This window comes from Nuphar pumila, chromosome 15 (genome assembly GCF_984573655.1).
Source record: "Nuphar pumila chromosome 15, dmNupPumi1.hap1.1, whole genome shotgun sequence".
Lineage (NCBI taxonomy): Eukaryota > Viridiplantae > Streptophyta > Magnoliopsida > Nymphaeales > Nymphaeaceae > Nuphar > Nuphar pumila.
Window position 1 is genome coordinate 71,912,695 of NC_143263.1, and position 57,372 is coordinate 71,970,066.

General features: G+C 38.2%; 1 protein-coding gene across 3 annotated transcripts; it reads left to right on the forward strand.

The window, feature by feature from the left end:
• Window positions 1-19,184: 19,184 nt before the first annotated feature.
• LOC149815567 (UDP-Glycosyltransferase superfamily protein) lies at window positions 19,185-57,165 on the forward strand. Of its 3 annotated transcripts, none has more exons than XM_089988417.1 (17): window positions 19,185-19,312; window positions 19,679-19,786; window positions 20,036-20,069; window positions 20,393-20,448; window positions 20,531-20,665; window positions 22,029-22,177; window positions 22,287-22,376; window positions 52,540-52,606; window positions 52,685-52,757; window positions 52,844-52,985; window positions 53,357-53,523; window positions 53,779-53,889; window positions 53,972-54,033; window positions 54,152-54,204; window positions 54,336-54,411; window positions 56,111-56,239; window positions 56,718-57,165. In XM_089988417.1, exons 2-17 carry the CDS (start codon window positions 19,697-19,699, stop codon window positions 56,775-56,777), a joined length of 1,494 nt encoding a protein of 497 aa, XP_089844543.1. In that variant the 5' UTR covers window positions 19,185-19,312; window positions 19,679-19,696; the 3' UTR covers window positions 56,778-57,165. The 3 variants fall into 3 exon arrangements, with proteins under 3 accessions (XP_089844543.1, XP_089844542.1, XP_089844541.1); XM_089988416.1 differs by having other exon boundaries at window positions 19,192-19,595; window positions 56,602-57,165; XM_089988415.1 differs by having other exon boundaries at window positions 19,192-19,595.
• Window positions 57,166-57,372: the final 207 nt, after the last annotated feature.

Genomic DNA, 57,372 nt, shown 5'->3' on the forward strand with positions numbered 1-57,372 from the left:
TCGGGGCATTCGTGCTTGACAGTTTAAAGGTACCAGAGCACTACCCAGAGTTTGCATAATTTAATGGTTAAAGTTTTGGTTATATACTTATTTAAGGTATAAAGGATTGGAGATCTACTTCTAAGGTGGTATGATTCAAAATTTTGGGGAACTCCAGTGTCTTTGAGTATTGGGTTTAAATTAGGCAAAACCCTGACACATCGAGAAATACAAATTAATAACAGAGCAACCCACTCAGATTCGGGCTTACCTTGGAGAGGGTAGGTGGTACAAAACTCTGAGGATATGTGTTTCTTGCTTCGAGCGACAATGACTCGTTGGTCCCAGTTCTCAAAGTTAGGGGACCTGGACTACCAAATTTGTCATAGGCGGTATCTCCATGTTCTTCTACAGAAGTTAGGGATGCATCATGTTTGTTTTGGGCCTTTGGGAGGTCCTCTCGGTTACTGACTGCTCCCTTAGGATTGCAGTTTCAATAAGAACGTTCAGGTTAATAAAACATCAATGCATAATAAACGCTCAAATGTTCTCTTCTATTACGGTTGTCTTGGCCCATGTGTACCTGCAGGATAATTCAAGAAAAATATTAAATAAAAACATCTTGAGTACATCAGTTGAATAAGGGATCATCAGGTTTTCACTTTAATATGTTATTTTTGACATGGTTATTTGGATTAGCATGAAATAAATTCTATATATCTGTGAGTTTGATTTGAGCCTGCTACTGTTAACCTATGCTAGTTAGAGACTTATAATTGTGAGATCAGACAAAATATTATGAGATTTATACTTAAACTTGTTTACTTGTGATTAAAAAATTGAACATGTGATTAAGTATTTAAACTAGTGTTTACTTATCTGATTAGATATTAATTCCTGTTATGTTTTTGTGAGTTAGAATTATTATATGCATTACGTTAAATTCATGTTACTTATTTCTTATGTCATGCTTAATATCATGCTTTACTGCCTATATTTAATCATACACATTGCATACTTGTTATACAGTACTTCTGCAAAATCATAGTATTCTCCTACGCAGATTGGTTGTAGTCTGACACAAATTACTTTATTATTTTTTAGGAGAAGTGTAAAAGATCAAGAGCGATTGCGAGATGGTGTGAGGACCAGGATGTATGATCTATTGTATTCCCGGGATGTCAAAAGTTGCTTATGTTATTTAGTTGGTTTAAACTCGAATTCAAGGTTCAAACATTTATTGAAAATTGCTTTGATGATTCCTGTGACGCGCTTGAAATGTTTAGCCTGGTTAAATTAAATATTTCCGTTGTTAAAAAAAATTGCTCAAAATTTAGGTTAAAATTTTAGGGTGTTACAAGAGTCCCGTGATGGCGCTCACAACGGTAGATGTGAGCTTTTGTCTTTGCTTTTGCATGCTGAATTGCAAAAGTTAATAATTGACTTTTAATAAAAAGATAATGAATGAGAACAATGTAATCTATGTTTCCTTGGTGTCTCTTCTATAGTGTGGGAATCTTGAACATTGTAGTTTTGGGAAATCGTGAGGATACTAAAACTCTGTGTGCATTGTTGTTGCCCCTGAACCCGATATTAAGGTTCTTTCTTCTGGCCATAGTTTTAGGGAGAGTCTGTCACTTGGCTTGGGGGTGGTGTGTAGACACAGTTGTTATTTTGGTATACCAAGAAAAGTGTCACTTGTGGATGGGTGATTCCTGGTGTCCCCGACATTAGATGGGTGGTCTAATGTTTTGAAGGTTATTTTAGTCGAGGGCTAAGTTTGGAACCCAATAATAAAATACAAATTGTGTGTTAAGCTACCCAAAGAGCCTACATTGACCTCAAGGATTTTACCCGTTTGGTGTATCCGTGGGCAACGATAATTAAAAAGAAAAACTTAAATGATATGCATTTAATAGGGACACACATATGAAAATAAAATTCTATTAAGAGGTAATAATTTACTCATGCATTGCACTGAAGCCATGCATATTCCTGCTATGCATTAGATCATGCATGTTTACATATTCTCTTAATTGTTACATGTTGGTGGATGCATGATGTTGTTCCCTAATACATGTTAAATGGTTGTATTGCTTAAATGATGATCCTTGTTATTTATTAAATGTTCTCTCATGCTTAATAATTGTTCCCTATTGCATGAATGCTTAATAGAATTATGTACTTGTTATAATTGCATTTCTCTAAGTTATTGCATGAATTCTTATATGTATTCTTTATGCTCATTTATTTTATTAGAGGGATTCGTACGCAGAATTTCTCAGACTGACAGCCTACTTCTATAATTTTTCACAATCGTAGTTGATCAGTGAAGCGACTCGCTTCTGGGAAAGTTACAAGTGCTACATGTTTGCTAGACAGCTTCACAGATAGACAGCGTGGCTATGCCTTTTCTTTACATTTAATTGCTCATGCACTCTGATTCTTTTTATGCAATTGTCTCAAGACTACTATTTTTTATTTAATTAATAAAATTTTGGTTTTTTATGGTGTGAATGATAAATGTAAGATCCCTTGTGGTTGGTTGGTTATCCAATAGTGAGTGGAACTGTAAAGGCTCCAGGTTTTTGGGAATATTTTCATAATGGTTCTTTAAAAAAATAAAAATAAAAATAAAAAATCACATTTTTAAAGGGTATGAGTTGGGGTCGTTACAGGTTTGGTATCAGAGTTACTACAAAATCTTACACTTTTATCATCTTTTTAGCATTATGTTTTTAATTTTGGTAAGTGAGTCATGTCCTAAAGCGTGAGCAAGTCATGCCTCGTGCTCCAGAGCAGTCTGATTCACTGGTAAGACTATTTAATACTTTTATTTAAAGCATATGAATTCTTTATGAGTGATTGCATTCATAGTTTAAATTTTCATTTGGTGTGAATTTAGAAGTCTTAGTGTAATTGTATGAAAGTAATTTATCTCGGATCAATCCTAAGGAGGTAGGATCGATCAAGGTATAACTATTCTAAGTTTTATATTTTAGATATATACCTAAACTTATTTAGTATGTTCTAATTTCAAGGACGAAATTCTTTTAAGGGGGTAGGAATGTAATATCGTGCTTTTTCACACTTAGCCAAATTATGATTTTTCAAAAATTTGGCCAGTCTTAGAGAAAAATCGGTTGAACCCTGTTATTTAGACCGATGTTTTTGAGTTTTATCCTGACTCAAATATCATTTACAAGGTCGAGACGATCCAATCGAAGCGTAAGAAAGAGTTTTAAATTTGACCTTTAAATTACAGTGAAATTTGAGCAAAATTTAGGCTATTTTTGGGTAAAGTTTAGAATTTGATAGTAGTGTAATATGTCATAGGATTTGTCTTGAAATGTCGAGCGCAACAATATGTTACTTTGCTGAATTCGAGTTCCAATTGGCTCAGAAATCATATTTTTATAAAAAAGGGAGCAATTTATTAAACTGGATCCGGATTTGGACCGGGTTGAATCCAATGCATATAATCCAAATTATTATGGATTTGGATCTTATTTAAGACCTACTTTAATCTGGATTTAAACCAAATCTTGATCTATTTTTGTTTTTGGGTATGAGTTTGGATTTTGGATCCGAATCTAAATCCAAGCCCAATATTTTTCTGGCTTTAAATTCAATAAAAAGCTTTATTTTGGAGGTTAATAAGGTTAGGGAGCCTTCTGGGTTAATTTGGTTATTTTTAGAAGTTTTTAGATAATTTTAATTAATTAATAATTGATTAAATAAAAAAAATTATATTAATTATGAATTTTATTTTAGGGTTGTTTGGGACTTTTTAAAAGAGTCCATATACATGCCTTAGAAGGCTAAAGAAAGCTTTAGAAAGAGTTCTAAAAGACTTGGAAAGTTTTAGAAAAAAAAGTGAACATGAAAGTTTTAAAAACTTTGAAAACTAAAGAGAGTTGCACTATTTTCAAACTCTCCAGCCCTTATAGAAAGGGCTTGAGAAGGGGGGGCATCACCCCCCTCTCTTTGTCTTTATATAATAAGAAAAAAAAACAATAGGGAAAGAAAGGAAGAGGGAAAAAGAGAGATAGGGAGAGAAGAGAAAGAGGAAGAAAGGAAAATAGAGGAAGGAGGTAGAAGAAGAAGGGTCTTCTTCTCCTGTCCATCCGCTCTTTCCACCGTTGTTTTCTTTATTTTTTATATAAAGGTATGGGTCTTCTCTTTTGAATTCAAGTGAGAAATTGAATGCCGGTTCGATTTTATACAATATCTTGGATAAAAAATCCATGGAAAACGTGTATGTGATGATTTTCAAAAAAAGAATACATGAATCTTTTTCTCATGGCTGTATGCTTGATATTTTTTTCATCTTTACATTAAATAAAATTTTGTACATGTGATAACAGAATTTTATTTGGTGGTAGGAGTGGTTCTTTTAGAACATTCTTTGATGAATATCGATTTTTATGAATGGATTTATGCTATGGACTGAGTAGATGCCTGAAAATATATGTGAAACCATGTTGTATGCTTGTATTTTTTCAGAAAAAGTGTGTATAATGTTATGTTTATTGAGAAACTTGATTATGCATGCATTCTTGAATGAGTATTCTTGAGTAAGTTTAATGCTCATGTTATATTTTTGAACATGCTCATGCTCCGATTTGTTTTGTAAGCATATGTGGATGTGATCATGCTTTATCAGGTGGAGTTGATTTATGAATCTTGTTGATGCATGACTGTACAAGTCTGATCATGTATCCATTATGTTTTTATTCATGAGCTATGCATTGTTCATACATGTTGTGAAGAAAAGAAAATTTTATTTTTCTGTGTAGTGCAGGAGGCTTTTTTTTTTGTCTCATGGTCTGGCCAAACAGACCAGCCAAGCATGGCTTGGCTGGCAAGATCTGGCCAGACCTGTCAATGTTGTGACAGGTTTGCCAAGCTCTGTTGGACTGAGTCCAGCAGACCTGGCAGGGCCTGCTGAGCTACAGGGCTTAGGTTCAGCAACAGAGAAAAAAAAGACGGGGATTTTTAAAAAAATAAAAATTATTTAAAAGTTTGCTTTCTTTTTTTTTAGTTTATGGGGCTGTTAGCCATGCCTTAAGAACACACGCATACAGGCTCGGGCTCGGCCTATGTATGGGCTGTCAGGCCCAGCCGATTGGGTTCGGCTGGGCTGGCTCGGCTATCCCAGGGCTGGCAGGGACTGGCCAGACCTAGTACGACTCTTGGACAGGCCTGGCAGTCCATTGTCAGGCCCGACCAGGGTCTGCCCAAACCAGACCCAGCCGATCCTGGTCGGCTAGGCCTGTTTGGGACCCCAGCCAACTAGGTCGGCTAGGTGTAAACCATTAAAAAAAAAAGAGAAATATTTTTTGATATAAATATATATATATATATATATATATATGTATGTATATATATTTTTACTACTGGTTATGGTTTAAATCGGTGAATTGAGTTGAACATGTATATATATTTTTTTCGAACCATGTTATGGGCGTGAATCAGGGGTATAGTACAAAAAAGGGATCTTTTAATAAAACTTTTTTTTCAGCACGGTGGTTGGGTCGGCTGGCAGCCAGTCGAGGGAGGCTCGACTGACTGCCAAGCCCTAGAAGAGCATACACAGGTCCGAATCGGGCCTGTGCATGGTCTGCCACACCCAGTCGAATGTCTAAGCTGGGCTAGCAGCGCCTTGCCAGGCTCAGTCCAGCCTCTTGGCTGGACTGGCGCAGGCCTGGCAGCCTTCTGTTAGGCCCAACTGAGCCTGATCAAGACCTCAATCGATCGGATCAGCTAGGTGTTAAGACTTCTTTCAAAAAAGGGGGAAGGTTTGGGTATTCAGTTATGCATTTTAATTTTTTTCAGATTTGTTAATTAAATTAAAATTGGCTTGTTGCTTATAATAGAATGGGGTTTTGTTTCGTGTGCTTGGAGTTGATATGATATGCATGACAATATGCTATTTCAAGTGGTTCCAAGTGCTCGTGTTTACTTAAAAAAAATATGTTCAGTCATGTTAGTAGTTTACAAATTTTTGCTAAGTATGGTGGACTTATTTTGTTACATGCTACTGAATAGAAATCTTCTTATGCTTTAATTTGATTGTAGCATGCTGGATATGAACGCATGCCTGGTTATATGTTATTCCAAAGTTTGTTTTTGTTCAGGTGCTTACATGATATCAATGTGTGCAGCCATGTAATTAATTTCCAGATTTGGGTTATGTACATGTATGTTGATGTTAATACATGTTATGAATGAAAAGTTTCATATGCTTAAACTGATGTGGCATGCTAGATTATTATGCTTTATGAAATTGTTTCAAGTGCATGTGCATACATAAAATTGATGTATGTTGCGCATTGTACCCAAATGCATGTAATCATTTTTCCAAATTGAGGTGATTCGTGAAGGAAAGCATGTTTATGAAATGATTTCATAAAAGTGCATGTACTTACATGGGGAACACATGCATATGAATGTTATATTTCATGACATTGTTAATTAGTTAAATTGGTATATATGAATGTGCATTTTGAGGAATGTTGACATCACTGCATATATTGCGAGTTAATAAGATTTTTGCATAGGGTGCATCGATGATCGAAATGAATCATCGTTGGCCTGGAGAGCCTTGAGCTTTGGTTTGCGCTTTATTTACTTTTAAATGCATCATAAAAAATATATTTATTTTTATTGCTATTGCATTATATTCAACTGTTCTATGTGTTTCCATGGGCGGGAGTCCCATGATGACTCTCACAGAGGTAGATGCGAGCTTTTGCCTTTGCTTTTGCATGCTGAATTACAAAAGTTAATAATTGACTTTTAATAAAAAGATAATGAATGAGAACAATGTAATCTACATTTCCTTGATGTCCCTTTTATAGTGTAGGAATCTTTGATATTACGGTTTTGGAGAACCATGAGGATACTAAAACTCCGTGTGTGTTGTTGTTGCCCCTAAACCTAATATTGAACTTCTTTCTCCTGATCACAGTTTTAGGAAGAGTCTGTCACTTTGCCTGGGGGTGGTGTATAGACACAACTGTTGTTTTGGTATACCAAGAAAATTGACACTTGTGGATGGATGGTCCCTGGTCTCCCCGACATTAGATGGGTGGTCTAATGTTTCGAAGACTATTTCGGTTGAGGGCTTAGTTTAGAACTCAATAATAAAATACAAATTATGTGTTAAGCTACCCAATGAGCCTAACTTGACCTCGAAGATTTTATCCATTTGGTGTATCCGCAGACAACGGTAATTAAAAAGAGAAACTTAAATGGTGTACATTTAATAAGGTTATGCATATGAAAAGAAAATTTTATTAAGAGGTAATAATTTACTCATGCATTGCACTGAAGCCATGCATATTCCTGCTATGCATTAGATCATGCATGTTTATATGTTCCCTTAATTGTTACATGTTGGTGGATGCATGATGTTGTTCTCTAGTACATGTTAAATGGTTGTATTGCTTAAATGGTGATCTGTATTATTTATTAAATGTTTCTTCATGCTTAATAACTGTTCTATTGCATGAATGCTTAATGAAATTATGTACTTGTTATAATTGCATGCTTCTAAGTTATTGCATGAATTCTTATATGTATTCTTTATGCTCATTTATTTTATTAAAGGGATTCGTATGCAGAATTCCTCAGATTTTTGACACCCTACTTCTGTGGTTTTTTGCAGTCGCAGGGGATCAATGAAGTGACTCGCTTCTGAGAGAGCTATGAGTGCTACACGTTTGCTAGATAACTTCCTAGATAGACAGTGTGGCTATGCTTTTCTTTACTTTTTTTTACATTTAATTATTCATGCACTCTGATTCTTTTTATGCAATTATCTTAAGACTATTATTTCTTACTTAATTAATAAAATTTTGATTTGCTATGGTGTGGATGATAAATGTAAGATCCCTTGTAGTTAGTTGGTTATTCAATGGTGAGTGAAACTGTAAAGACCCCAGGTCTCTCAGAATGTTTCTGTAATGGTTTTTAAAAAAAAAAATCTGCATTTTTAAGGGATATGAGTTGGGGTTGTTACAAAGGATGTTTCTAATGTTATGGAGCGTGGAGAGGGATATTTTGATGACAAGAAACCAATGCCAAAGTGAGAAAAAAATTGAGTAGGGCCCCATGACTACCCTGCCATACTTGGCCCACCTCTGAAAGCTACAACACAGTCGTGTGCCAGTGAGGTTTGATTTGGTGCCTTCATCTCAGCACCCTCGAAACCACCCAGCTTGCCATGCGGGCGACCACAAGTGGTTTCTAGAACGATAATTAACAAGCATGATTTAAAAGTACATTTGCAAGTGTGAAAGTAGACCGGTGACCTTGAAAATGTGAGAAAAAGTGGTTGAGATTTGTTTTTCTCATTACAAAAGGTGGAAAATACCTTCTTTTCTCGCGTGTGAAACTAATGTGTCTTCTGTGTTACTTTGCCATAAGAAAATGATCTACGTATTTGCAAAGCTAATAAGAACTTTCTCACTTGAGCCACACCTCTCTCTCTCTACCTGCTACCCATCTTCAAGCTTGACCTCTGCCACCCCCAGCTTTCCCCTTTTATGTGCCCCACCTTCATCGTGTCTCCCTCTCCGTGCAGAGTCGCCTTTGTCGCCGGACCACCATCTTTGTCATGTTGTTCTATTCACTGCCCCCTATTGGCACTACCTGTGTTCACGTCCCATAATCCTTCTGATGCCCTCATGTCGGTCCCTCATCATCTTTCTCCAACCTCCAAATTGGTGTTGCTTTGCTCGGTGAGATAGAATCATCAAAACCCCATTTATTTTTTCAATCGTCTCTTAAGATCCCACATACTTGTGTTAATTTTTCTCTTTCCTTTTTTCATTGAGTGATGTTGATGAATGTGTGCACCAAGCATGAAAAGTCAGATTTGATTCTTGTTTTAGTTCTTAATATTGCCATATGTATGAAAATAATTAGATGGTTCTTCTGATTTGGGTTTGTCAATGGGTTCTTTTCATCTATTATTTTGATTGCTTCATTTTGGGTTTAGAATCATATTTTACCAGTTTCCTCCAGATTAGATATTCACTATGGGTAATTGTTAGATCTTTGGTTCATGAGGCATATTTTAATATTCATTGCCTTTTTCTTGGTGTGTTTTCCCTTTGTTTTAGCTGTTTCAATAGCGATTTTTTGTATTTACCTTCCTTTTTTTAAATTTTTTCTGGTTTTAGATGCTTGATTCTCATGCTTTTGATTAGGGTTTTTGAGTTTGGATTAGGGTTGAGTTTTGGTAATATTACACCTTGTTGGTAGTCGAAGTTGTTTTTACTGTATAGGTAAATGGGCAAATTTGAGCAAAAATGCGTTTGGGCCATGGTTGACTCGATATTGGATTAGATTCTTGTAGAGTGAGCCTGGTTATGGATCTTGACCTGATTTAGACCTTATAATTGTTTCCCAGATCCTGTTATCATATAGTGCCAGGCTTGTTAGAAACTGACAGAACCTACCATAGTACCATACTTGGCGGTGGTAGTGGTGTTGGAAAATGGTGTAGTTGACTCTGTGTTGAAGACATGCCCCATCACCTGAATAAGGGTTTTCCTATGATATATATAAAAAACTGGAACTGATTTCAGTATTGTTTGAATTAAAATTAAAATGGAAAATGATCGTACTGTATAAACAAAATGACATGTTTTTCGAAATGCCTCAAAATTTTTGTTATTCTCTCTATGTCCAAAATCGCAAATACCCAACTTTGTTAAGACTTTTTTACCATTCACACGTGCGAAAAGACTGAGTTTTGCGATATATCGCTCAGCTCATTGGCTAGTGCAAACTCTCACTTAAATGTACAATCACACGTTTTCTTATGCGGACCTCATAAAGTTCACATAAATTTATTTGCGAACATCCGGTTAGGCTAAAAACTTGAACATCGTAAATATCCTACCTAAGTCGCATATATAATATGAACATCACATAAATTTATTTGTGCACATCCAGTTAGACTAAAACCTCTAACATCGCACCTACTAATCTGCATATACTTCACGAATTCGGATAAACATATGTGTGATCCTCTACTTAAACTAAACATTGCAACATCGCAAATATCCTACTTAATTCACATATAGTTCATGAATTCACATAAAAATATGTGTGACTCTTCACTTAAACAGAAGGTCGAAACATCACAAATACTGGCTAAATATTTGCTAATTTATGACATATATGCATTCATCTCTACATATATGCGAATTTTTTTACAAATATGTAAATTTTTTTGTTACATCGCATATGTTTGGGATGAATACTATGTGAGTTTCCTTGTTTTTTACAAAGTTTCTGAATCATATATAAACTCATTTTTGTTCACTTGGTTTCTTTTTTTTGTTTTGTGTTTGGAAAGAACTTCCCTATTCGACTCTCTATATTGTTCCTCTCTTCATGTGGTGATTCTCGTGTAATTCGATGATTTCCTATAGAACCTTCTACATTCTTTGTCATCGACTTTCCCATCTACATATTAAAAAAGTTTCATACAAACAATATATATGCATATTGTTTGTTTTTCACTCCAAATCTTTTTTTTAGATATAATCATTTAATAGCCTTATGCATATTTTTGTTTGGTTGTTGCTATGAATATTTTTTTTGTATTTTTTTTATGTTTTATTTAATATTTGCTATCGAATTATGATTTAGGATTTACTATGTTTAGAGTATTTTTATAGATATATATTTATTTATATTGTAGATTATTTATGTTTGTTTGCTTGTCCTTTAGTTAATATTTGTTGTTTTTGTTAGTTGAATATATGAGGTGTATATAGATGGTCTTTTCTCATATGCTAGTTTTTAGAGATCTATATTAGTTGTTGTAGGCCATTAATGATGGCATCTAAAAGAGCTAAAATACATTATCGTAGGTCTAATTACTTTAATTGGTGATCTATAGTGGTATAAAAAATTGTAGCTTTAAAGAATTTACATCTTTGGTATAATTGTAAAATTGGATATGCAAAAGACTTATTGAGCCTCCAATATAGTTATTCTCCAAACATAGATATCCAGCAAATATGGATAGATATTTGGGATGATAATGATGTAGAATCGATGGTATTTAGTGTTGATGTTCATTTAGATATTAACAAAGTTAATCAATGAGCAGTTAAACAAGAATCAGTTGAAAGTGATGTACAAGAAGCAGTTGATCAATTGAATGATGTGAATCTTATAGAGAATGTGCATCTATCTCTGGTATAATTTATCGAGCTCAATCCTTTGTTGATCATCTAATTGTCTCAAACTGTGAAGGATAGTGATGTTGTATATGATCAAAGGGTCACTGCAGAGCATGTGGAACCACATGGGAAAATCAATGTCAGTGATCTTCATCGTAATAATTTAAATAAGAAGTCGAAAGAGTATGAATTTGGCAAAGAAACTCTTTTGGCATGTGACATAAGTGTTAGGTTTTCACATTCATTTGTTTATTTTTTTGTTATGTTTGCATATAGACTCATTTGAATCTAACATGAATGCACCATATATTTTGACTATATAGCATACAACAAGATTCATAAATAGTCTCCAAGCAGCCCACAACAAGGTCAGGGATAAAGACGACTTGCCGAAAACCCTTTACCTTATCCTGTATTTCTCTGTGAGTCCAAAAAATGATATTTATATTATTTTTCTACCAACTAATAAAAACTAACTAGTAAACCTTATTTGTTTACAACAAATGGTCCCAACTAAAGGGAAACAAAGTGGGGCAACTGACTGCTTGGAGAGCAAGAACTTGCTGTATCATTTCGTTGAAGCTGACAATGTAGCACTTAAATAACTTTGCATATTTACAAAACTTAAATTTTCATGTGCACTAAGTTTTTTGCAGCTCTTAAATTTCCACGTGCACTGGGCTCTTAAATTTATGTGTGCACTTACACCTTAAACTCGATTTATGTTGGAGCTCTTAATTCATTTCAACTGGGGCAACGAGCATTGGTTCTTTGATAAATGGACGTGAAGGAGAAGGACTTCAGGTTGTACAATTCTATGGGGTCCACATATTGTGCAGATAAGAACGTAAATAGTATGATAATATAACTTATTCAATAATGTACTTGTTTTATTGTGTATGTTTGTTATCTTGTTTTCTTGCATATGTGTTGTAGGTTTATTCTTTTTACTGCAGTTTGAGTACAACTTTTACAATGATTGGATGACTCAGTCCATAGAGAGTATTCCTCAACAAAAGAATAGGTAATTACTTTGTATATGTTTGTTAACTCAATTCGTACATGTATATATTCTTGACTTGGTAAATGATTATTACATATATGATTATGATATATTTGTCTTAGTGTATATATAGTACTTGGGCAGAAACTGAGAATTAAACTTCATGTAGGTACATGTTTATATGTCATGTTTTGTTTAGTTCTTTGGGATGTTCGTTGTAATTAGTTGTTTGCTAATAACATTTTTTTCAAAAAGATGTTACAAATATAAGAAATCGTATGATCAACTTCTATAAACACATGAAGAAGGCTTTAGAGGGTACAAAGGCCAATGAAAAAGAGGTTGTCAATGTCTCGATAGCTGAGCTATAGACACTTATGGGTTTAATGTAAAATTGTATCATAAACGTCAAATATTAAAGATGTAAATTTCTGAATGAATATATGGACATTTATGAGCATGTATAAATGAATGAAATAATATATGAGTAGGTTCATTTGGAATGAATGAATGTATGGGCATGTATGAATGCATGAATATATAAGCAAGTTCAATTTGGATAAATGAATGTATGAATATGTTCAACATGTATGAGCAAGTTCAGTTTGAATAAATGAATGCTGATTTGAAATGAATGTATGTATGTATGAATAGTGTTTTATTGGAATGAAAAAGTTCACATAAAATAACTGTGAAAAATGATAAATATTTATTGGAATGAGGAAGTTCACATAAAATAATTGCAAAAAATGGCATGTTTATTGGAATGAGGAAGTCCATATAAAATAACTGCGAAAATAGATAAATATTTGCGATGATAAGATATTCTGCATAAAATAATTGCAAAAATCAACAAATATTTACGATGATGAGACATTCTACATCCATATTTGTGACAAATATTTATGAAAATCGATAAATATTTGTCAATTTTCATAATTATTTTATGCGAGCGTCCTCATTTCAATAAATATATCATTTTTTGCAGTTATTTTATGTGGACTTCCTCATTCAATAAAAACCTTCTCATACATACATTCATTCATTTCAAATTAACATTTATTTATTCAAACTGAGCATGCTCATACCATCAACATTCAATTATTCAAAATAAACTTGCTCATACATGTATGTGTGCATGTACAAACTATGAAAACAATTATAGCATGCAATGCATATCAAGTATGAATCTCATTTACACTCAAATCACATTATATACAATATCAATGTGTTATAATGTTTTTCTTCCACACTCAAATTTACAAAACAATCACTTGAAGTCAGTGTTGTGGATGCTATCAATGGCGTGCTCGTAGCTCCTCGATAACCTTATTTATGTTTTCAAGAAGGTTAGTTTGACTCTGTATCATGTCCTTTAGCATGCGGTTTTCTTCTAGTGTAAGAGCCAATTGTGTTTCCAATCCACTTAAGGTTCTTCTGTGCTTCACCCTAAGTTCTTCTTCCTCATCTTCAAAGTCCCTCTTTGTGGAGGGAGAACATGCATCCTATTGGGCATCTACAAAATTGTTATTGGTGGCACATACCATAAACGACAAGTCGATGTCTTCACTGTTGTCATGCCAATCTTCAAGTTTAGAGAGGAATATCGCGGGGTAATCCTTCATCTAATCCTTTATAGAAAGCCAATAGAATTTGCTAACTATGTGAGGGCGATAGAGTGGTTGCTGAACAAACCCAAATTGTTGGATGACTCGACTGATCATTTAGTGCTCAATTGCATTTATGTTGTGTAACAAAATGTTCTTCCTCGCGATGTCCTTCGCCCGCACAACCATTTCGACATTCTCCTTCTCCTCCTTCATGCCATCATAGGGGGCATTGGTTTACCTAAAGAACTTAAATTTCCTTCATGGTTAGTCCTACATACATTCATTTATAAAAATATAGAAAATATCAACAACAATACTTATGTTTGCGTTGGTTAGTCTGTGCAGCGATGCAGCGCATTCGGATCTCATGTGAGGACCCAACAATCTTCGATTACGACCCTCTTTATTGCAACAAAATGTTCTTCCTCGCGATGTCCTTCGCCCCCACAACCATATCAACATTCTCCTTCTCCTCCTTCGTGCCATCATAGGGGGCACCAGTTTGCCTAAAGAACTTAAATTTTCTTCATGGTTAGTCCTACATACATGCATTTATAAAAACATAGAAAATATTAACAACAATACTTATATCTACATTGGTTAGTTTGTGCAGCAATGCAACACATTCGGCTCTCATGCGAGGACCCAACAATCTTTGATTATGACCCGCTTTATTACATGACTGACTCCACATTGTGGCACATGAAAATTCATAGAGAAAATCATGCATTTGAGGCTTTGCAATGGATATGTGCTTCCATATCTAAACCTACAAGGATTAATACAATGATTAACAAGGAATAATATACAATATATATTTATAAATCAAAAGTTTTGAATTAATACATGTATGCAAGTATAGTGCAATGTTAAATAATGTATGGGTATAAATCAAAAGTTTAGGTACAATTAAATAATAAATACCTCCAACAACACCAACATCCTGACTATGTTTTTTCTTCCACCCCTCACGTTACTCAAACTTGCATAAAAATGTGCAAGCGAGGCTGCTCACCATACATATTGATCAACGTGATCTAGGTCTTACAACAGTTCAATGTACAATATATGAACCGACTTTCCACCAGTGTCGATGAATAAACATGAGCTAAAGAAGTAAAGCAAGAATGCTCTCATCTCCTTGTCCACCCTTCCCTCCAACACACGGTAACTTGGTCTTCATCCTCCTCGCCCTATTAGGGTCATAGTTTCTCCTAAGCTAATAAAATTTGATCATTTCACCTTCGAACACATCATCCTTTATTTGCAAGTAAAGATCACACATTTGCTTAAAACCTCTCCATCGATGTCCACTCATTGGCTCCCCATGACACTTAAATTTGGTGATTAGTGTCACTTCCTTCAACATGATGGTCATCTCATGATCTTTGAACTTGAACGTGTTGGTTGCCGGATTTTAAAACTGCACAACGACCTCTAAGAGAAGGTGGCTGCTGTTCTATGTTGTGATCTCCAATAATTTGCAAAAATATATTTGATGTTGCTGCTTATTCGCTTCCTCTGTTAGTGTTATGGACCAATGGTGTGCTTGGTTCGAGTAGAACCGATGCATGCAAGAGGTTGGCTCTTCTGAATCAGTTGATTGTAGATCTTGCAATCAAAATTAATTTTTCTGTAATTAGTTAAATTAATCATTGAATTATACGCACATACAAATATGTATTTTTAACAATCTAGTTATCATAAAAATATGTTTCACCCATATATGACAAACTAATCCAACAATTGCAAAATTTAAACTAGTTGAAATGAATACCGGTAACCTTAGCAATATTCAACTACTCAATTGCATCCATGAATAGTAACAACATTCAACTAATTGAAATGATTAAATAATCCAATTAGTCATATTAGTCACTTATATTTTTTAACACACACACACACATATCTATATCTATATATATATGACAATTTAATCAATGATTAAATGTAAAAATGATAATGATTACAAAATAACAAATGAACAAAGTGTATGTCCATGAACACTGAACCTTATTTGCTGCTGCAACCTCTTCCTCAGAGCTTGCACTTTCTCCTCTGCGATATCAACCTTGGATTCTTGAGGAGAGTTCACATTAACTTTAGCCTTATGGTTCACATTCGATCTAGCCACATGACCATCACTCACATTCACTTTCTAAGGAGGGTCCACATTAACTTCAACCTTAGGGTTCACATCCTTTCCTTGGTGAGGTATCTCCTCCGCCCTTTTCATCTTCATCTCGCCATTGCCGCTGCAAGTGATCGCATTTCTAGTTTCATTTATTTGGGCATTGAGGTTAGCAACAACCTCAGTGCAAGCTAATGGGTTACAGAATTACTATTGAGTCACCCTTGCCCTCCTTAAATGCTTTCAAGATGGGAGACAAGAATGTGCCCATAAACTAATCAACCTTTTTTGCACATGTTGCCTTATATATGGGCCACTTTAAAATTTGTAGTTGTTGAGCACAACTTTCTATGTTTATCGAGGGTGTATTTTTTTGTGAAAAATGTGAGACACCCAGATTTTTGGCTTTGGATGTAGCCCATTCTCTATCAACTTGTGAACACTAATATGTGCTTGCAAATATTCATGATGACCCAGTTCATAATTCTTCGTCAGCTTTTGATGCTGTGCTTCAACACTAAAAGATGATGTTATATTAAACAAATTCAAAATGTCCTATAATAACACGATAGAATATTGAAAAAGCATTAAAACAAACAAACAAACCATTTACAAGGATGATTAAATCTTCTAATCAAACAATGTTTCCTAATTATGCTTATAATATAAGCTACACAATATATAAACAAACAAACTGAAATTAGAGTCATAGAGACAAATGAATTAGGCTATTGAACATGCAAAGCTAACTTTTGTGACCTATGAATTACGATTGTACATTTAAGTGGGAGTTTGCACTAGCCAACGAGCGGAGTGATATATCGCAAAACTCTGTATTTTTGTACATGCAAAGGATAAAAAGGCCATAACAAAGTTGGGTATTTGCGATTTTGCACATAGGGAGAATAGCCAAAAATTTCAGGGCATTTCGAAAAATGTGTCATTTTTGTTCATACAATACAATCATTTTCCGAAACTAGAACAGATCTCAGTACCGTTGGGATTAAAACAAAAACTGTTTTCAAATAGTATTTTGGATTAAAACTAGGGACCGTATGGATAAGGCCTGTCAATATGTTAGACTTGCAATCGACCTGGGAGGGTCTGGAATTCTGGATCCTGGTACGACTTTGAGATACTAATGCTGGGTCTAGGTCTGACCGAACTTAACATACGCAGAACCAGATCCTGATCCAGATATAGATGACATATGCCAGACCTGGTAAAATATTCTAACTTTTTTTTTAAAATTTATGGTGAAAATTTTACGGATCTTGATTGTAACTTGGGTTAGTCCCAAGTTTCATATGAACTTTTACAAGCTAGACCAGGGTCCATATGTTACTTCAATCCTTCGAGTCTGACTTGGTTAATTGAATGGATCAACTTTATTGGCTTCAAACTTCTGTCCTATAAAATCGATCTAGGTCAAATTCATGGCAAACCCACGCAACTTGTTTTTCTTTTTGACAGAGAAAAGTTATACAACTAATACCATTGAGATTCAGATTCGAACTTGCAATGTCACAACACAAGGTGACATGCACTAACTGCTCCTGCCAGACAACCGGAGCCCCGGTTGGTAACGTGGCCACTTGTTGACAAGACTAGTTTGGATGATCCCTTGCACCTAGGGGTGGGCATTGGCTCTGCCTGTTTACTAACGGGCAGGTTTTGGCCCGATTCTGAACGGGCTCAGGTTTGAAGAGAAGCCCATGGCCTGGCTCATTGGCGAAGCGGGCTGGGTTCGGCTCGGCCCAAACCTATTTATAGGTTATTTTTAATAAAATTAATACATTAATTCTTAGAATACAAAAAAAAGAAATAAATGAAAAAACATAAAATTCAAATAACACAAAACATTTAAAAGCCTTTTTTACCAAGCCATGATATTTTCAAAATAAGAGATATACAGCTTGAAATGGATTCAACCATGAGTTTTTATGCTATTGATGCAAAATCTACATCCAGCTATGTTATTATGATGCCCAAAAATTCCTGCAAAGGATAGAGCACCATGCTCTGCGTTGTTAACCTATTATCAGATGTATTATCAGATGTATTATGATATGAAAAGTAAATAATAATTAGCAAATTGCAAGCTCTCATGCAATTAATTAGCTAAATAGTAATAATTATCAAATAGCAAGTATTCATGCAACTAATTAGGTAAATAGTAATAGTTAACTAAGTTACTATGTAATAGTTAATTTTTAAAATTTATATATTATTAAAAAAATTAATAAATAACTGAAGCCCATCCGGCCACCGGGGCCTGACCTATGTATATAACGGGCTGGGTTTTGGCCTGGTACCTAACAGCCCCGAGCCTAAAATCATGACCCAAACCCAGCTCATGGCCGGCAGGGTCGGCTTGGTCCATCGGGCCGTCCGGCCTGTTGCCCAACCCTACTTGCGCCCCCCATCATTTATATGCTCTGATTTAATTTTAGTCAGGTGATCACCAAAGAGTGTTTGGTGAAAAAGGGTGTGCCTTGAAAATGCACGGAATCATGGCTTTCTCACCCTCATCTTGGGAAAGCTTTCTCATACAATAAGGCTTCTCCTCATGGGAAAACATTGAGTCCACGGCTGTTCTACATGGGCTGATTGTTTCCTTACGGGGAGCATTTGCTTCACCCTATGCGGGAAAGCACTCTGTTTCTTATGAAAAACGGGTGTTTTCCCTTGTAACAAATGGGCCCTATGCGACTAGCGATGTCAACGGATTGGATATATCAGATGTTTGACCCTATTCTGATTCTGATTAGTTGGATTTGGTTAAGAAAACTGAATCCGATTAGTAATTGGATTCAGATTCGATTTAAGATTTCATAACTGAATCCTATGGGTATCTATTATGACAGATATTCAAATCCGATTATTTTTTCCGATTCCATATTAGTTTTTTTCTATGTGAATCTGAACCCGAACCCGATTGGACAATATCTGATTAGTCTGATTTGGTGTTGGCTACATCCTGAATCCCAACCGTTTACATCTCTATATACAACGTGGATTACATCGAAAAAAATGGTGAGGCCCATCCAAGATAGTGGTGGCAAGCCAACCATGTTGGTCATGGGTTCGTTTGGACACCATTCATCTTGAGATGAATGGCATTCAGGGCTCCCTCTGGTCTCCTTCAGAATCCAAACCAAATAGCATTTGGATCCGGGTATGGATATATAAGAGTACACCAAAACCCATGTTGGTCATCCGCTTTTCCTCTTTGGTCTTCCACAACGTTCCCACTCTGCACTGCTTCGTCTCATCAGTCACCGTGAAACCCATTCCCCAGTTTGCGTTGTAGCCTTGCCACGGTTAGAATAGCAAAAGAAGAAGAGGAAGAAGAAGAAGAGGAGGAGGAGGGGGAAAGGTGGGTATCCTCAATTACAAACATCATTCCCTTTCATCAAAGTCTTCTGTCTGATTTCTCAAACCAATCTCACCCAATCCGAACCAATTCATTAGCCATCCAAACACCAGCTTTCCCTATCTTAGATCGTTTCAGGATTTTCTCATCATTTCCCGTGAACTAATGAGAAATCTACATCATGGGATCCCTCCAAAACCCGAAAATTGTGAAACCCAGTTTGCCCAAGATGAGGAAATTGCATGTGTGTTGCTCCGGATGGTTATTTAGTTCAATTGCTTGTCAGGTGGATGGTTCAGATTCTTTGTCTGTTCAGTCAACCGTTTATTATATTTCTTTCGATAATCATTGAGAGATTTCATTAATTAGGGCGAAAACGAGAAGCAAATGAAGAGAGGGAGGGCCGCGGTGGTGGTTCTCGGCGATCTGGGGCGTAGCCCTCGAATGCAGTATCATGCTCTGTCCCTCGCTTGCCAGGTTTGTTCTTCCCTCTGTTTTTAGTGAATTGTGTTTTTCTTTTTCTCATTTATTTGTTTATGTAAGTTTATTGCTACTATTCTTATTGATTATAATATTGTATTCAAGGAAAAGAAAGAAAAAAATGAATCATGAGGTAGGAAATCTTGTGTTATCTTTTCGACGTCAAGTAAAATTGATGCTTAGGACACATTTTTAATTGTTGGTACGATTTGAATTTGATTTTTTGGTTTCTTAATGATTCTGTAGGCCGGTTTGGAGGTTGATATAGTTGCTTATGGAGGTAATTTCTGCGTCGCTGTGTTGTTTTATAGTTTGTTTTGTCTGTTGGTTAAATGAATGCTTTGGCTGGTTGTTGAAGTATATTGTTATTGTTCTTTATGCATATCTTAAGCAGCGCTTCAAATGATCCAGGAGTTTAAAGACAGTTAAATTGGGGGGTGGGGGTGGGGTTGGTTCGATTTAGATGTGCTTTTATTTTCCCTATTAGTTTGTATATGTGAAAGCTGCTCTCATGCATATGATCATTCTTTTGCTGTGTATAATGTGGAAATGCGGTCATCTAACTTCTGGCTTTCCTTATGGCGGTGTTAAATATATGAACAGGCAGTGATCCGCACCGTGCTCTTTTGGAGAATCCATCTATTCACGTTCACAAAATGGTATTGATCTATTAATATATTTATCTGTCATTTTGAAAAGTTTGTTACGGTCGCACAATTTGAGTCTCTTTTCTTTTGACAGAAGCAAACCTTCCAGCGGGGCTTCCCAAAAGTTTTGTACTTACTGATGCTTCCACTAAAGGCATTAATTCAGTTCGTGATGCTGCTTTGGTTTGTTTGTATCAAAATTCCTTCCCCAGATGTCTTCATTGTTCAGGTGAGTTTCTTAATGCTTTACATGTTATGGCTATAAGCATTATTCAGTGGCTTCCATTCTTTATACAGTAGCAGTTTTTTTTTGGAGAGGAATGCAGTAACAGTTATAAGCTGCGAACTTCTATGACATCATTTTCTTGCACTTGCATTCTACAAAATGAATCTAGTCCTAATAGTTGAGCTTATGTGTGCTTGTCCATGTGGTAGTTTTGGGACACCCAAATCTTCTTCATTTTGCTGTTTGAACTTTGGACAAAATGTTTGCTTTTTAAATTAGTTGTCTTGTTCCTGAAATAAGATGGGAATTATTTGGAATGCCCCTTTACTCTTAAAACTTTTAAAAGCATACCTTGTCATGTTGCAGTAATTATAGAAAGTATTTTGTGATGTCAAAGCAATGATTGCAAATGGTTTAATTTATATGCAGCCAAAGAAAATGGAATAGGTAATGTCATTGATCTTAGTGGCTTACTCAAATGCTTGGTTTATGACTCTGCCATATGAATCCATGACCTCTTATTTTGTTTATCTTGAAAATTGTTTGATCTTATGGTCAAGTAGAAACCAACAGCCTATTTCTAATGTAGAGGCTGACTGCTATGATATGGTGCAATCATTACTGGACCATCCTGGGCTAGTCATTTCTTGTCATCATTGCATCAGAAAATTAGTAGAGCTCTTTTACTTAGTGAATTTGGTATCTATATCTTTGAATCCAGATTAGAATGGAAAGGTTGAACTTATGAAGATGGATCAGTACTTCATTCATGAAAAAGTGGAAGACCGGGGGAATCAAGCCTGTCAAATATTCACTAGCAGATTGCACATTTACTTGCTTCTGTTGCTCCTCTTGGCAGCTTATACCCTGCTTGTCTTCTTCCTTTTCATTTTTTTTCCGTTAGATCTCAAAATCATTATCATAACCCATTTATTTATGGTATTGGTGACTTTTCTTGACACATGTTGGATCACAAACCATATTTTGGTAAATTGCAACATGCATCAGTTGATTTCGTCAATACTTCTTCTCCATACATGCTGCTAGAACTATTAGCAGATGTTAGCCATTCATTTATGCACCGTATGCTTTTCTTGACATATTTTGGATAATATCTCGATGCTTGCTGGTGAAGCTCAGTTATTTACTTTTTCAATCTTGACTCTGAATTGTCATTGTTGCCTCATCCTTGCTGTGTATTCACATGTTCAACTTGTAATTGACTAGCATAGAGATTATCCCATTAACGGAACTAATAGGATTTTGATTTGTTGAGGTTCACTTTTCGTCTACTTAATATTATGTAATGGTTGGTTGCGTATTTGCAGTCAGTATTTTTATGCTGTGTTTTCTTTCAAATTTGTAGAACCCACCTTCAGTTCCAACCTTGATTGTCGTGAAATTTGCTAGCTGGTTACGTCGGTCCGCATATGTGGTGGATTGGCACAACTTTGGATATACTCTGCTGGGCTTGTCTTTAGGGAGAAACCATGTCCTGGTGAAGATTTATCATTGGTATTTCATCAATCTCAGCCATAAAGCTCTTTGTAGCTTTATAGAAGTGTCTACAATTAGTGTTTTTATCCACATCTCAATTATTGTATCTGTCATTTCATTTGTCAAGGTTTGAGATGCATTATGGGAGTATGTCCCATGGGTCCTTGTGTGTCACAAGAGCAATGCAACATGAATTAGCTCAGAATTGGCGGATCAGGTAATTTCTTTGTAAGCATTTTTCAATTGTGCATGAATTCAATTGTGCAGGAATTACTATTTGAGCCAACCACAAGGCAGATTGAATTCACAATTCAAACAATCATTTGCCCAATAGATCTGGACCAGATTTGTGTATACAAGAGTCTTGGCAAGTCTTGCCAGATTTACGAATCTGATCAGGCTTGCACTCACTGGGAGTCGGCAAAACTGATCAGGTTTGCACTCAAGCAATGCACTGCAAACTGAGAGTCGGCAAAACTGATCAGGTTTGCACTCAAGCAATGCACTGCAAATCTGATAACAGTCGTGCATCAAATAAATATGTTGTTAAATCTAAAAACAGACATTAAATTAACAACATATGGTAGATCTGATAAGCATCAAGAATAACATATATGGACAAGCCCAAAACAGCATAACAAAAAGAAATTTTCTGCAGCAGGTCTGGTCAGACTAAAATCAATTTAATAACAGTCATTGATATAGTTTAACCAATATGAATTTCACTCAAAAAAATACTGTCATAACAGTCTAGGTATGAGTGTTAAATCTGATTTTTCAGTCCACGACTAAGTTTATCTAACAGCCCACTTATGAATGTCCAAAACAAATTTTTATGAAAGTAAGCTGATGACACTTACATATGATGTCAAAATAGAATACAAAATGGATACAACTAATGACAGTTGGCCACAGTCAGCCCTAACATGAGCAACAAAAATATGCTCACGCAAATCCATGGTAAGGCATGAAAATTTTGGTTATCAGTCCAATAAATAAATTTTAATAACAGTCCACCTTATAAGAGACAATTTGGCCAGTATAACAGCATGACACAGCAAATCATTTTGAACACTGGAAACCGGCAAAGCAAGGTATTTTCAGCAAAGACAACAATATGTAGAAAATAACAACATATTACACCAGTCGATATTCATTTATTTATTTTTGAACATGATGAATAGAAACAAGCCTATGCCAAAATCGGCAAGGCCAAAGCTTATATATATACATATTCAACAAAAACACACTCGGTAATTATAGATTACATGTAAAACCGAGAAAAAAAAATTCGGACCCGGGTCGGATCTGGATCCGACCTGGATCCGAGCCCCGTAAAGGGGAGGGCTATTGGTAGGCCGTAAGGGCCTTACCGAGCGGCGCCCGCCCCCTTTGCAGCTTATAAATGGAGCAGGGGAGGAGGGGGGGGGGGGGGAAGCATCTAATGCTTTCCCCTCCCCGTCACCGCTCCTCTCCCCGACGCCCCTTTCCCCCCCTCTCGGCTCCCCTGATTTCCCTCTTTCTCCGACTGCCTCTCCTTCTCGCCGTCGCTGCCACCCGCCGTCGCCGACTGCCTCCAATTTGCCTATGTCCGGCGCTGTCTGCCTCCGCTGGCGACCTCCAGGTGAGTCCCCCTCTCCCTCGTCTTCCTGTTTTCCTGCAAGAGAGGGGGGAGCGAACCCCTCCGCCTGTGGCCTCGGCAGGAGGGGGTGGTGGTTTCCGGTAGGGGGCGAGCCCCCTGCCTTCCAGTGTTTTTCGGCAGGGGGTTTCACCCCCTTGCCTTGTGTTTTCCGGTAGGGGGCGAGCCCCCTGCCGCCTTATGTTTTCCGGCAGGGGGTTTCGCCCCCCTGCCTTCTTGCGTTTTCCGGCAGGGGGTTTCACCCCCTGCCTTGTGTTTTCCGGCAAGGGGTGAGCCCCTACCTTCTTGTGTTTTCTGGCAGGGGGCTTCGCCCCCCCTGCCTTGTGTTTTCCGGCAGGGAGCTTCCCCCCCTGCCTTGCGTTTTCTGGCAAGGGGGTGAGGCCCCTGCCTTCCTGTGTTCCTCGGCAGGGGGCTTTGCCCTCCTGCCTTGTGCTTTCCAGCAGGTGGCGAAGCTCCCCCTGCTCTCCTATTGCTTCCCGGTAGGGGGTTCTGCCCCCCTGCCTCCTTCAGCTTCTCAGCAGGGGGCGAAGCCCCTGCTTTCTTCCTGTTTCGTTTCCAGCAGGAGGCTGCGCCCCCCCTGCCCTGTTTCTTGTTGAGATGGGTTTGGCAGGGAGCCTCTACTCCCTCCCCCGCCTTGCTGCCTCTGTCCCTCTTGTGCAGGGAGTTGGACTCCTTGCCTACCCTAGTATTTGGGGTCCGGTACCACTACAGGTCTTACCGGACCCGTTCCTCGTGGTATTATGGCATATTAACCTTTCTAGCACCGCAGGTTGCACCACAGACCCTTCTCGTGCTATGCGGCCCGAGACAGTGATCACTTACGTTCGCAAGCGTATAGACCCTCGCACCCTTTTTAGGTAGGGGTTTGGAACAATGAACTGCTAAAAACAAATGACTTAACTAATAAATTAAAATATTTACATATATATAGTATATATGTACGTCTTTTCCTGCACTTTACCTTTCCTGCCCTTTACTTTTCCTGCACTTTACTTATCGTTGCCGTCGCGCTCGATTCGACCTAGCTTCGCCAAGAGAGAGGACAAAGGGTTCCAACTTCGATGGACATGCCATTAATGGCTATTTACGGGCAAAAGACTCAGCTTCTCCGATCATCGGAGGTTAGGAGAAAGGAGCTGCACTAGATAGCCTAATACTTCTGCAGATGTTGGATGCATTCATATTGGGCCTTTGGGGGCTTGTTCTCTCGACCACTGGTCGTCTCCTTAGGATAGGATTCAGTTTGTCAACCGAGGTATCTTAAAATACATAGCATAATAGATCTTCGGATTGGTCTCGACTGTTTCGGCTCGTGTGCCATGTACGTACCCGCATGACCAGTTAACAAGTGATAACTAAATTAAGCATGCTCACCTTTCAGTTGTTGTTTTTGCATACTTGTGGTATTACGTGCTAGCATACTGGTGAGTTTTCTGTGCAATATATCTTTTCTCATTGTTGTTGTGGTATGCTTAGCTGCTTTACCTGCTAGTTGTTCTTGTTCTTTTTGCACTCCTAGTTTTTCACGAGACTGACCCATTTTATGGGCATGTGACAAGTAGCGGTGACAGACAGTCAATGGTGCATGCGACGTGGCTCGAGGCTATACTTTTCCTTCCAGACTTCTGGCTGTCGTTGCAGGGTTTTGAGTTTTGGGTTTTTGTTTTAACTGGGGGCTGGGCCTCCTGTTGATTTTCCTTGTACAATGACTTTTTATTAAGAATTTAGTACTCTTTTTAGCTGTCTGCTACCTTTCGCCGTGGTCATGCTTGGATTGTCGAGCTAACGTGCCTGGGATTTACAAAACTTGATTTCCAAAATAGAAAGTTACTTTTGAAGAGTTTTCAGAACAACAAAGTTCAAACTTTCAGGGAATTTTCTCAAAAAACTTTACTTGTCAAGTTAAGAAATTTCGGGGCGTTACAGATTTGTATCATAGCCAGAGGTTGTGAAGAGTAAAGTCTCGACTACCGAGCATCCTGTTGCACTGTGAGTAGCTGTCCCCTTTTCCTTATTGTTATAGGGTAGTTTTGGCCTAATTGGGGTAAATTTTATTCTATGTGCCAGCTAAGATGGACGCATCCGGTGACCCTACCAGTAGTCCTGGCGGGTCCTTGCGTACAGTGTGCACTCGCATTTCTTCGGAGGGTGGCCCCTCTTCGAGTCGGGGTCGACCCGAGGGATTTGCGACCGAGTTTGGGTCCTGTCGCTCTCCGTTGCCTGTTTTCACGAATGAGTGGTGCACCCCGCTACCTTTGGCCTTCCAGGTTCCATTAGCGACAGCTTGGGCCGAGGTTTTTTCACAGGTAGGCGGGCGGGTGCCTTCTTTTGTCCAGGTTCATCAGCGGGTTGTTGTGGTGGATTCTGGGGAGCCTAGCCCTCTGGAGGTGGAGTATAGCTGCGATCGTTGCGGCGTGCTCAGGCACTTCTCAGATCAGTGCCTTCGTCAGATTGAGCCTTCAGTCGCTTAGGGTTCAGTCGATCCCGTTTCTCCAGCCGCTGTGGCCTTCTCCACCCCAGCGAACAGGAGGGCGTCTCCTCCTCCACCGCCTCGGGTCGAGGCAGCAGTTTTAGGCAAAATCCTAGCTCCGTTACAACTTCATACGCCAGCCTCCGTAATGCCCATTGTTGTGCCCGAGTCTTCGACCATTTATGTTTCGGACTCGAATGTATCGTATTCTCCAGAATACACGCTTGCTACTCCTCTTTACGGGGAATATCCTTCGGAGGATGACGATGATCTCCCATTTACCCCCAAGCGCAGATTTAGACGCATAGGGAATAAGAGGGAATATCTCCGTCAATTCTCTGGTCCCTCCTGAAGGGAGTCTTGGATGTTAAGAGTTGGTCTGGGTCTATATACTTTTTGTACTACACTACTCTCATTTTGATGTTTTTGTATCGGCATTGCCGAATATTTTGGATACTTTGTACAAAAGGTGAAGATGAAATATAATTAAATATATTGCTTGGCATAAGCTTAGCTTAGTTCGTTGTATTATTTTCAAGGATGAGAAGAAGTTCGAACGAAGATTCAGCCGACGAATGGTCTGAGCAAAGGGGATTCGTGATGGATACCCACATCACTTTGGCCGAGGCGATCAGAAGTCCGGTCGCCACACAAAGAGAGCGTGTTCCTACAGATTCAGGGGTCACTTTCGAGAAGTTTTTAAAGCTAGACCTTCCAACTTTCTCCGGCAAGGTGGATCCCGACGCCGCAGAGCAGTGAATCTAAGAAATCGAAAGGGTGTTTCTGGTTCTTTCGGTTTCCGATGAAAAGAAGACTTTATTTGGGTCCTTTCGATTAAAGGACAATGCTAGAGTTTGGTGGGACGCGACTCGGAAAAGGCATTTTCCAGATGCAGAGGTCATCCCATGGGACGCTTTTAGGTGTGTGTTTTACGAAAATTACTTTCCTCTTCATGCGAGAGAAAAGAAAAGGTGGAATTCTTGGAGCTGTGTCAGGGCAGCTTATCGCTGGGCGATTACATCGCCACGTTTCAGCAATTGGAACAGTATTGCCCTACCCTTTTTTATAGTGAACGTTAGCGGGCAGGCAAATTTGTTCGTGGCCTAAAGGAAGGACTCAAGTATCGGGTCCTTTCAAGCATGCCCGTGACCTTCTCAACAGCAGTTGAAGCAACGACCCTCTTAAACGAGGATTGAGAGCGTTCTAGAGCGGCACAGGTTGAAAAGGCACATGTATCTGGAGGTGACCAGAAGAAAGCACAGTCTCATGGTCAGGTGCGGCAATCACCTTTTCCCGTTAAGCCCGAAGGAGGGAAGCAACAGGAACCACCCGCAAAGAGGCGATGCCAGCAGAACCGCCCACCGCCTCGACGACCCCCAGGAGATGGATGTGCTAGATGCAAGGGATCTCACGTCGTACAACCTTGCCACTTGGATACGGGGGTTGTTTGTATTGTGGTAAGATGGGCCACTATGCTCGTGATTGTCGCAAAAAGGTGGCCGATGAATTCAGGCAGTCAGGTGGAGTACCTCAGCCTCCTCATCAGCAACCACAACTAACGTACCAGCAATAGCTGCAACCGCAGAGCAGCGGAGTGAAGAAAGTCCCAGGGCGAGTTTACGCCACTACCGTCGAGCAGTTGATCAAGGGAGAACCCGTACAAGGTACTCTCTTAGTTGTCGGCCATGCTGCTTTCGTTCTTTTTTATTGTGGTGCTACGCACACCTTTATCTTGGCAAGATTTGCGGCCCAGTTGCAATCGCCTGTTCTGCCCTTGCATACAACTTTAAAAGTATATAATCATTTGGGGGAGAACGCTAGTTATGCAACGTTTATCCCTGATCTCGATATGGTAATATCGGATCGTCTTTTGTCTGCATGCGCCATCTTGCTGAATATGTCAGAATTTAACCTATCTTGGGCATGGATTGGCTGCCCCAGCATCATGCCAAGATCGTTTGTCGCCGGGCAAGATTACCTTCTCCCCTTCAGATTCTCCGAAGGTGGAATTTCGAATTCCTCGACCCATGCGATCAAGCCGGATGATTTCAGCCCTTAAGGCTCGTAGCTTCATTCGCACGGGCTGTCCAACTTTCCTCATCAGCGTCGTTAAGTCAGACCCTACGCCTACGCTTATTGATACCCTAGACGTGGTTAGTGAGTTTTCGGATATCTTTTCCCAGGAGTTGCCTGGCCTTCCTCCGCCTCGTGAGGTGGAGTTTGGCATCGAATTGTTGCCTGGAACTGCAACCATATCTAAGGCCCCATATCGGATGGCACCCGCCGAGCTTGAAGAACTCAAAAGGCAGTTAGAGGAGCTTTTAGATCAGGGATTCATTCGTCCAAGCGTATCACCCTGGGGAGCTCCTATACTCTTTGTGAATAAGAATGATGGAACCTTGAGGTTGTACATAGATTATAGAATGCTCAACCAGGTGACGATTAAAAATAAGTACTCTTTGCGGCGTATTAAAGACTTTTTTGACCAGTTGCAGAAGGCCAAGATCTTCTCCAAGATCGATTTGAGATCCGGGTCTCACCAACTCAGGATCAAGGACAACGATATCTCCAAAATAACTTTTCACACCCGGTATGGGCATTATGACTTTACAGTTATGCCCTTCGGTCTTACGAATGCTCTTGCTGCATTCATGGACCTTATGAATTGAGTGTTCAGACCGTTCTTGGACACTTTCGTAATAGTGTTCATTGATGATATTCTCATCTATTCAGAAAATTGGGATCAACATCGTGGGCACTTGCGTATCGTTTTAGAGACCTTAAGGAAGGAGCAACTCTTCGCGAAGTTTTCCAAGTGCGAGTTTTGGCTTGAGAAAGTGATATTCTTGGGCCACATCATTTCTAACAAGGGTGTTTCTGAAGACCCTTCAAAGGTTGAAGCTGTGCTAGACTGGCCGCAGCCGCGGAAAGTCCGAGACATTCAAGGTTTTCTTTGGTTAGCAGGATATTATAGCCGTTTTATCCAGGATTTCTCAAAGATTGCTTTGCCTATGACTCGGTTGCTGAAAAAGGAAACCAAATTCGTATGGGATGATCATTGCGAGGCCAGTTTTCAGCTACTGAAGGAGCGTCTTACAATTGCTCCTATTTTGGCTTTGCCGTCCGGTAAGGGCGACTTCGTAATTTATACCAACACTTGCAGATCGGGCCTGAGAGGCGTTCTTATGCAGAATGAAAGGGTAATCGCGTATGCCTCTCGTCAGCTTAAGCTTCACGAGAAGAACTACCAAACGCATGATCTCGAGTTGGCTGCCGTTGTTTTTGCTCTAAAGATATGGCGTAATTATCTATATGAAGTTCAGAGCGTTTACAGACCACAAGAGCCTTAAGTACATCTTCTCCCAAAAAGAGTTGAATATGCGACAACGTCACTGGCTTGAATTTTTGAAAGACCATGATTTTCCCCTTTCTTACCACCCGGGCAAGGCAAACGTAGTTGCTGACGCCCTCAGTCGCAAGTCGTCAGGGGTTCTCGCCAGTGTATTATCAACAGGTTGGAAGTTGTTCGAAGACCTTGTATCCTGGATTCAGTTTTCTGTAACACCCGGTCCGATGAGGTTATCGAATTTGGTAATTCGACCCGACTTGTTCCCCAGGATCGTTGCCAGCCAAAAGGGCGACTCTCGCTTTGAAGAGTTGAAATCGCAGGCTTTGTGTGATGGTTCTTCTTTCCGCATTGGGGAAGGAGACAGTGTTTGGCTTGGGCAACGCCTTTGGATCCCAAATGACCCCGCCTTGAGGAGTGAGATTTTAACTGAAGCCCACAAGTCGAGATATACCGTTCACCCGGGGAGCACAAAGATGCTGAAGGCCCTGCAGAGGAATTTTTGGTGGAATAGTATGAAAAAGGATGTGGTCGAGTTCATCTCGAGATGCCTCATCTGTCAGCAGGTATAGATCGAGCATCAACGACCAGGAAGAGCGTTGCAGCCCTTGGATATCCCAGAATGGAAGTGGGAGGGTATCGCCATGGACTTTGTAGTTGGCCTTCCTAGGACTCGACGCAAGCACGACGCGATTTGGGTGATCGTCGATAGACTCACCAAATCAGCGCATTTCCTACCTATCCGCCTCAGCCAGTCTCTTGACAGCCTGACCGATCTTTATATCCGCGAGATTGTAAGACTCCACGGTATTCTGATTTCTATTGTTTCTGACCGTGATCCAAGATTCACGTCGAGATTCTGGGGGCAGCTCCAGCAGGCTCTAGGCACCAAGCTGAACTTTAACTCGACTTTCTACCCTCAGACTGATGGACACTCTAAGCGGACTATTCAGACCCTGGAGGATATATTTCGGGCCTGCATGTTAGAGTGGAAAGGTGAATGAGATTCCCATCTCAGTTTAACAGAGTTCGCATATAATAATAGTTTCCATGCTAGTATCGACATGACTCCCTATGAAGCCTTATACGGAAGGCCGTGCCGATTGCCCGTGTATTGGGATGAAGTAGGAGAAAGAAGACAGGAGGATCCTCTTGTGCTTCAACATTATTCGGAACAAGTGTGAATATCCGAGATCGTCTCCGTTCAACTCAGAGCCGGCAGAAAAGTTACGCCGATCGTCGTTGCCGAGAGCTCGCTTTTCTAATAGGAGACATGTTCGTCAAGGTTTCTCCAACCAAGGGGATTTTTCGTTTTGGGAAGAAAGGGAAGCTGAGTCCCCGGTTCGTTGGCTCCTTTGAGATTTTGGATCGCATCGGCGAAGCGGCTTATCGCGTAGCATTGCCTCCCTAATATGCTCAGATTCATAACGTCTTCCATATATCTATGTTGAGAAAATATGTTCACGATCCTTCCCACATCATCAAGTTCGATGACATTCAGATTGATGAGGATATGAATTTCGAGAAAAGACCGACAGAAATCATCGACTGTCGTAATCGGGTGTTGAGATCGAGGATAATACCTTTTGTAAAGATCCGATGGCAACATCATGGAATCGACGAATGTACTTGGGAACCTGAAGCGGATATCAGAGAAAAATACCCAGAGTTGTACATTGAAAAATAATATTAATGAAAATTCCGCGGACGAAATTTTTTTAAGGGGGTTAGGATGTAAAACCCAGGGAAAATAAATAAATAAATTTCGGACCCGGGTCGGATCCGGATCCGACCCGGATCCGAGCCCCGTAAAGGGGAGGGCTATCGGTAGGCCGTAAGGGCCTACCGAGTGGCGCCCGCCCCCTTTGAGAGCAGGGGGAGGGGGAGCATCAAATGCTTTCCCCTCCCCGTCACCGCTCCTCTCCCCGATGCCCCTTTGCCCCCCTCTCGGCTCCCCTGATTTCCCTCTTTCTCCGACTGCCTCTCCTTCTCGCCGTCGCTGCCACCCGCCGTCGCCGACTGCCTCCAATCTGCCTACGTCCGGCGCTGTCTGCCTCCGCCGGCGACCTCCAGGTGAGTCCCCCTCTCCCTCGTCTTCCTGTTTTCCTGCAAGAGAGGGGGGGAGCGAACCCCTCCGCCTGCGGCCTCGGCAGGAGGGGGTGGTGGTTTCCGGCAGGGGGGGGGTTCGCCCCCCTGCCTTGTGTTTTCTGGCAGGGGGTGAGCCCCCTGCCTTCTGGTGTTTTTCGGCAGGGGGTTTCGCCCCCCTGCCTTGTGTTTTCCGGCAGGGGGTTTCGCCCCCTACTTGTGTTTTCCGGCAAGGGGTTTCTGTTAAAATACATATAATCTATATATATATATATAGTCTAATATACCCAATAGGGGTATTTTAGTCATTTCACAAGTACCCAATAGGGGTATTTGTTATTTTCCCTTTCTTTTCTTTCTTTTGTATTTATTTTTTTGCACTTTATTCTTTCTTTTTATTTTTGCTTTTTTACTCACATAAGGGGCCCCACCATGGAGTCGATGGGGATTTGTGACCGTTGGGGGCTCCCAACGACTCCATGGGGAGCCCCCTATGTGGCTCTTCTTTTAAGGCCATAAGGCCATCCCTCTCTCTCCTTTTTCTTGTGTATATATAGGGGTGAACCCCTCTTGTATTCTACACTCTTGAGAGCTCTCTCTCTTTTCAATAAGAGACATTTACATTTTTATGTTGTGTTGTCTCTTTGTGGATTTGGGTGTTATCCCTTTTGTTTGTCCATTGGTGGATGTTGTAAGTGCTTATCACACTCTTTGTTTTTCCGCATATCTCATTACATCGTATCAGAGCCTCGTGTATGCTCTTCTTCTTAATATAGCTAGTTGAGTTGTTATATAGTGCTGTTTTCTTTTTGTATCTCTCTTCGTTTGACCTCTTGTGAGTGATTAAATGGAAGAGGAACAAAAGATTGATATCCCCTTCAAGCTCAATGGCTCCAACTACATGATGTGGGCCGCCGCCATGGAGAACAACCTCAAAGGTAAAAAACTTTGGGGATACGTTATGGGCACCATTCCGGAACCACAACTCCAACTCACCAAGATGGATGGTGATCAAGAAAAAGCTCTTGAAGGAAATGCCCGCATGAAGGCCATTGAAGATCACCAATCTAAAGTGGAAGATTGGGAAAGTAAGCATGCGGAAATTCTTGCTTGGTTCATGAACAATGTGGAGCTCAAAATTTGCGCCAACATTGCTAAGTTTCAGATGCCTAATGAAGCATGGTTTTTTATGAAAGGTATGTTTACTCAAAAAGACCTTGCTCGTCAATTCTTTCTCCAAGAAAAAATCCGGATTATCAAGCAAGGAGAAATGAGTGTAAGGGATTACTTTAGTACTCTTGGACCCTTATGGGATGAGCTATCTTTACTAGAACCAAAGTGGGTTTCTAGTGTGGATGTGGAACTAAGAAGAGAACAAATGAAAAAAAACACTTTTTCCAATTTCTACATGGGCTTAGGCCCGAATATGAACAAGTTAGATCTTCCCTTCTTCATAGATCTAAGCCTCTTCCCTTGGAAGATGCCATAGTCGAAATATGCCAAGAAACACGTCTTGGCATGATTAAAGGAGGAGATGATGTTTTGGCCGTATCTAAACCCGGCAACCATATTAAAGCCTATAAGCCTCCACACTTTGGAAGGCAAAATGATTTTAATGGCAACTATAGAAAAGCCATTTGTCATCATTGCCAAGAACCGGGTCATATAAGACCTAATTGCCCTAAGTTGAATGAGGCACCTAAAAATAAGGTTGCCTCCGTTGAAGAAGCTACTCAAAAGAAGGATGAAACTATCAAAGAGAAGGAGTCTTTTTCTCTTGCTCAACTATCGGAAGCACTACAAACTCTACTCAAGATACCATCAACTTCGGGTGCCGCCATAGCTTCTTCCTTTCCTCCAGGTATGTCTTCTTGGATCCTTGACTCTGGAGCTTCCTTTCATTATGACCCCTCTTGAAAATGAGCTTTCTGATTTGTGTAATAACTCTAAAAACTCCTATGTTTCAACTGCCGATGGCACATCTCTACAAGTAAAAAGTTTTGGAACTTTAAATTTTTCCAAAGATTTCTTTGTGCCAAACGTGAGAGTGGTACCTCAACTTAATTTAAATATCCTCTGTGTTGCTTAAATATGTGATCATGGATGTGAAATCTCCTTCTCAACTAAGGATTGCTCTATACAGGATCTCCGGTCCGGGAAGCAGATTGGGCAAGGCCATAGGAGGGGAGATCTCTATTACATGAGCAACTTAAAACTTCCCACTAACTCTTTTTGTAACCATGTCCAAGATAAAAATATTGAAATTTGAAATCAAAGACTTGGACATCCAAGTTTCTCAAAAATGTACTCCTTTCCATTTGGAAAGAAATTTTGTGATGAGAAACATTTTGTTTGCAAAGAGTTGTATTTTTGGCAAAATGAAATTCACTCCTTTTCCAAATCGAACTTTTGTGTCCAAAAGACCATTTGAGTTAGTCCATTCGAACATTTGGGGTCCTTCTCCGGTCATGTCTAAAGGAGGATACTCATATTACGTTACTTTCATTGATGACTACACTAGGTATGTGTGGATCTACTTTCTTAATTTAAAATCCGAAGTCTTTGACTTCTTCAAGAAATTTCATATAATAGTCAAAAATCAATTTTCAAGAAATATCTCTACTCTTAGATCCGATTCGGGTGGAGAATATCTATCAAATGAATTTCAAAATTATTTAGAAATAAATGGAATTTGTCATCAAAGATCGTGACCTAGGACTCCTCAACAAAATGGTTTACCTGAAAGAAAGCATAGACATATCATGGAAACCACTAGGACACTCCTTATTTCCAAGGAAATTCCAAAGAGTTTTTGGGCCGAAGCCGCCTTAACCTCAATTTGATAAATAGAATGATATCTTCAACCTTACAAAATACATCTCCATATGAAAAACTATTTGAAAGAACACCCGATTTCAATAAATTAAGAATTTTTGGGTGTAAATGTTTTGTCCTTACACATAAAAGAGACAAATTATCTCCTAAAGCTATTGAATGTGTTTTCTTAGGATATTGAGAAAATCAAAAGGGTTTTAGATGTTTTGACTTGAAAAATAACAAACTCTATGTATCCAAAGATGTAACCTTTTTGGAAAATGAAAATGGTTTTATGAAAACTAAAGATATTGACGAAAGTGAATATGCTTTCTTATTTGATCTTCTCTCCCAAGAAGATGAGACTCCTCAAGAAGAGAAAATCTCTAATGAGTCGTTGAATGACCTAGAGGATATTCCTTTTGACAATGTTGAAAATGAAAGTGATAGACCAATCCAAACCTATGTTAGGCGTGGTCAACAAGCTCAAATGAGCGCCTTAGAAAAATACTCTCAAGGGACCAACATAGAAGAAACCTCTTTAAGGAGATCCGGCCGAATCTCCAATCCTCCTAATAGGTTTGTTTCCTATGAGTCTCTAACTCCAAGGTATAGAGCGTGTCTAATTGCGTTACACTCATTTCATGAACCTTCACATTATAATGAAGCCAAAAACATTCCCCAATGGGTTGAAGCCATGAACTTAGAGCTTAGTGCCCTTGAAAAGGCAAAAACTTGGGAAATAACTTCATTACCCACTGAAAAGAGATCGATTGGATGTAGATGGGTCTTCAAAATTAAAACTAAAAGTGATGGTTCATTAGAACGCTATAAAGCCCGATTAGTAGCAAAAGGATATGCTCAAGAATACGGTATAGATTATGAAGAAACTTTCGCACACGTAGCTAGGATGACCAGTGTTAGGACTCTTATCGCCGTTGTGTCAGTTAAAAAATGACCTATCTATCAACTAGATGTTAAGAATGCATTCCTAAATGGTGAATTAAATGAAGCGGTTTACATGGATCCTGCACCAGGAGTATGTATTGGTAAAAATAAAATTCTTAAACTTAAAAAGGCATTATATGGTTTGAAACAAGCCCCAAAGGCTTAGCATGATAGATTTAGTAATATAATGACAAGTTTGAATTTTCGTTCATGTTATACTGACATTGCTTTGTTTGTGAAAAGTACAGGGTCTTCAGTAGTTATTTTACTACTTATGTTGATGATATGATCATCACTGGAAGTGATGAGCAAGGAATTAATGATATTAAGAAAGTTTTAAAAGAAAATTTTGACATATCTGACCTTGGTTTCTTAAGATATTTTTTAGAAATTGAAGTGGCGTATTCTCCTCGATGGTACATTCTCTCTCAGATAAAACTTGCTGCTGACATTTGTTCCAAGTCTGGTATCTCCAATGATAAGAAGACAGAAACCCCTGAAGTCATCAATGCAAAGTTAAGATTGGAAGATGGAACACCTCTCGAGGATCCTACTCCCTACCGGCAACTTGTTGGGTCTCTAACCTACTTATCCATCACTCGGCCAGACATAGCTCATGCCGTCCACTCTGTCAGTCAGTTTCAACATGCACCTACAACCGTGCATATGAGTGCAGTCTTAAGGATCGTCAGATACATCAAAAACACCATAACTAAGGGAGTTTATCTTTCCTCTTCCTCATCACTTGATTTAATTGCTTATACTGATGCTGATTGGGGAGAAAATCCCAATGACAGAGTCTCAACTACGGGTTTTTGTATTTTCTTAGGTGACTATGATTTCTTAGAGATGCAAGAAGCAACACAAAGTATCCTTGTCCTTAACGGAAGCGGAATATCGTGCTATGACCACTACAACCATGGAACTTGTATGGCTTAGAAGTCTCCTCAGTGATATGGGCATTGTCATCTCTTCTCCTTCGAAGATGTGTTGTGACAACAAAAACGCAATTTATATTGCAAGCAATCACACCTTCTATGAGCGTACTAAGCATATCGAGATGGGCTGCCATTACGTACGTGATGAATACCTAAGAGGAACCATAGCACTACCTTACGTCACATCCGAGTACCAGTTGGCGGACTTCTTCACTAAAGCCCTTGCTGCTCCTCGTTTTTTGTTTATCCTTAACAAGCTTTCGGTTATATCCCCGTAAAGCTTGAGGGAGGGTGTTAAAATACATATAATCTATATATATATTTATATATATATATATATTGTCTAATATACCCAATAAGGGTATTTTAGTCATTTCACAAGTACCCGATAGGGGTACTTATTATTTTCCCTTTCTTTTCTTTCTTTTGTATTTATTTTTTTGCACTTTATTCTTTCTTTTTATTTTTGTTTTTTTACTCACATAAGGGGCCCCACCATGGAGTCGATGGGGCCCCCAACGGTCATATTTGTGACCGTTGGGTGCTCCCAACGACTCCATGGGGAGCCCCCTATGTGGCTCTTCTTTTACGGCCATAAGGCCATCCCTCTCTCTCCTTTTTCTTGTGTATATATAGGGGTGAACCCCTCTTGTATTCTACACTCTTGAGAGCTCTCTCTCTTTTCAATAAGAGACATTTATATTTTTATGTTGTGTTGTCTCTTTGTGGATTTGGGTGTTATCCCTTTTGTTTGTCCATTGGTGGATGTTGTAAGTGCTTATCACACTCTTTGTTTTTCCGCATATCTCATTACAGTTTCGCCCCCTACCTTGTGTTTTCCGGCAGGGGGTTTTGCCCCTTGCCTTCTTATGTTTTCCGGCAGGGGGTTTCGCCCTCTGCCTTCTTATGTTTTCCGGCAGGGGGTTTCGCCCCCCTGCCTTGTGTTTTTCGGCAGGGGGTGAGCCCCCTACCTTCTTGCGTTTTCCGGCAGGGGGTTTCACCTCCCTGCCTTGTGTTTTCCGCCAGGGGTGAGCCCCCTGCCTTCTTGTGTTTTCCGGTAGGGGGCGAGCCCCTGCCTTCTTATGTTTCTCGGTAGGGAGCTGCCCCCCCCCCCGCCTTGCGTTTTCTGGCAAGGGGGCGTGGCCCCTGCCTTCCTGTGTTCCTCGGCAGCAGTGGCAGAGCCAGGAGTTTTTCGTTGGGTGGGCAGACCTCGGATCTTGGGGACAATGCTATGGTCTTGAAGGACGATCCATTTATTCGGATCAATGGCGAAGCCAAAAAAATTTGGTTGGAGGCACAGTCGTTGGTGAAGAGATAAAACTTAAATAAGTCTTTGAATTATATTGAAATCTATTGGTTATCAATGTAAAAAAAATCAGCAATATTTATCACAATATACTCAAATCATTTGAGATCAGTCTTGCATACATTCAGCTCAAATAAACAGCAAGGAACCAGAACATTACGCTGCTTTCCGAAAGCAGCTTCTAAAGCTTAAAACGCACAATCCAGAACCCGGTTGAATGCAAATTCGAACTCGGGGAGTGACACACGCGTGTCCAGATTAGGTGGAAGCTTAGGGTGTATGTGATACCGCTGCCACGGGAAGACATAAACGTGTCAGCACCACTTGCTGATTGCTGTCCTGGGCGAGTGCTCGCCACCTAAAACAAACTGCATCTAAATGACAATACACCACAAACGATAATATCCAGAACAGATTGCTGGATTAAAAGTAAACATACACTTATTTTCTGTTTGTCACACACCAGACAAATTAAAACACACATAGCGGTAGGCATTAGCATACAAGAGTTAAAATCAGATTCTTTGTTTCTTTACGAAATATCGCTGGAGGCACAATATTTTTTTTTTCAGTTTCAAATTCTGGGGTGGGCGACTGCCCACCCATGCCCACCAGGGGGCTTTGCCCCCCTACCTTGTGCTTTCCAGCAGGGGGCGAAGCTCCCCCTGCTCTCCTATTGCTTCCCGGTAGGGGGTTCTGCCCCCTGCCTCCTGTATTTTGCCGGCAGGGGGCGAAGCTCCCCTTGCCTCCTTCGGCTTCTCAGCAGGGGGCGAAGCCCCTGCTTTCTTCCTGTTTTGTTTCTAGCAGGAGGCTGCGCCCCCTGCCCTGTTTCCTGTTAAGGTGGGTTTGGCAGGGAGCCTCTGCTCCCTCCCCCGCCTTGCTGCCTCTATCCCTCTTGTGCAGGGAGCTAAGCTCCCTGCCTACCCTAGTATGTGGGGTCCGGTACCACTGCAGGTCTTACCGGACCCATTCCTTGTGGTATTATGGCATATTAACCTTTTTAGCATCGTAGGTTGCACTACGAAGACTTCTCGTGCTACGCGGCCCGAGACAGTGATCACTTACGCTCGCAAGCGTGTAAACCCTCGCACCCCTTCTAGGTAGGGGTTTGCATAAACAGGAACAATGAAATGCTAAAAACAAAGGACTTAACTAATAAATTAAAACATTTACATATAGTATATATACGTCTTTTCCTGCACTTTACCTTTCCTGTACTTTACTTTTCCTGCACTTTACTTTTTTTGCACTTTACTTATCGTTGCCGTTGCGCTCTATTCGACCTAGCTTCGCCAAGAGAGAGGACGAAGGGTACCAACTCCGATGGACATGCCATTAATGACTATTTACGGGCAAACGACTCAGTTTTCCTGGTCATCGGAGGTTAGGGGAAAGAGGCTGCACTAGATAGCCTAACACTTCTGCAGAAGTTGGATGCATCCATACTGGGCCTTTGGGGGCTTGCTCTCTCGACCACCGGTCGTCCCCTTGGGATAGAATTTAGTCAGTCAACCGAGGTATCTTAAAATACATAGCATAATAAACCCTCAGATTGGTCTCGACTGTTTCGGCTCGTGTGCCATGTACGTACCCGCATGACTGGTTAACAAGTGCTAATTAAATTAAGCATGCTCACCCTTCAACTGTTGTTTTTGTATACTTGTGGTATTACGTGCTAGCATACTGGTGAGTTTTCTGTGCAATATATCTTTTCTCATTGTTGTTGTGGTATGCTTAACTGCTTTACCTGCTAGTTGTTCTTGTTCTTTTTGCACTCCTACTAGTTTTTCGCGAGATTGACCCATTTTATGGGCATGTGACGAGTAGCGGTGACAGACAGTCAATGGTGCATGCGACGTGGCTCGAGACTATACTTTTCCTTCCAGACTTCTGGCTGTCGTTGCAGGGTTTTGAGTTTTGGGTTTTTGTTTTAACTGGGGGCTGGGTCTCCTGTTGATTTTCCTTGTACAGTGACTTTTTATTAAGAATTTAGTATTCTTTTTAGCTGTCTGCTATCTTTCGCCGTGGTCATGTTTAGATTGTCGAGCTAACGTGCTTGATATTTGCAAAACTTGTTTTCCAAAATAGAAAGATACTTTTTGAAGAGTTTTCAGAACAACAGAGTTCAAACTTTCAGGAAATTTCCTCAGAAAACTTTACTTGTCAAGTTAAGAAATTTCGGGGCGTTACATTACAAGTATATTATCATGAGCAAAGTGTCAAAACATATCTACATGTTTCCTTATTAATTTTTTTTTCATGTAAAAATTTAAAATCCTGAGTATCAACAAATCTGAAAATATATTTACATATATTTCCATATTTGTGCACGTAGGAAAATCAATTTATATATAAAAAATAATATAAATACATTAATATGATAAAATGGACAATATGTATACCTAAATATATGTTGTTTTGCAACCAGATTTTCCTTTTCCCTCAAACCCATACATAAATAAGATTTTTACCTATTCCTTCCCATAAAAACTTAGAGAGAAACCCGTACCTTGGATTGGAAATAAAAATAGATCGAAAAAATCATCGAATAATGGGTGGAGAAGACAGATCTTCCTCATTTCTCTTCTTCTTCATTCATCTCTTTCTCTTCTCTTTTTTTTCCCTTCTCTCTCTCTCTCTCTCTCTAAAAAACGAAATCTAGAGAGAGAAACGAGTTAGACCCTTTTATATATATATATATATATTGTAACGAAGTATGCAGAAAGATAAAGAATGCTAAAAAAGGCATTCACAATGTCCAACAACAGACAAATACGCAAAGAGGATAATAGCCAAGTCCACTATGGGACAATACACACACAAGCTTTAAAAAAAGCACAAACTAAAATATAAAATCTCTTTATTGAGAGAGAGAGAGAGAGAGCACTAAAGCTTGAAGAATACAAGGGGATACACCCCTATTTATACAAATTGAATGGATTAAAAAAAGGAGGCCAAAAGGGGGCTCCCAAAGAGTCGTTGGGAGCCTCCAACGGTCACATTTGTGACCGTTGGGGGCCCCAATGACTCTATTGTGGCCCCCCTTAAGTGGCTTGAACAATTAAAATTAAAAGAAGAAAAAAAATAAAAAAAGATAAAAAAAGATAAAAAATAAATAGAAAAGAAAAACAATTGTTTACTAAAACAATTGTGAAAAGACTATTGTTAAATTATATTGTATCTTTTATATATATATTTGTATATATATATAGAGAGAGATACATATACATATATATCTCGTATATATATATATATATATATATATATATGTATCTATCTATCTATATATATATATTCCTACCCGATAAGGGTATATTTGTCATTTCACCTAATTTTACACATTCTTTTTTTGAGAATATGTATGTAATTTTTCCTTTTCTATTTTCTTTTTAGTTTTTTTCTTTTTTTATTCTTTTGCTTTTTAGCACATGGAGGGGCCCATCCAACATGATCGTTGGGCCCTCCAACAGTTATAATTATAACCATTAGAGGGGTCCCAACGATCATATTGGGCGCCCCTCCATGGCTCTCATTTTGTATAAATAGGGGGTTCCCCCCTTGAGTTCTTTCAAGCTTTTGTAAAGCCCCTCTTGGGACCCAATATATTGAAGTTGATATTTTTTATGCTCTTGTGCATTTGTATTCGTGCCTTTGTGCAGTACTTCTAGCATTGTGTTTATGCACAAGATCCCCTTTTGTAGAGATTTTTACATGGTATCATAGCAAGGTTTGAAGAAGGAAGGACGTGTGGTTGAGTGTCTCAAAAAGCGTGCCTTCAAGTTTTTATGATTGACGTGGAGACTTATCTTCATCCAATATTTTAGAAGTTTCCTACAACAAATAAGATAAAAAATCCTATTGCGGTACATGATTTTTTCTCTATTCTCTTCTCTACTGGGCGAAAAAGACTCCCATTTTTCTCTTGGCTTCAAGTTGAATGGATCAAACTAGCATTTTTGGGCTGGGAACATGAAAGCTCACATAAAAGGTAAAGGTCTTTGGGGATACGTTCTTGGTTCTATACCGGAACTCGAACCAAAGATTACTTTGAGAAAGGTGAAATTAAAATCCTCAAAGGAGAAGAAAGAAATAGAGTTCTTGAAGATTATTCCAAGAAACATGAGGAATGAAAAATGAAAAGTTTCAAGATTCTTTCTTGGATTTTTTCATCAGTTGAAACTAAGATCAATGCCAATATTATTAAATTCAAGAAAGCATCAGAAGCTTGGCATTATCTTGAGAAAATGTACACGTCAAGAGACTTGTCTCACAAGTACTATCTCAAAAAAAGGGCTTTGACCCTTCAACAAAATGAAATGTCTATAAGGGAATATTTTGCAGAATTATCATCCATATGGGATGAACTCGCTATGCTTGAGCCTAAATAGAGTGGAGAAGCCATTGAGCTTAGGTACAAACAATTGGAAGATGACCATTTTTTCAATTTTTTGAATGGGCTTAGACCTGAGTTCGAGCAAATTCAGCTCGCTCTTCTCTCCTCTTTTGTTCCCCCCTCGCTTGAAAATGTTATTACCAAGCTAAGTCGGGAGGAAACACGTATGAATACTAGCAAAAACAATCCGAGTGTTCTTGCAACTTCAACTAATAAAGAAAGTGATGTCGTTAATGTCGTTTCAAGACCGAAGAACAATGTTCGAACTTATAAGCCCCCTCACTTCAAAAATCAAAATCAAGGATCAAGTGGTCAAGGAGGAAGAAAGGACTACAACAAAATTGTGTGCCATTTTTGTAAAGAACCAGGGCACATCAAACCTGTTTGCCCTAAATGGAAGAAGCTGCTTGTCATGGCCACCATATCTCAAAAGGAAGAAAATATGACTCCGTCAAATGGAGCTCTTTCTCTACATCAGATCGTGAAAGCGCTTCAACTACTTTTTAAGGGAGCTGTTTCTAGAGCAACTACATCTACCTATTCTTCTCTTGGTAAGATCTCTTGGCTCTTAGATTCAGGTGCCTCTTTTCATATGTTCCCCAACATATGTTATTTATATGATTTTTTAAAGATTTCATCACCCTCTTTTGTTTCAACTGCCAATGGCATTTCTCTTGAAATTAAAGGAACTGAAAATTTTGAAGATTTTTTTTTATTTCTAAAATTAGATTTATTCCAAAACTAAATTTAAACTTACTTTCTGTCTCTCAACTCTCGGACCATGGATGTGATATAAAATTCTCATTTGATAAATGTTGAATACGAGATTGCCGGTCCGGGAAATTGACTAGGGAAGGCTCTAAAAAAGATCTTTACTATGCGGACTTCCTTCAAATTCCAAAAGTTTCTTTTTATAATGTGCTACATCACAAAGACATTAATGTATGACACAAAAGACTTGGCCACCCCAATGTCAAAAAAATTTTGTATCTTCCGTTTGCCAAACATTTATGTAAAGAAAAATTTGTTTGTAATGATTGCACACTTGAAAAAATGAGAAGTTTGCCATATTATCAAAGATCCATGTTTACTACAAAACCTTTTGAACTTGTTCATTTAAATGTTTGGGGACCGACACCCATTATTTCAAACGGTAGGTTCTCTTATTATGTGATATTTGTGGATGATTTCTTTAGATTTACTTGGATATATTTCCTCAAATATAAACACGAGGTTTTTGCAACATTTAAATCTTATCGTATGATGATTAAGAATCAATTTGACGAAAATTTAGAGATTCTTAGAACAGATTCTGGGGGAGAATATTTTTCAAATGATTTTAAAAGTTATCTTGAGAATTATGGGATAATTCATCAAAAATCTTGTTCCAAAACACCCCAACAAAATGGTTTGGCTGAAAGGAAACATAGGCACATTATTGAGACAACCATAACCCTGCTCATTTCCCAAAACATCCCTAAAAGATTTTGGGCTGAAGCTGCCCTTGCATCTGTCTATTTTATCAACCGTCTTTCATCAAAAAATTTAGATAAAATTTCACCATTTGAAATTTTTTATAAAAGAGATCCTGATTATAGTAGGTTAAGGGTTTTTGGGTGCAAATGTTTTATTTTGACAAATAAAAATGATAAATTTTCTCCTAAAGCCATTCCATGTGCCTTGGGTATTTCGAGATTCAGAAAGGATTTTGGTGCTACGATATCAAGAATGATAAATTATGTGTCTAGAAATGTAAGCTTTCTAGAAAATGTTAGTGAGTTTGAAAAATCTGAATCTCATGAGGAAAATATGGATTATTCCTTTTTATTTGATCTATTGTCAAGAGATGTTGATATCAGTGATGAGGAATTCACACCAAGTGAAAATGAAGTAGAAGAGAATGGCAATCCTCCTCCGCCTTTTATCTATAATGAGGCTTATGATAGATCTTCTAGGGAACCTGTTGTATACAAACATAGAGACCAAAGCAGTTTTAAAAGTGCTATAGAGAAATATAGTAAACCTAGTGAAACCATCACCTTGGGTGAAAGTTCTTAAAGAACTGAGAGAAATAGGAGACCTCCTAGATTCATATCTTATGACTCATTTTCTCCTAAACATAGAGCGTGCCTTAGTGCCATACACTCATACGTTGAGCCCAAAAATTTTGAAGAAGCCAAAAAGATGAATGAATAGGTAAAAGCCATGGAAAATGAACTAAGGGCTCTTAGGAAAGCTAGAACATAGGAGTTTCAGGATCTTCCTAAAAGAAAGAAAAGTATAGGATGTAGGTGGGTTTTTAAAGTCAAAACCAAGAGTGATGGAACTCTTTAGAGATATAAGGCGCGTCTAGTTGTTAAGGGATATGAACAAGAATATGGGGTAGATTATGATGAAATATTTGCCCCCGTTGCTTGAATGGTTATAGTTAGATGCCTTATTACCATCGCATCAATTAAAAAATAGAATATTTATCAAATGGACGTTAAAAATGCTTTCTTAAATGGAGATTTAAATGAAGAAGTTTATATGACTGCTCCTCTTGGAATGGATTGCCCTAATGGTAAAGTTCTCCATTTACGTGCAGGAAGTGCTTTAGTGAAGAAATCTGCTAGCTGATATTCTGATGTGATATATGACATTGTAATTGTTTCACGTAGATACTCATCACGAACATAGTGGTAGTCCATTTCGATATGTTTGGTCCGTTCATGGAAGGTGTGATTGTTGACAATATAAATGACACTTTTGTTGTCACAACAAAGCTTTAAAGCTTCACTAATGTAAACCCCAATATCTTTGAGATGACTTCGAAGCCACACAAGTTTCATTGTAGCAGTTGCCATAGCCTGGTATTCAGCTTCAATAGAGCATAGTGAAACTTTTTGTTGCTTCTTGCATCTCCAAGCAATTAAAGAATCGCCTAAAAAGGCACAAAAGCTAATAGTTGAGATTCTATCGTTAGGGTTACCTTCCCAATCTGCATCAGTATAAGCAAGTAAATTTAATGAAGAAGAAGAGGATACAAATAACCCGTTAATTACGGTGTTTTTGATGTATCGAATGACCCGGAGCACGACACTCATATGCACAGTTGTAAGAACATGCTGAAATTGACTAACAGAGTGAGCAACATGAGCGATGTCAGGTTTGGTGATAGTCAGATATGTGTGAGATCCAATGAGTTGTCTGTAGGGGGTTAGATCTTCTAGAAGAACCCCATCCTCCAACCTTAATTTGGCATTTATGACTTCTGGAGTCTCCACCTTTTTATCATCTGAAATTTCAAACTTAGTACATATATCTGCAACAAGCTTCATCTGTGACAGAATATATCCTCAGGGAGAATATCCAACTTCAATACCAAGAAAATATCTAAAAAAGCCTAAATCAGACATGTCAAAGCTATTTTTTAGCATATTTTTAATATTAACAATACTATCTTGATCATTTATTGTGATAATCATGTTATCAACATAAAGCAATAATATAACAATATTAGTACCTACACTTTTCACAAAGAGAGCAGTGTTAGAATAACAGGAATGAAATCCCAATTTAATCATGATATCACTAAATCGATCATACCAAGCCTTGGGGGTTTGTTTAAGACCATGTATAGCTTTTAAGAGTTTGAGGGTTTGACCTTGTCCAATGTTAACTCCGAGTGACGGATCCATATATACTTATTCATTTAGATTTCTATTTTAAAATGCAATTTTCACATCGAGTTGATATATAGGCCATTTTTTGGTTGATACGATAGCTATTAAGGTTCTAACACTTGTCATTCTGGCTATAGGGGCGAATGTTTTCTTGTAGTCAATTTCATATTCTTGTGAATATCCCTTAGCCACTAATATGACTTTATATCTTTTTAAGGATCCATCGCTTTTGGTTTTAACCTTAAATACCCATCGACATCCGATAGGTTTTTTATGTAAAGGAGTTTGACTATTTTCCAAGTATTGGCCTTTTTCAATGCATCTAATTCTATTTTCATGGCTTCAACCCAGTGTGGTATTGTTTTAACTTGATTATAATGAGTAGGTTCATAATATGAATGTAATGTCATCAGACAAGCCCTATAATTAGGTGTAAGAGACTCATATGACACAAACCTATTGGGTGGAATTGATTCTCTAGACGATCTCTTAATAGGGGTTTCTTCTAAAGATTCAGAAAGATGAGAAAATTTCTCCAAGGCACTAATGAGCCTTTTTTGGTCTCTTCGGGTATACACATTAATATTTTCATTACCGATATCACCACCATATGGTGATATTTCAATATTGGATACATCACAAGTATCCTCTATATTTTCAGGATGAGTCATAGAATCATCACATATATCATCTATAAGGTCATATGTAAAAACATATAGTCAATTTTATTTTGTTTTTCTAGGTTTTCAAATCCATTCTCATCTTTCAAAAAAGTTACATCTTTTGAAACATATAGTTTGTTATTTTTGAAATCAAAGCATATATAGCTTTTTTTATTTTCCCCATAGCCCCAAAAAACACATTCAATCGCCTTTGGGGATAACTTATCTCTCTTTTGTAAGAGGACAAAAATTTACAACCAAAGATGCGAAGGCGATTGAAGTCTAGAGGAAATTTGAAAAGTTTTTCATATGGAGAGACATTCTGTAAGTTAGAATAAGGCATTCTATTGATTAAATATGTTGAGGTCAAGACGACTTCGACCCAATTTTTTTTTGGAATATTTTTACAGATAAGCAATGTTCTAGCAGTTTCGATAATGTCTATGTTTTCTTTTCGCTAGTCTATTTTGTTGTGGATTTGTAGGGCACAATTTTTTATGACAAATCCTATTTTGTTTTAAGTAATTTTGAAATTCGGTAGACAAATATTCTCCACCGGAATCAGATCTAAGAATGGATATATTACTTTGAAATTGATTTTGTATTTTCATATGAAACTCTTTAAAGAAGGAAAACACTTCTGATTTATGATTAAAAAAATAGATTCAAACATATCTAGTGAAGTCATCGATGAAAATGACATAATAAAAGTAACCACCTTTAGACATAATCGGAGATGGACCTCAAACATCCGAGTGCACCAATTCAAAAGGTCGTGTTGAAAGAAAATTCTAGTTGGAAATGGAATAGACTTCATTTTCTCAAAAATGCAATCTTTGCAATTAATGTATTTTTTCTTACAAAATTTGTTTTCAAATGAAAGGATACATTTTTGAATAACTTGGATGTCCAAGTTTTTTATGCCAAGTTGCAATGCTTTTATCTTGGACATAAGTACAAAAAGAGTTTATAGGAAGGTTTAGATGATCCATATAGTAGGGATCCCCCTTTTTATGGCCTTGCTCAATCCGCTTCCCGGACTGGAGATCATGCACAAAGCAACCATTAGATGAGAAAAATATTTCATATCCATGGTCGGCAATTTGGGAAACCGAAAAAAAATTCAAATTTAGCTTTGGAACAACTCATACTTTTGAAACAAAAAGGTTTTGAGAATTTTTAGAGTTGAGTGTTCCAATACTTATGATTTTTAAAAAAGTACCATCGTCCGTAGAAACACATGAACCTTTTGAATTGGTGCATATATCGGTTAAATCATTTTCACGAGGGGTCATATGAAAGGATGCTCCGGAGTCTAAGATCCAATAATACGTATCGGGTGATGATGTAGACGCAATGATCGCACCCGACGTGGAAGAAGTGGTTTTGAGAATTTGTTATAGAGCCATATATATTTGGCTAAGTGTTTCTTTGAGATCTCCACTCTTGCCTTCATATTCTTTGTGTGTGGTAAATTCTTCAAGAGAAGCCACCTTAGGCTCAAATGCTCCATTTAGCTTTGGGCAAACAGGTTTGATGTGACTCGGCTCATAACAATGATGACATACAATCATCTTTCTTCCTCCACTATAGTTTCCTTATTTTCCAAAGTATGGTGGTTTATAGGTTTTGACATTGTTGTCGGGTTTGGATATGGCAAGCACTTCATCAATGTTCTTATTCGTGCCAAGCCTAGTTTCCTCTTGTGTGATTTCGGCTATGACATCTTCTATTGAAGGAAAAATAGATCTATGGAGAAGTGATGACCTCACTTGCTCAAATTCGGGACGTAGTCCAAACCAGAATTACCGGAAGCGGCTAGGTGTATGGGGAAGCGCGCTTCCCCGAAACGTGTTTCGGAAGCGCAAAACGTCGCGCTTCCGAAACGTGCAGGGAAGTGTTTCCCTTTTTTGGGAAGCACGCTTTCCCCTCGCTTCTCCCTTTTTTCATTTTTATTTTATTTTATTTTATTTTATTTTATTTTTTCCCTTTTTTTCGCTTCTCCCTCGCTTCCTAGGTCACTTTCGGTTCGCTTCTAGTTCGCTTCCTAGGTCGCTTATGAGACGGATCGTGAATCGCTTCTAAGTCGTCCTACGCTTCCCGCTTCCTAAAATTTTGAATGTGCCTCGCTTCCCGCTCCCGCTTCCCGCTTCCTCGACTGACAACCATGGTCCAAAAAAAAATTGGAACAATCGATCTTGTTCCATTTGTTTTTCGTCTTAGTTCAACATCCTCCATAGAAACCCATTTTGGCACTAAAAGAGCCAACTCATCTCATAGTGGGTTTAATGCAAGGTTGCCAAACTAGAAAGCGAAAGCGAGAAACAATACAGGAAGCGGAAGCGAGGCATTTTAAATTTATATAAAGCAGGAAGCGAAGTTTCAATTTAAAAGCAAAATATGAATAAAAAATGAAGCAATATGGAATCATACAAGAAACAAATAAAAACTAAAATAAAACTTATCATTCTTATATTTCATGATTTTTCTGTAAGAGTTACATTTTTTGTTAAAATCTAACAATGATGGTTACCAATTTAAAGAAAGTACATGGAAAGTGAGTGAAAGCGTAAGAGAAAATACATTAAAAAGATGAAAAGAAACGTGAGAGAAGTATATAGTATGCATAGACCATGTGTATGAGAAGCATAGAAGAAGCGTGAGGGAATCGAGCTTCTCATGAAGTTTCGGAAGCGAGTATCGCGCTTCCGAAGTGAGTTTCCGAGAAGCGAGCTTCCCACCTACCTTAGAAGCTTCCGATAACTTTGGTTTAATGCACTACAATAATCTTGTATACTTGAATCACCTTGTTTGGTGGTTTTAATTTTTTCTTGCAAAAAATATGCTCATACAAGGTCTTTTTTGGTATACATACCCTTCATAAAGAACCAAACCTCATTGGCTCAACAAAATTTAACTATATTTGCACATACCTTGAGTTTAACATTGTTCATGAACCAAGCAAGGATCTTGGCGTGATTGCTTTCCCAATCTTCAACTTTTCTTTGGTGGTCTTCAATGGCTTTGAGACGAGCATCTCCCTCGAGAGCCTTTTCTTAGTCTCCTTCAATCTTGGTGAGCTCTAATTGAGGTTCCGTAATAGAACCCATTACATAGCCCCAAAGTTTCTTACCTTTGAGGTTGTTCTCCATTGTCGATGGCCACATCATGTAGTTCTTTCCATTGAGCTTGAAGGATAGGTCGATTTTGGATTTCATGATACTACCAAAGTGTGTGAAGAATAGTGACAATGAATGTAAAGATGAATATCACGCTTTTTCTTTTATGAACCGAATGGCTTTGATACCATATAACTAAGTATGAGTAAAGATAAAGAATGCTAAAAAGGCATTCACAATGTCCAACAATGGACAAATACACAAAGCAGATAATAGCCAAGTCCACTATGGGACAATACACAAGCTTTAAGAAAAGCACAAACTAAAATATAAAATCTCTTTATTGAGAGAGAGAGAGCACTAAAGCTTGAAGAATACAAGGGGATACACCGCTATTTATACAAATTGAATGGGGTAAAAAAAGGAGGCCAAAAGGGAGCTCCCAAAGAGCCGTTGGGAGCCCCCAACGACTCTATTGTGGGCCCCCTTAAGTGGCTTGAATAATTAAAATTAAAAGAAGATAAAAAATAAATAGAAAAGAAAAAAAATTGTAAAAAGACTATATATATATATATATATATTTGGTCTTCTAGAGAGAGGGTGACGTCCCTTCTAGAGTTCTTTCTATAGAAGATAGAGTTCTACTATCTCTCTCTAACTACTCATACTTATCCTATTATCATTTCTTATATTTTATTTTTTTATTTTTAATTAGAGATCTATCTAAAACACCTATCTAGGTAGAGTTCTACTCCATGTAGAACTCCACCTTATCCAATAAATAAATTTTTTGAAATTTAATTAATTAATATTTTTATTAATTATTTAATATTAAATTATTAATTAATTACTTTTTAGAATATTCCAGAGGGTATCTCCCCCCTCTAGAAGTCCTCTCAACGTGGAATTCTTATTCAATTTAACCTTTAGATTGATTTTAAAACTTTAAATTGGTTACTCTTGGATATCAGATTCAGATCTGGATCTATGATCTAAATCCATATTCAAAATCCATATGGATCCAACTTGGACCAGATCCTAGTTAATATGGGTCCTGGACTGTGTCCAGATCCATATCAACTTGGATCAAACAGATCAGATCTGATCCGATCTAATCCAAAAAATAGTAAAAATAGAAGTGGGTCATTTTTGAAAAATGCGATTTTTAGGCGAACCGTAACCCGATTTCAAAAAAATGAAATATCAATGTTCTCAGAATTACGAGACACATCTAACGGTATAATTACCTGAATTTTGCTCGATTTTTGCTTAATTTTAAAGGTTAAAAACAAAAAGTTTCTCAAATATTATTCGCCTCGTTTTGGTTTTGTCAGTGGACCTTGGGCCACGTCCAGACCCAACTGACGTCACCTACAATTGAAGATATTTTCTATGATTTTTATCAACTTTATAAAACACTTAGCCAAAATTTCAGAAATTTTGAATTTAAAACTATGGAAAAATACATGATAACACATCTTTAATCTATCTCTTCCATACATACTTCAACCAACACTTCATAAAGGGGTGATGGCTTGTCTTTCTTACGATGAGTGATGGTGACCCTCACATGCTTGAATTCGGGTCTAAGGCCTTGCATAAATTGAAAAAAATGTTCTTCTAAGATTTGTTTTTTTCTTAGATTAGCATCATTGGATGTGTCTCAAATAGTCTCAAGTTTAGTCATTTGGTCCCAAAGTCTTTTTAAATATCCATAGTATTCTCGCACATTTTTGTCACTTTGTGTACACTTATGAATCTTGTTTCATATTTCTCATTTGTGAGTGACATCTCTTGGGTATACATTTGCTTGATAAAAGTCCAAGTCTCATCCACTCTTTCAAATTCTAAGATATTTTTTGCAAGGTTCGGCCGACATGCTTTTCATGAAGAGAGATAACACTTTAGCATGACTTACTTCCCATGCCTTATAGATATTTTTGTAATCCAAGATAGCTTTATCTTTCTCATTTCCTTTGAGGGTCTCCTCTTTAGTTGTACCATATTCTCCCACAACCTTGGTAAGAGTAGGTTGAGGTTTAGAACCATCAACAAGTGCCACAATTCCTTTTCCACTAAGATTCTCTTCACCATGGTGGCCCATATGTTGTAGTTGGTCTCATCAAATTTGATGAGAACAATGGTTACAACTTCCTTGTCGGCCATGGAAGTAAAGAGAAAAGAGAAGAGGGAGATGGTAAAAGAAGATGAAGTCGGATAATGACACGCTTTCCAAAGAAACAAACCAACGCTCTCCCGATCTCATGGTCCACCACGTGATCTTTAAATACATATTACAATCAAGGAGCACCAAGGCTCTGATACCATGTAATGAAAAAGAGAAAAACAATACAAGAGTGCCTCTTATGGGATTACAAGAACACAAGAGCATAAACCACTTATGGGTCAATAGAAAAATACAAGCAGGGCCTCTTAGGGACCAAAAACACAAGTAAAAATAGTGTCCTTTAGTAGAGAGAATATGCTTGAGAAAGCATAAAAGAATAGGGACAAGAGATCCCTTTATATAGAGTACAAGCGGCAAAGAGAGCTCCCAATATAGACGCTTGGAGCTCCCAACGGCTATAAATGTGACCGTTGAGGACTCCCAACGACTCTATGTTCTAACGACCATAGAGCCCCTAGCCTATATAAAAAGGACAAAAGTAATAAAAATAAAAAATTACAAAACTGTCCCTAGAGGACAGGACCTATTACAATTAAGGAAAAGACCAAAATGCCCTTAGAGGGCATTACCTATTACAATACAGAAAAATGCAGTATATATACTCATATACATAATAAACAATCTATCTATCTATCTATATATTGAACACACACATACATACCTACAACTTTAACAATGATTACTCCTGTACCGTCACTCTGCATACCATCCTTACAAGAAAACCACATGAAAATAGATCTGTTTCATATACTCAAATGATCTGTATATATTCTCCATGTTGAAATTTCTTTTTGGATTTTTCCCTAGAGCAACAGTTCTTTATGATCAGCCTCCTGAATTTTTTCGTCCTGCTACACTACAAGAAAAACATGAGGTGAGTCTTTTCTTTTTGCCCTTATCTGAAGAAACATGCCACAGATGAAGTGCTGTGGTATAATGTCAGCATTTATAGTTGTTTTGTAGATTGCAAAAGGATATCAATCATCCGCATGACATCCATGATTGTGTCACTGCAGATAATATTGGTAGGTGAAGAGTAGTAATTGTTATTTATGACCGAATTTCACATGACCCCATGTTTTTTTCTCACAATTTGTCATGTTTTTGCCAGATTGTGTAGTTGGTGGAGTTGAATGTACATCAAGTGAGGTGTCTAATTCTTCTATAGTATGTACCAGCTTTACTGCCTGGAATGGTGATGGTATCTATTTGAATAGGAACAGACCAGCTCTCATCATAAGCAGTACCAGTTGGTGAGATATTTCAAGTCATGTTAAATTATGGTATATGTTGGTGATAAATAAGAATTTGATGTGTTACCTTTAAAACTTGGGCAACTATTTTATCTGTGAATTGTTTTCATGAATGTTATTCTTAATGTTGGTGGTGTACTCATAAGTCTTCAAGTTAGGCTAGTTTTCTAATTTATTTATTTCAATTGAATACAAAACAATGATACTTCATTTGTGATTTTGATGCTTTATATAGTCCTTTGGGTTGCCTCTCTTGTGTTTTCTTTTTTCCGTCCTGCTTTTAATGGCTTTCATTTATGAAATGTCTACTTCAGTGTTGTTGAAATCCCACTGCAATCTTTAGTATATCATTGCTATGGACTTATTAACAGGACTCCAGATGAGGATTTCAGTATGCTTTTAGAAGCAGCAGTGATGTATGATAGGCGTGTGGCTGCAATCCTGAACGAGCATGATTCTATGGAAAATGAAGAAGTATGGAGGGATATTTCCCAAGGAAAAGAATATTTGTACCCTAGATTACTGTTTATCATTACTGGTAAGCAGCATTTAATGTTGGAACTTACCTTAGATTACTGTTGATCGGTACTGGTAAGCAGCATTTAATGTTGGTATTTACTCTAGATTACTATTGATCATTACTTGTAAGCATCATTTAATGTTGGGATTTACCCTAGATTACTGTTTATCATTACTAGTAAGCAGCATTTCATGTTTGAATTAGGTACTCATAAATCCTATCCTTTTATGCGTAATTTGGTAAATTAACTGAAAACCATCATGCTCCTGAAAGGGAAAGGCCCAGAAAGAGAGAAGTACGAAGAGAAGATTAGGAAGTTACATCTGAAGCGTGTGGCATTTCGTACAATGTGGCTATCAGCTGAGGATTATCCATTGCTGCTTGGTAATCATTCATTTGCAGCTACACACTTTGAACTTTCAAGTCCCAACCTAATATAGTTTTCTCTGGCTACTGCTTTGGGTAGGTTCAGCAGATTTGGGTGTCTGCTTGCATACTTCCTCATCAGGCTTGGATCTCCCAATGAAGGTAGTCCATTAATGTTGGTGTAGCAAAGGCCACTGTCTTCCATGAAGATGTATATCTAAATATTCACTCACTTTGCTGATCTCTGGTGAATATTTTCATGCCTGTGACTGATGTTTAGGTTGTGGATATGTTTGGATGCGGGCTACCAGTTTGTGCTGTATCCTACTCATGGTATATTAATTGCAACTGTGTTATGTAAACACTTTTTTACATAAGTTGATGGTTTTATACACTTTTTTTGTGTGTGATTTTTACTCAAATTGATTTTCTTAAATGTGAGTCTCTCATTTCTTGATTGCAAGTATCAAGGAACTTGTTAAAGTTGAAAAAAATGGCCTCCTCTTTTCATCATCTTCTGAGCTTGCTGATGAACTCTTGGTAAGTTTGAGTCAAAGTGATCTGCATTTTTCTTAATCTGGCACAGTTATTTATGCACTGATTTCTTGCAGGTTTATGTATCTCATTATCATCTGAATTAAAAAAAATAGATTGTGCACTTTTTATGTAGTTGACAGTGTTGTGTTTGTGATATTTAATGGATGAGTTGAATCTAAGATGTGATTCTAGTGCAATTTGTCATAAACTTATGTGATTCTTCAGATAGCATGATATTAGACCCCATGGCCAAAATCCATGTTGTTCTTAACACTTGTGCTCTCTCTCTCTCACTCTCATGCACGTGCACCCCTTGAACATATAGTGGTTAATGGTCATTATTTTCATTAATACTTTCATTCAGATTTATTAGTTCGGAGTAGTTGTTGAATAATGTGAAAAAGGAGCAGCACATAATAAACTATAAATATATATTTATGTGAACAAAGAATCGTGAAAACAAGTTGTGCCTTGGAAATATTGTTTTCATCTTTTAGCCAGTCAACCCTTAATTTTTTAGTGTATGCATCTAATTAGTGGGAGCAGTTTTTGACAAATTGGGCTCATTTGAGTGTTAGAAAATAATTAGATTGTCTAAAGACTAAACAGAAAAGTTTGACTTTGGATCAGATTGAACTATGACTCTCTTATGAATTCCTTCTATTAAGCATGTTAATGACATTGAGAAAATCATCTATCAAGCCTGTTAAGGACAGTGGAAAAATCATCACTACGTTAAAAAAATTGCCTATGAAAGCAAAAACTAGCAGTGTTCCTCAAAGTTTTAAATGGGTGATAAGAAAATGGGTTAGTTATGTTCCATTTGAATCACAGAGATTAACTTGAATGCAATTTTTGGGGTGTGGGGTGTTTGGCGGTGAGGAAAAGGAAAAGCAAAAATAGAGATGATTATCAAAAACAAAATGAGATGGATAAACTCAACTTAGGATGTGATTGTGAAATTTGAATGGATTTTAAGATCTTGGCACTGGGCCATTTTCTGATTTATTCTTTTTAGTTTTGGACCCACTAATATGCTTTTGCAATGTTCCAACACAAGCCTTTTTCAGATGTTGTAACTGTCGAGAGACGAAGTATTTTGTCTGCCTGAAGAAAGGTGTACCTGTTTTTCCTTAGATTAGTGGTGCAAAGTTTGGAAACAGGTTGCCAATTTGAAACTAAATTTGGTATTTTATCTGCAAGATTTACATCTTATTTTTCATGCTCACTCAAGAGGCCAGTGAGTTGCTTTGAGATACAACATTTGGAGTGATAGTAGCATCTATATTTTATATACTTTTTGTATGTTTTAAATGTGTATTTACAATACCCTGTTCGGTAGTTTACAGAAATGCTTGTGCATGTTTTCATCTTTACCCTAATTTAATTATATCATGTGTTTACTTTTGCACTTCAGCTTTGCTGATGTCCAGATATTTACCACGATGATTAGAGAATTCCTTCTATGTATTGTGATTAAAATAATACTTGGTGTTTGTTATTTTTTTGTTTCAATAATGTCTGTCACAGTTATTTTAAAGTTCAACTTCCATATTCATGTTTGTACTAAATCATAAATTGGAGAGGACGTCTGTAGTTATTCTTGCATTATAGAATACATGTATGTGCAGCTTATTCAATGCCATGATGAGCTTCCTACTCTTTGCTATTTCAAGTAAATAACCGGACTAAAACTCTGCAGATGCTTTTTAAGGGATTTCCAGATAGTTGTAATGCTCTAATCTCATTAAGGAATGGTGCATTAGAGACGGGGTCTTCTGCTAAGTGGACTACAGAGTGGAGAGAGCATGCCATGCCTCTCATAACCAGGGTAAATTTTTGGCCTAATTCATCATGGAACTTGATTTAGGCTATCTTTTGCTAGTGATTCAGCATGAATGTCCATTTATTAATGCCTTTTTTCATGCATCACAGTATTTGGCTATTCCAGTGCATGCATATTACTGTCCTTTAAGGCAGGAATGTGAACTAATGCCTGCACGCAGGCATTTTCATAACATGCAGCTTTATAGGTGTACAATGACCTGTTCACTTATAGGCTTATAGCCCATGTTTTTTTGTGGCATGTTTGTCATTTTGTCATCACACCTGGACATTAGAATGCTAAAACTATGTAAACATTTGTAAGTGGTTCTTCAGACTAAATTTGCTTTTCTTTAATGGTTATTGAAGGTGATTGGTGAATAGAAAGACAAAATTTGATGTGCAGTTGGTCCTTGACTAAGGAACTGTTTCGGTTGCTGATGTGTGTTAGCAGATCTATTTCTGTTATTGTTTCTTGCTTACAGAATCAAGGGATGAGCATTCATAAAGCAGCTGAGTTTATGAGAAATCAACCATCAGACTAAATTTGCTTTTCTTGAATGGTTATTGAAGTTGATTGGTGAATAGAATGACAAAGTTTGACGTGGAGTTGGTCCTTGAGTAACGAACTGTTTCGGTTGCAGATGCGTGATAGCAGATCTAGAACTGTTAGTGTTTCTTGGTTACAGGAATCAAGGGATCAGCATTCATAAAACAACTGAGTTTATGAGAAATCAACCATCATCACATTTATGTTGACAGTGTGTGATGAATGTTTCAATGGGCTGGACATTGACTACGGGAAAGAAGTCGTTAGCATAACCATCCTCTCTCTCTCTCTCTCTCTCTCTGAGGTTCCTTTTTAAATGGCTTTGTACTGTTATCAAGTTGTGATTTTAGATCTGCCCATACAATGAAAACATCTTAAACATCTACATCACTTGTTGCTAAGCATGTTGGATAATTTTAGATCATTCGATCCCAGCCTGCTGGAGTGGCTGCCACCCTGCTCAACACAGCAGACTTAAGAGGAGGGCCATGAACCTGATTAGCCTAGTTAGTAGGTTAACAGGAGGGTCATGATCCAGGTTTTATATCCGAAAGCTTGAAGTGTTCAAACTTGGCTCATTTTTGTGCCGA

Bases quoted from the DNA above. Each gene is read 5' to 3' on its own strand.
- LOC149815567 (XM_089988415.1), top strand. From the start codon at position 19,491: ATGGGATCCCTCCAAAACCCGAAAATTGTGAAACCCAGTTTGCCCAAG. The intron at 19,787-20,035 runs GTTTGTTCTTCC...ATGATTCTGTAG, and splicing joins CTCTGTCCCTCGCTTGCCAG to GCCGGTTTGGAGGTTGATAT. The intron at 22,377-52,539 runs GTAATTTCTTTG...ATTTTTCCCTAG, and splicing joins GCTCAGAATTGGCGGATCAG to AGCAACAGTTCTTTATGATC.